The sequence below is a fragment of the Ruditapes philippinarum genome, unplaced genomic scaffold (genome assembly GCF_026571515.1).
Source record: "Ruditapes philippinarum isolate M1 unplaced genomic scaffold, ASM2657151v2 ctg3012_1_1_1_1, whole genome shotgun sequence".
Taxonomy (NCBI): domain Eukaryota; kingdom Metazoa; phylum Mollusca; class Bivalvia; order Venerida; family Veneridae; genus Ruditapes; species Ruditapes philippinarum.
In genome coordinates this window covers 8976-81064 of record NW_026863763.1, presented here as the reverse complement: position 1 = coordinate 81064, position 72089 = coordinate 8976, and the positions used below count along the sequence as shown (strand labels likewise).

General features: G+C 32.4%; 2 protein-coding genes across 4 annotated transcripts in view; one reads left to right on the top strand and one right to left on the bottom strand.

Annotated features, from left to right (window-relative positions):
* LOC132723265 (complement factor B-like) overlaps positions 1 to 8551 on the bottom strand; it is a gene marked incomplete at its 3' end in the record, with an annotated part of 11434 nt that extends 2883 nt beyond the window's left edge. The window contains 7 exon segments of one of the 2 annotated variants that reach the window (XM_060707942.1): positions 33 to 212; positions 2994 to 3173; positions 3309 to 3506; positions 3997 to 4157; positions 4761 to 4914; positions 5887 to 6132; positions 8291 to 8551. In XM_060707942.1, the coding sequence (XP_060563925.1) occupies positions 33 to 212; positions 2994 to 3173; positions 3309 to 3506; positions 3997 to 4157; positions 4761 to 4914; positions 5887 to 6132; positions 8291 to 8366 (1195 nt within the window). 2 annotated transcript variants of the gene reach the window in all.
* Positions 8552 to 24608: 16057 nt separating this feature from the next.
* LOC132723264 (sushi, von Willebrand factor type A, EGF and pentraxin domain-containing protein 1-like) lies at positions 24609 to 67889 on the top strand. 2 transcript variants are annotated; one of them, XM_060707939.1, is made up of 29 exons: positions 24609 to 24894; positions 26003 to 26188; positions 27581 to 27757; positions 29153 to 29263; positions 34938 to 35030; positions 35224 to 35311; positions 36873 to 36967; positions 37190 to 37393; positions 38005 to 38220; positions 41744 to 41959; positions 43341 to 43450; positions 43836 to 43974; positions 45192 to 45410; positions 45699 to 45769; positions 45994 to 46123; positions 47286 to 47513; positions 47753 to 47841; positions 48524 to 48662; positions 49064 to 49180; positions 51136 to 51209; positions 57384 to 57570; positions 58071 to 58256; positions 58855 to 59103; positions 60568 to 60663; positions 61012 to 61110; positions 62911 to 63090; positions 65986 to 66161; positions 66939 to 67113; positions 67349 to 67889. In XM_060707939.1, the coding sequence occupies exons 1-29, from the start codon at positions 24798 to 24800 to the stop codon at positions 67633 to 67635; spliced, it is 4434 nt and encodes a 1477-aa protein (XP_060563922.1). In that variant the 5' UTR covers positions 24609 to 24797; the 3' UTR covers positions 67636 to 67889. The 2 variants fall into 2 exon arrangements, with proteins under 2 accessions (XP_060563922.1, XP_060563923.1); XM_060707940.1 differs by lacking the exon at positions 38005 to 38220 and having other exon boundaries at positions 24614 to 24894; positions 67349 to 67888.
* Positions 67890 to 72089: the final 4200 nt, after the last annotated feature.

Sequence of the window (72089 nt, the reverse complement as noted above, 5' to 3'; positions counted from 1 at the left end):
CAAAATTGCAGGCAGGTTATAAGATAGCTTACCTGTGCAATCTATAGGAGTACCGCTCCAGTTTCTATTCTTCATGCATGTTCGATTAGTGGACCCTCCGTAGTATTTGCCGGATTTACATGTAAAGTCTAACACATCACCAATCTGATAACTCTCAGAGGAAGTTGTTATCATAGCACCAGGCGGCAAACATGGCGGAGAACAGTATGCATCTTGGGGAAATTACAATAAAATCCACTTTAAATATGATAAAAATATATGAAATGGACTTGTCAATAATTCAATGTGTGCAAAACTTTTCATCATTTTGGGAAGACTTTAAAATTCATTACTGACTGGATAGCAAACAGTGAAGACCATGACATGACAACATGACAATCTGTTGATCATGGTCTGCATCGGTCGCAAAGGTAGAAATCGTTGCTGCCAACAGGCGATTTGTTTAAAGTACTAATTTCGAAACAAGAACGTTCTTGCTGCATGCAAATTTCAAATCATATGATTTGTTAACGTAGTGTGTGAATGAAGTACAAAACAGTCTAATTTGCCAATATGCATGACTTAGAAAATGACAAAATGAATAGACAAATGACGACTTTCACTTCAAGTTTTACTTATTTTTTCTGGACCTTTAGGATTATTGATTCCAACACTTTTAGGTTTACAAAATTGAGTACGGCTCATATCGGTGCTACGGGCTTGAGGGATTTTTGACTTTTAAGTAATCCCTAATGTACAGACTCAATCAAACGTAGTCTGCACTATTCATGTTATTTTGTTTTGTTTTATGTTTTTGGAGTATAACCAATCTTCTGGATCTTTATCATTGACAACAGAATATGTCAGGTGCAATTTTGTAGCTGCAAAATGCTGCTCTTTACTTCACTGCCGTGTTGTTATATTTTTTCCTGTCCTTCGGGGTCTTTATTTCAACACCTTTAAGTGTTAAAATTGAGAACTGCTCAATCGTGTGCTATGGGACGTGAAAGAGTGTTGCACCTTTCCGTTATGCCTCATGTACAGACTCAAATAAACCAAGTATGCAATTATTTTTTTATTTTGATGTGATAAATGCTCCCGAGGGGCCACATTTCTTCCAGCGTTTTATTAAGCAGTATTTGAAATGCAGTCAATTAACATCATATAAACATTTAGTACGTAAATAATGGTATATTGCTAGAGGATGTTTATCAAATTAAGAGATAAGTCATACATATCAAATTAAATTCCTTTTTTCTGCCGCATATAATTTTACGGTGGCACAAAGGTGACATATGTGTGTTTTTATTTATCTCAATGCAACGAGATACTATGTCGATGCCACGAGTTACTAAGTCGTGGCCATGAGATAGCTAAGTCGTGGCCAAGAAATACTATGTCGTGGCCACGAGTTATTACGTCATGGCCACGAGATAGCTTTGTCGTGGCCACGAGATACTATGCTCTGGCCACGAGATACTATGTCGTGGCCACGAGTTACTAAGTCGTTACCATGAGATAAATAACCAATCAGATTACACCATTTATGTGAATTTCCCTAATTAACTAGACATGTGCTATAGTACAAGGATGCCCCTTTCTTCACCAGCCTGTAAAATTGCCATTTAAACAACTTCTTGACTTATCAATAATTTTACAATTAGTGACCCTGATTTTGACACAATGACCTCGAAATTATTAGATGTCGTTGCTGATCAGGTGTAATGATCTTTCTGGGTTACAAAATCCTTTCTAAATTATTCATCAGACAAGGATTTCACGTTATAGGATATTTACTGTCCATGGGCAATGTCCCTTACAAATAAAAAAAAAAAACAGGACTTATTCCTTCTCATGTAATCGTATTTTTTTTTCTGTTTGTTTTGGGTTTTACGTCACATCGACACAGTATAGGTCATATCGCGACGTTCCAGCTTTACTGGTGGAGGAAGACCTCAGGTGCCTTTCGTGCATTATTTCAGGCACGAACGGGTACCTGAGTAGAACCACCGACGTTCCGTAAGCTAGCTGGCTAGCTTGTAATCACATAAACAAGGTAAACAGGTCATAGTACATACAAACTGACCAATTCGATCACAAACTTGCCCAACAAAGAGCTATAGTCAAAATTAATGTATGATGGGCATTGGAAGGTGACTTTCTAATATGATCTTAGAGACAAATTCATATCTTCAGTATTTTCAAAATTAAAATTGTATGTAAAAGTAAGTTATTAACTTTAAAAAATTCATAACATATATAGTGAATTCTGATTGGTTAATCATCTCGTGGCCACGACTTAGTAACTCGTGGCAAAGACAAAGTATCTCATGGTCACGGCTTAATAACTCCTATGTCACTCTGTTTAAGCGCGTGTCTGTATGTTTTATCACACGAAAACAGACGTCGAAAAATGACACATGTTAATTTGCAAACATTGGTTTTATCATATCTTAATATTGTAAAGAATGACAATATACGTAAACAACTACCATGTTTTAGATTATGCTCTCATTCTTTAGAAATAGAAATAGTAAGGTACTTGAAAACTGTAAATTATGCCGTATAATTTTTTTATTTTGTTGTCTCTTATATTCAGAACTAAGACAATTTTCCATAAGACATGTATCTTTTCCAACTCCAAATAAGTTCTATTACATTATGTCATCAGGCAATGAAAGTAATATAATATAATCATGTACATTTTTAAAGCATTTGCATTAAGATATATAGTGTCTTACAAACAATGCAAGAACTTAAGAATTGAAATGTATGCATGTCATATGAACATTGTATATCTGTTTTGAGTGTTTGTCAAATGCCACTTAATAATTTGTTTTGTATGTTTGGTATTGCCAAGGCAATGGTTTGCCAAAAAAGTGCAACAAAAATTTGAATTGAATTGGTTTAAATATATTTGTTTGAATGCTAATTACGCATTGCCTACAAATTGTCTGTTAAGATATATTACACATATCTGAACAATCCGACGAGTTGAGATAATCTTTAGTTACCTTCACTGGTACATTTTATACAATCATGGTCCCATTTGCCGTTCAATTGGCATCTCCACTCCGGATATCCTATCAGGTCGTAACCAGATTCGCATTCGTAAATAACCGTTCCATCAACATAATTGTGATCCATTCTTAAAAAGCCGTTACTCGGGCTCTCCGGTTCAATACATTGGATTCCTGAAATAATGAGGCATCCATCCATGTTCACTGAATTTTCCGATTGATTGTAATTGATTTTTTAATAGTAGTCAGTTTACTTTCAAATTAATAAATAAGGTAAAAGAAATGCAAAATTATCTTAATAGAACTCACGTTCGCAGCCCAAATCGAGCATTGAAAATTCGCTGAAACTTGATGGTGTCATGCAAAGAACAGATTTAACGCCGCCTTTGTGCCGATATCCGTCTTCGCATTCCAATTTCATCTCTTCGAGATATTCGTAAGTTTCTTTAAAGTTTGTAATATTACCATTACTTATATCAGCATACGAGGAAGCATCGCATTTTATTTCTGAAACATAGAAAATACTAATTTGTCTCCAATGAATTAACAACAACCTTTATCTTTACCAATGGTGTCTGATACATGTCATTCGGTTGGACAGGTTGGACAGGTCAAAACATAAAAAGTGCGAAAATAGGACTTAACTCATTCATTAATTGAAGCCATGTCGTTATTTTGAAACTTAATCTGCTATTTACACATAAATACAAAAGTATATCGCATATTTACGTCATTGTTTGGATATATCTAACAAAATTATTTCTTTACCATATAAGAGAAGAGGGCAAACATGACCTTAATTCAATTAGTTTAGGTCTACTGCTGGTAGATGTAATAATTCTCTCATGCGGAAATAGTTCATTCAGTTTAGTTTGCTCTACGATGAACGTCGGACGACGGAAAAGTTAACATCACATTAACAAATAAACAGAACAACAACAGCAATAAAAAATAAAACTGCTTTGTTAAGAAGATAATAAATAGGGTCAAAATTCACCTTGACATTCACCGAAGAACAATTCAGAATCAAAAAAGCCATTCCAGAGGCCACCTGCGTTGCATGTGATATCCTTTAAAACTGTGGCGGGTGCTGTAGTTGATGATTCGTCATAATAGTCATAAACAGTATAGAATGATGTATCAGATGATAATATAAAACTGTAAACAAAAGATGTTTTATACATATTTATATACTTTTTCCCTTTGACTGATCATGTAAATCCGCAAAAACAAAATTGCTTTAAACTAAATTCATGTTCTTTGGCAAAATTAAACAATTGAATTGAATTGCTTTAATCCTTTAACGGTAAAACAATTTTGAAACAAATGAGTTAACAAATAAATATCGTAAGCAGACATGTAAACAGTATCTTAACGGCAGTTTCTGAAGTTAACAAAGAGATAGAACAAAACTAGTCCTCAATAATTGTGCTTGTCGCTCAGTTTTTTAGATAACATAAATAAAAATCTAAATCATAACTTTTATATTGCGTAAATTCATCCTCTAGAGTAAAATTTCCCATTTTCTATTCCCCATGTAGTATCACTATTGAGCGCACAACTCTAACCAATCCGTATCTAGTATTGTATTAGTGAACTCCCTTAGATAGCTCACCAGTATATTCTATTTCAAGTAAATATTAAGCGTTTTCTGATAATAATCATAGCAAAGAAAATTAATTGTTAGATAAGACAACGATTTAAAGTGAGCGTCGCCATGGTGATATATTACAAACAAAAATACATTGAAACAGTATATACCCCGGTTTACAACTGTACTTTACTGTATCACCAGTGTAGAAATCTTTTATGGCTTTCTTGACACCATTGATCGTGACAGGCATTAGGTAGCTAGTCGTTATTTCTCTAGTCATGTTGTTCTTTGGCAATGGTGGAGCTGAACATTTTTTCTTTGCTGGTAATTCTATAAAGCCAGTCAAGCTTCAAAACTTTGAATAACATAGATACGCTAATGTTTCACTTTAAATCTCTAAAATATGTTCGAGTTCTAGATCTAATACATTTATTAGATTATGGTTCATTCATAAACATATAGGACTTGTCATTTAAACATCTGATAGAGAGAAAATATATCAATAGAATAGTTAAACTAAAGAAGAGTTTACAAATTCTAAACCAGTATGCATACACATAGATAATTACGTAATGCTGTTAACCCATTACTTCATATACACGCCTTTTAACGCCTTTTTCACCCCCCCCCCTTTTTGTTGTCTCAAATGATGAAAAAATGCCTTATTTAGGCCCCAAACACTTGTTTTTGTTTGAGAAATGTTGTTAAAAAAAGTGACCTCTTTTTCGGCGCGGCCCCCCAACCAAAAGATACATCAGGGGGTTGCCAGAAGGGGGATGTGCCCCCTTCTGTTTGGGGGGGGTTTGAAGGGGGGCGGAGTCCCCCTCATCGCCAAGAAAATTTTGGACTTGTGAGAGGCTGTAAATGACCCCAGATTGATCATAAGGTAACGTGTTACCAACGCTGAAAAGCATTTGACTCTATCTCAATCCATTGAGAAGTTGCAGCACTTTGAAATCAATTTTGATGGAAAAAATCAACGCAAAATAGTGATTTTTGGCAATTTTGAGATGTCCCCTCGTTGCCATGGTAACAGAAAATTTTAGTCTGAGCATGTTGTTGCAAGGGCAATGGTCCAGTCATCATTTGTGCCAAGTTTGATTAGTGTTGAAGCAGTTTTTATAGTATTATAGCAATTTGAACTTGTAACGGAAGACTTTTCAATGAAAACAGCCATTTTTCACAAAATGCTCATGAAGCAATGGGTTAAGAGATGTAGAACAAGCACGACTCTATTTTGAAAATGATTTAAAATATTGATTTTTATTGCTACAATTAGAAATAAATACATACGTTCGCATGTCACATTTTGTAGATATAAAGAACCGCCTTCAGTAAACCAAGCTGACGTGGATTTCCATTCATGTGATGCTGACCTCCGAAAGTACATACACTTAAACACAATATCCCCTAAGTCTGGAATATTACTGATATAATCTGTCCGACACTGATATTTGCGATACATGTAAGCGCCACTTTGCCAGTCGTCTGTGATCTTGCTATTAACAAAACTGTTACCGGTACTATTGCATTTCTTTTCTGGAAGAAATACAATACTTATAGTAAACAAATACATGTAGTCGTTAAATTGAATTTGTTAAAGATGTAAGGAGTATCTTCTGCAACAAAGAAAACGCAAGTGTTAATACAAAGATAAAACAAGTGCATCACATATAGTATAGCAAAAAAGTAAAAATAACAGTCAAAGTAAACACAAATAAATAGAAAAATAAAAAAATAAAATATAAATACCATTTTATACACGAAATAAGTGAAAATATCGCTAAAAGTAAACAAAACGGTAAAAAAAATCGAAAATATTATATAAAAGAAAGTATATAAAATATTGGCAATAAGTTGATTTCTATCAGCAGAATCAAATAGAAAAAAACAAGCGAACATATAAAGTAAAGCATATTGAATATTATTTACGATTTTTTCAGTCTTTCCGTCTGTACGAGTTGCTGTAGTCTTACGCTGATATATTAGCTTATTTGGATAGAATAATTGGAGAATAGGGAATGAAGTTAATGCTGTTAAATTGTTAACTTCATGTGTATTATAAACACTCGCCATACATATATTTACCAGATTGTTTTGTATAAATGTAGTCATTGCATGTTAATAAGAGAATATACAATTGAGTAATTCTAGAAAATAAAAGTAATGTACTGTTCTGTTCTGTTGGTATGTGGAGTTTAAATTTGGCTTACACACAATGTTGTTGCTGGGTTGTGAAACATTACCCGGTTGACTAAAATTTTACAGTGATATATAATCCAAATGTTCTTTTTCATCATAACTGTTTGCATTAAATTAAAGATAAATCGTTGAAAACGTACTTTATTGATTATAAACTGAACATTATCTTTTTATCACGGTTTACAATATTCCATATGTGATTCCATCATTGCTAACATTTCTATATGTGTCGAAATAGCATGTGCAAGTTATTTAGTGTTTAGCCGTTTCAAACTTTTACCTAAATAAAAAAGCTTTGTAACCTCGCTTTACTATAAACAGGCGGCAATTTAAGTGTTTGAAGCAAGAACTATATCCATACAGGACTATCAAAATTATCTAAATACAAAAATACAAAACTTTAAAAGATATATATACATTTATTTTTTTTCAAAAACAAACTTCTTAGAGTAAACAAATGGATATATTGTTGTAAAAATCGTTTTGACGATGCAGTGCAACAGCTCTTATACCAATGTGTTTTGTCCAAATGTTGTTGTATGTGAATGTATAATATACTTGTGTTTTGATTGACTACTAACAAAATAAAATAATTCCGCAGTAAATCATGCGTCTTATTCAAAACCATATAAGACTAGGCTGCTTTGTAGCTTGATAAGTTGAGGGGGAAGCGAAATGTGATAAATCATTTTTATTTTGATATGTAAGTATGACCTTAACACTGGGTGAATCAACTTTGATAGTGCGCTCTGCACATTTTTTTTTGTTTTGAACATTTGTACCAGATTGTTTACAAACCTTTCCAAAAGATAATACGTTTTGGAGTTGGCACGAAATTGGTTGCCCACTTTTTTTAACTAGCTCATAATCACTGTCGTTTCTTGAGTTTTATTATGTTTTTGAAAAAAGAAATGTTCTTATTTGTGTTGGACTTTAGAGCGGTGTGTCAAGATGAATGTTCTTAAAAATTACCGTAACACTAGCAACAAAATGATAAAAGTAACATAATAATATTATATACAAAATTACATTTTTAAATTAACCTTGTTATAATATAAACACTATTTCATCTATAAAACCACGTGATCAACCAGAAATTAAGGGTTGCTAACATGCGTATTAAGGAGATAAATATAAAAATGTGATATTTATTGTCCCTCTGGGCCAATGTTCATCTAAAGGGCACAAATATCACCACCGACCTTAAGTACTTTTGATCGTCGTTATCAATCTTAAATGCAATATCGTTCTATACTAAGTGCGTTGTAAACAGTTAAATAGTGCGTATGCATTCATTTAATAGCATATTAAACAGGATTATTTCTTTTATATAGGAACCCCAAATAAGTAAAAATAAAATCATAACGGCTGATATTCAAGCATACATAACTTCATTTATTTCCAATATGATTACAACAACAACAAAAAAAAACAAAAAAAAAACAATAACTAAACAAACAAAAATAAATGAGCCAAGAGCTCTGCTAGTTCTCACCTGTTGTATACGGTACATTTCGGCAATTTACGTACAGAATCATCCATAACAAAAAGAACAGCTTAATCGGTATCATTTTCCAAAACGAATCGTAACAAAAATAAGCGAGTTCAAATTAACGAGGCAGACTTATGAAGAATGTAACATACTTATAACGACAACATCCTGTTTCGTTGAAACAGATACAATCCTATTCAAACACTCCAATCAGAAAAATGTTGCTCTTTTGTTTGTAATCAAGACTTCATTGCGGAAGTGTTTATGTTTTAAGATACATATTACAGCATTAAGTTCAAGTTGATTTACATGCATTTATGATCGCATAACTATCCTTAACCATTTGGCCTTATTAAACGTTTGGTATGTAAATTTTCATTCGACGGTGGTATGGCAGCTGATATCATATTCAATAATCAGTAAATAACCCTTCCTGCAATTTTTTATTAGGTTATACTCAAAATTGTCGTTGCTGCTTATTTTCTTAAGAATATCAGGAATTTTAAATATTCCTATTGCTACAATTGATCGGTAAAAGTATTCTACAAAAAGTGTTTGTAGACATCACATAGTCCTTAATTTTGTGAAACTATGCTTTTAGCTATTATTTGATAGCAAACATAATTCTCCTTAATTAAGGTAACCAATATAAGTGTTATCATTGTGCATATGGAAGCTATATATCACCACACTATCATTGTTTGTTTGTTTCTGTTGTTGTTGTTTTCACTAGTGCTATATGCCTGTTTGTTTGTTTCTGTTGTTGTTGTTTTCACTAGTGCTATATGCCTGTAGAAAGAAAATGATAAAATTATTACAACTTAGTGCGATACGGTTTATATTCACTGAAAGAAGATTAGATTTTATTTACTGTTTGCTTTTCGATAAGATTCTGAAATGTATCAGTTAGATATGCGTCATTTCATACAGTTTGAAACTGAGTGAAACTAAAAAGATTTTGTTTTCTAAACATCTATAATGAACGATAATTTATACATCCCTACTCTGAACTTTCATTTGAATTACAATACAATTAACCACAAACATTGACATGTGCTCTTTTGTTTACAAATAGGTTGTGGTGAAATTCTTTTTGTATCCACTTATCTGAAATGCACAAGTCAGGGATTTATGCATTGTCTATTGAACGATAATTGATATACATGTAATTTTACTGAGAAAAAAAATATCCGCCTCACATTACTTTACCCTAGGTGTTTAGTTTAGTATAGTTTAGTTGTTTTGCTGAATCTTTAAAATGAAGACAAACATTCTAGTAGGCTTACACAGCTAAAATAAAAAAAAAGTTAACATCTCACCCTAGATGTTTGTATATTAATCATAATAAATATAAAGTAGATAGTTTTAAAATTTTGGAATTACATTTTATTTATATTCAATGCGAATTAACACATATGCAAATTTCATCACTTTCATGTTTGATTGTTGAATTCTGCTTAAGCCGATGATATGGGTGTTTGACTGTAACTTGAACTTTCCAGTACCGTCCGTGAACAGGCTCAATCAAACTCAGCATTCAAACTTTTACATTTGTAGTTTTTGATGTTCTTTAAGGATTCCATTTTTCTCCATTTTTAACCAGTATCACTTCATCTTTAACATGTTCAATCAAACCTGTCTACAGAGCAGAGTAAACTGCGCTAAATTTTCCTGCCTAACATTTGAAGACCGGTAGCATTACATGAATGACCGGTAATATAGTTTAAACTACTTAACATGCTATAATTCCGTTGGTCAAGTGTAGCATATGCTATAAATGCCGTGTAGTACTTATGATATATCTAATCGTATGTCCTAGGCCCTTTCCGTCAAATTTCGGGAAAATTAAAAAGAAACCTTGAGCACAATCCGTATAAAGGCCGGGGTTTTTTTACTGATAATAGCCGAGCTGTTTCTATTGGTGATCATTATAATAGTTTTTTTTAGTTTTCAGAAATGCGGTGTAGGTATGAATTATTAGAAATGATTAACGCGTTAAATGTTTAAAGCCTCTGATTGTAGTTAGGTATTTCACTATTTTACATGAAATCACATATACACATATGGAGGGCATATTAACATATGCATATATGTTTTCATGTTGAATTTTTGATTATATTTGATCATTTTATACTTGTTTTGGAAATATTGACACATACGATCATATGCTAACACATGAATGTATACATGTACATGCGATCATATTATATAAAATCATTTATTTCAATCATGAGATATTTTGAAATTGAACCAATATTTTTTTTCGGAATTTGCCGAAGAATTTTCTTTAAACCCGCTCAAAATATTATTATAATGTGAAACGAAATAAAAATTACATGATTATCTCCATTCAATAAACAATAAGTTTGTTAAAATGGAATCATTTTTATATGCGAGATATTAATACACTAACCAAATTTACCTTTAGATATTACAAGTTTACTGCAACCCACTGTCGTCACTGCAGTCAACTGTCAGCACTGCAGACAAATGTCGTCACTGCAGTCAACTGTAAGCACCGCAGCCAACTATCGTGACTACAACCAACCAGCGTGACTGCAGCCAACTTTCGTTACTGCAGGCAACTGTCAGCACTGCAGTCAACTGTCGTCACTGCAGCCAACTGTCGTCACTGCAGTCAATTGTAAGCACTGCAGCCAACTGTTGTCACTGCAGCAAACTTTCTGTACTACAGCCAACTGTAAATATTGCAGGCGACTGTCGGCATTGCATCAAACTTTAAATATTGCAGCCAGCTCTCATTACTGCGGCAAACTGTCGCCGCTGCAACCAACTGCCGGTACTGCAACCAACAATCAGCACTGCAGCCAACTGTCGGCGCTGCATCTAACTGTCTTCGCTGCATCCAACTGTATTCGCAGCCAACTGTTTGAACTGTAGCCAGCTGTCGTCACTGCAACCATCTGTCGGCACTGCAGCCAACTGTCGTCACTTAAGCCAACTGTAGACACAGCCAAATGTCGGCACTGCAGCCAGCTATTGTCACTGCGGCAAACTGTCGGCACTGCAGCCACCTGTCTGTACTGCAGCCAACTGCCCTCACTGCAACCAACTGTCACAACAGCAGCCAACTGTCGGCACTGCAGCCAGCTGTCGTCAGTGCAGCCAACTATCGACTCTGGTTAATAAGATCTGCTATTGTTTAAGTTATTCTTTATAATTTTGTTTCTTCTGTTAACAGTTCTTTATTGTACGGAAGTCCATAAGTGCCATTTTGTCTTAGGAGATTTGTCTTATGACTAATGACTTGTGTATTATGACTTTTGTCTTATGTATTATGACTTGACAAAAAAGCGGCAAAAGGGCAAGTTTCATCACATGCACCCATCATGGACGTTGGAGGTAAATCTGATAGTGAAACAGAAGACAATTTGGTAAGTGTTGAAATTTAAAAAGTATGACAGTACTGTATTTCTCCTAACTTGAATAATTATCTCCCATACAAGGTTAGGTTTCGAATATGGGTCATCTCAGATGAAAAAGTAGGTCACAGGTCACAACAATCGTGTTAACTGTTAAAGTTTAAGTATCAAGATATTTGCAAGACTGACAAATTTTTAAAACATGTGTGAAACTTTTTTCTGTATAAAATATAAATTATCTCTCCTTCAGGTAAATGCGAGTACATTGTTTACGTAATTTCGTATTGGTATGTAATTAAACAAATTATGTTTTGTGTAGAATGTTCAGAGATGTCTTTGAATAATTCTCATATATAGATGGCAGATAGTATGAACTTGCATTTACAAATATGAAAATTTTATAAAAGCATATAACTTTTTACTCATTCTTGAATAATAAATTGAATATATGTAAAATTATGTAAATGTAAGATACTTGCTGAAAAGAATTAGAAAAATTACCGATATTGTTAAAATTATTTATATGGAGCACAAGGATAGGAACATGTAAAGTTTTCTTGAGGGAAATTAATTATCTGTTATCTGTCACCTTAATGAAAAAATGAATTTAAAAGATATATTAAATTGTTAAAACGATTGCTTTACTTGTATTAAATGTCTCTTTAAGTTATATTTTCAGGTTCAAACAATACTGAAACGAAAGGCCGAGATCATGGAAGGCTTTGATTACAATGCTAGGAATGACAGAAAACGACTGTGTAAACGTTCACCTGTAGAAGACATAAAAAATCTCATATAATGTTGTAGTGGTTCCAAAATGTTTACCATTTTAAATAATGTACCTGTTATGTTGTTTAAATGGTGTTTATGTAAAATTAAAATACATCAAATACCTTTAATTAGTTGTTTATACAATTTGTCATTTATCTGCCAGTAAAACAGTTTAAAACAGTGACAACATGTCTGCCTATCATTCCTATGTGTTAACCACTTATATTGAAGGTATATGTGCCTTACTGGTGTGCTATAATCTAGGGTTTCAATAAAGAGACCGACTCGATAATAAGACCACTTTTCACTAGACCCAAAAGTGGTCTTAATAGCGGAACTTTACTGTAGTAAACAATGCGAGTAGTAAACGTATTCAGGCACTAGTTCAGAACATAGCAGCCCACTAAGAAGAAGAAAACCCAGAAAACATTGAAAAAGATTAACTTATGGAGATCCATTGATGGTAAACATATTGGACATTCATCTTCTACCTGTGACTCTCTTTATAAAGGAAAATACAAGAAATCGGTTTATGATTTATCAGACAAGTGCCGAATGAGGATATTTTATCAAATTAGTTCTTGATAGTTCAACAGTATATGTGAATATATGAACTACTGATACGGTGGGGAAAAAACATATTTATTTTTAATTTTAATTTCAAATATATAATTGTCAATTTCATATCACATAAGACATAATACATAAGTCATTATACATAAGACATAATACAAAAGTCATTACACATTAGACATAATACAAAAGTCATTATACATAAGACATGATACAAATGTCATTATACATAAGACATAATACAAAAGTCATTATACATAAGACATAATACAAAAGTCATTATACATAAGACATAATACATAAGACAAAAAAAAAATGAAAATAAAACCTGACAATTTAAACACCAAATTTCTTGATAAATATGTATGCCTTGGTGTATTTTCATTAAATTACACTTAATATCCATTTTTACAGAACAAGCTGGGTCCTGGGAGGCATTTCACATATAAATTACAGGTTGGACGACTTCATGAAATTCGTAGGAAATTTTGACAAGTGACAGCACGGACAGAGAGAAAGAGATGCAAGAATATTTTTTTTATGCCAAATGAAGATATATCAAATCAAATCTTCAAAGATACTTTAAATCTATAGGTGTGTTTCATCGCAGTACTATTTATATTTAAAAAAGACCACACAAAACACGCGAGATTGAAGAACGAGTGCTCCAAAATCAGCAGCTCATAATAGCTTTCCTGGGCTTTAAAAAAAGTGTATTACTATTTTGTATTGATGACAAAGAAAGATAATTACAGATCTATGTTAAAGCAAAATAAGTTGAATTTTTGTTTTATTATCACCCCGAAAACAGCCATATTGTATACATTGTATAACATTTTTGTAATACCACTGTGACGTCAATGCTGTTTAAGATTTTTGGACAATGGCTGAATTTACCATTGGCCGGATTTACCATTTTCATAACGGACAAATTGTTTCAATTGCAATAAAAAGATAAGATAATAACATCAATTTTGTTTCTTTTGATATTGAATTTATTGCATGTCTTGATTTTATAAAGGATATAATTAATTGCTCACACAGACGCATATTTTTATTTTTTATTTCATCATAATTCTTTCAACAAAAAAAAACTCAATATTAAAATACACTCGTAATACCTACTTTACAGTTGTACAAGAATAAAGTAAAAGTACACATAAACAACTTCGTCAAGAAGTTCTAGTAGTCTCCTGTTCCTTGTACATCCATGGCAGTGCGGAGGTTAGTCTTTAGTAAGATTGCTAACTCTTGAATTGCATTAAGTCCTACATTAAGCCGTACATTTCGCAACAAGCGTCAACATCATGTTGATCTACAATCTTTGCAAAATTGTGTCCACCAACTTATTCCGACAGAAAGTAAATTAAATCGTGTTTACCATTTGGTATCTCAGGACTCTTTTGTTTATGTATGGTTAGTAGGTTTCAATTCACCGCTATTCTGTTAATCTCGGCCTGGACCAAGTGAATGAAACATAATTTCAATCATTCACATCACTATACTCGTGACTGTCTTTTTCATCTCTGAAAAAAAAAAATACAAAATTGAATTCAATGACGTCGTGTTGGTCCCCTCCAGATCTCTATTCATTGAAAAGTTTTTTTTCCCGGAAATGCAACTTCCATAGGATTCGACATATTATTTCTATCATTGTACCGGAAAAACGGTTGGAGTAAAGGTCGAATGTGTTGAGATTTCCGTTCCTTTAACATAACGAAGTATTTGTGTAGCAATGCTAAGCGTCTCCAGTGCTTCAAGATAATACATGGCGATGACTGCAAAGGTTGTTGTTACTTTGTGACACTTCAAGTCTCAGTTTCCTAATAGCACCATGTATGCAAAAGTCATATGGTTTCAGTTTATTGTGACCGTCTTCGTGTTATACATTATTTGAACCCTTTATTATTGCGTCTTTTCATTATGACGGCTTTCCAGTAATAATTCAATCAGGGTCAATAGTTTTCTTAAAAGATTGAACTCTGAACCTATGTTCATTTATCACTGAACGATAGCCAATGCATTGATCGCTTGTCACAATTCCATTGGAAATATAATCAAAGAACAAAATTGTAATATGGTGTGTATCCAGTTTGACGTCATACGTCGATACATTTGGTTACTCTTTTAAGCTGTCGAAGCGATATTTTAATGTTATTTATAACGAACAACAGAAGAACAAATTCAGGATATGTAACCCAACAGTACAGTAAACTATTGTTTCACGAATACAATTTGTGTACTTCCAGCAGCGCTGTCAATGTTTCAGGTATGTTAGGTAGCACTCCACACTAAATTTCAAGTTTCTGCCGTCAATGTCCTACAAGCAATATGTCTAATAAATCTGATCCCAAACTACACAACCTGGAAAAAGAAAACACATTTTGTTAAGAACATATATGTCATAACATTGCAAATCTGTAATGAAATCATCCCATGTGCAACAGTCAGGCAGTTAAACAAATTCCAATTCATTCCATAAAAGCCAAAAATCTATAGTGGTCCGAGACCCTAAACAACATTTTTCGTCCCTCCGGCAAAAAATACCTGCAAATATACGGACTACAGAAACTCTGTCACTGCTTTAGCAACTCCCTATGCATGCAAACTATCACAAAGAAATAGGTGCTTGGCCTTGTAGGTTTTTTGCTATTGCTGAAAGTTTGTACCCCCCTGTAAAATCACTTGTTTTCACCGAGCATGCTGTTTAAAAGCAATGTTTACAAACAATGGCGGCCTTGACATCTATAATAAACAGCATGTTATTTCAAACCATGTTTTCGAATTTGCCAATGATCATATTACATGTTACAAAAAAAAATTTCATGCTGAAAATGCATTTTAAAGACAACCAGTCATTTAAATCCACAATAGTCACTATATCCATGAAATCCTCCCTGGCCATTCGAAGCTGTGGCTTCATTTAGTGTGGTGTGCTGCCTTAGAAGGTGTCACTTCTAAAGCAAGCTCAACATGTTGAATCCCAGACAAAGCCACGTGCTATAAAACGCCAACATATTCTTTAAAGATATCTGAAAAACAAAGTACATAGCTATTAAACTATTATATATAATTAATAAGACGACAGACAAAAACAATATTCATATAATATGCAATGTATTAAAATGCTGTATAATGTACCAGTATATACATGTCGGCGCACGAAACAAAATTGACGGACGGTAAGTATTCATCTATTTTTAACATATCCCAACTGTGTGGTTATTTTCAGTCAAAATTCCTGTGAAATAAAGCTTGCACAGGGCCAGAAATTTGTTAGTATGCTCCTTTGGATGTTGACTATGAATCCATAACATTGATTTTCTCGAATACAGTTGGGATATATTAAAAAATAGATGAATACTTACCGTCCATCAATTGTGTTTCGTGCGCTGACATGTATATACTGGTACAGCTGTCGACGATTGAACTGCTGTCTGCCCATTCGATTGCACGGTGTGAAAATCGGCTACTTTGTTGGTATGATGGTAGAATATAGAGCTATCTTGTTGCTACGAAGAAGCCAATTAGGTTGTATCTTAATTAAAATGTTACTAAACCGAAGTATTTAATTATGACTCGAATAGAAATATGCAGCTAAGAAATTAGGATTTTGTTTTGTTTTGTTGTAGTTTAGGGCAATTGCACAGTATTTCAGTCATATAACTAGTGTCCCTGGATTCTGTACCAGTACTAATATCTTCAAGCTATGCGGGCAGGATATAAGTAATAAAATGTCTGTTTAAAGAACAAGAGCACTAAAAACAGGCCCTGAACACTTAAAATTACTTAATGCTTTAAAAAGAGTTAAAGCGGCATAACTATATAAAGGCATCAATGGAATCAAAGTTCTAAGTTGTTATGCATACAATTATGTCATAAAGTTTTGGAAAAAAATGAAACAGATGCGAGGAGGAGTTACGTTTACAAAGTTTACGAAATCAGGCGTCTGGTTAAAACATTCTTTTTCAAGCCTGTACAGTAGTTATCATTTCATAAACAATATAATTATGAAAAATTGTTCACAATTCAACACTTACCAAAGAAGTCTTCTTTTCTCACTTTTTTACCCCTTCTGTTTTACCCCGCCTATTTGCCGCCTTTTTAAGTTTATATCTGACATAAGTCATAAGGCATAAGACAGAAGTCATAATACATAAGTCATCAGTCATAAGACAAAACTCCTAAGACAAAACGGCACTTATGGGCTTCCGTATTATTGTCATTTTCAATGTTGTTGTTTTTTTGTCATTGACTATTGTTAAAATATATTTGTATCTTATCGTCGTTGTTACTTTTTTAATCAATTAGACGTTAATTCGAAATCATAGATGGATGTACAATAATTATGTTATATGTTTATAGTAATATTTCATCTTAATATGATTAGGTACAAATATTGTTGTTTTCCGTTTGTGTCCTGTGATTAATATGACATCTTATCAGCGGAAATAGCTAACGAAGTTAAACACCACTTAACAGTATTTCCACTTTTTATCTCAAGTGTCAGATTGTTTGATACAAAGAGCACTTTAGGATTGGAGACTGTTGTTCGACCATACACTTTCCTCTTTATATATATACATACACACATTTTTTTTTTCGAAAAAGAGGTCACAAGCCGATCGAAAGTGAATGTCGACTCGAGTTCATGCTGACAAACCAAAATCACTTGAGATGACCTATTTTTTTTATTTCTTATAAAAACTTGAATTTCATCTAACGCTAAATAAAAATGTTTCTTGTGTATGTTTTTACATAGGGATTTGTTTGTCTTATAACTATCATAGCATTTAATAATGTACTTACTAGAGTTAAAACTGCTAAATTTCTTGATAGGCTTTGTGCAGTGATATGGAGTGACCAAAATGAAAGTTAGTCGGTCGAGTTAATATACAGAGCCTGGTTAGACTACAAAAAAGTATAAATGAGCCGTGTCTCGACAAAACCAACATAGTGCGTTTGCGACCAGCATGGATCCAGACCAGCCTGCGCATCCGCGCAGTCTGATCAGGATCCATGCTGTTCGCTTACAAACCATATTACAAGTAGAGAAAGTGATAGCGAACAGCATGGATCCTGATCAGACTGCGCGGATGCGCAAGCTGGTCTGGATCCATGCTGGTCGCAAACGCACTATGTTGGTTTTGTCGTGAAACGGCTCAAATATTCCTAGTTGTTCGGCCATTTTGGCGCAGCATGTTAAGGGATGCTTAAAAATTCACAATTTTATCATTTTCATGTTCATATGTTAAGCCGTTGTTAGGGTAGCATGGACGGTAACTTGCCCTTACCAGTACCCTCTATGAACAATCTCAATCAAACCGGACCTGCAGCATTTTGAATTTAGCCATTTTAGCGTTCTTTAGGGAAGGAATCCGTTTGTCTTAATTATAACTATAATCAACTTCAAAAATATACTGAATATAAGTTCTTAACTATTTGGCATTATGTTCTGGTTCAGTGTCAGTTTGTATAAAGTTATTTACTTTCCCTGCTCCGTCTTAAAGGCCCATTAAGCCCAAAAATATAATTATCTTTATTTCTCAAAACGTTTTTAGTGTTGGTATCTTGTTTATTACGGTTTTCAAAAAGTTTACCAATGACAATATAGATGAACAATTTATTTTTGCATTTTCCTTTGTATTGCTTTTACAATTTGAGTAATTATAATGATAGTGAAATGGTGTTCTGTGTGGAAGTCTAAATACTACTTTGTTTAAATTATGCTATCTATAGGACATACATCTACACATTCAGCCATATTTCGTCAGTAAATCAACATCTCAGATACTCTAAAATACATAATTGACGTATTATAAAACACATTTGACCTTTCTAGAGAATTAAAAAATCGTATCTCTTAGGCTTAATGTGCCTTTAATCCGGGATAAAGTTTTTGCTGAAAACTGTTGTAATTATGAACAACGCAATAAGTTAAGAGAAGGAAGTGGGTTTTTTTTACATTTTTTTTTTATAAAATTATTGTCCTCAAGTCAGGTCAAACTTTTGTTGCTCGAGTTACTAAACACTAGAGTGTTTGTACTATTTTTAAGGACTTTGAAGGAGAGGCATCTGCTGTTGTTAAATTCGTTGAATTGCTCACTTAACACGATTAATGTAAACAATGAAATCACAAAGAGACCCGTTAATGAGCTATCAGAGGTATAAGTGTTCATAGAAAACTGCTACGCGGAAAATTGTGAGAGGCTCTTAGGCAATACTTGGAATAGGTCTTATTCATCATCTTAACCACGTATATTTTTCCCCTCAACGACTCGAAACAATTATGATTTGAATCTATATACTGGTTAACTTAATAGCAATAATGAACAATGTACATGTATTTTTTAAAAACTAAATATTAGTTTTTACCATGCTTATAAAACAACTGCAGATTATTAATGACTCCATCTTACACAAACTGGCAGACATTTGACATGACCGTTAAATAATCGAAACGCAAAAATGTGGTTAATTAAATTATCATAATCATCATCATCATCATCATCACCATCATCATCATCATCATTATCACCATCATCATCATCATCATCATCATCACCATCATCATCATCATCACCACCACCACCATCATCATCATCATCACCACCACCTCAACCATCATCATCATCACCATCATCATCCTCATCACCATCATCACCACCATCATCATCACCACCACCATCATCATCATCATCATCATCATCATCATCACCACCATTAAAAAAACGACATTTATAACGTAAAGTTTAATTCTCTATGATGCCTTTAAAGTATCGTACTTTTTTATTTATCTATTTTATTTTTATTATTTTGTTTCCACTGGACAGTTTTCAAGATATTTTTTCCACTAAATGGAGTTCAATGTGATATGTTTTTATATCAAATAAATAAGAAAATAATCAGATAGCTCGCGCACGAGTACTGCAATTATTTTACAATATTAAGTAACACGCAAACAGATATGTGTAAGTTTATAATTTTATTCGATGTATTTTGGGGAAACGTCCGCATGTACGCAACGATTAGACTAAGTATTACTTCGTCTATGGTGAAGTTAAATCTGCATGCGTCCAGATTCATGCTAATTATCATGAAATATTTTTAAATTAATCAAAAGTAACATATAACGAAGTGGACTTAACTTACAAACCTCGTATATAACTACAAAAAGAGATCGTAACATGCAAAAATATCCTTTATTGCGTTAGTAACGCAGTATTTTTATTGGTGATAAACACTACTAAATCAGTCACTTATATATATTATGTATTTCTTTCTTTTTTTTTTTTTTTTTTTTTTTTTTTTTTTTTTGACTCTTGTTTTAAAATCCTAGTTTAAAATATTTGATTATAAAAAAACAATATTGTGGCCTATCTGGAGGTATGCAACTTTTTAAAGTGAAAAAGTGTACATCTGGTTAAATAATATTTATTTCTTTCTTTCAAGACTTTTTCCTCGCTTTAATCCAGAAGCATTCCGAAGTAATTTAAAACAGACCTGATTAACGCTTTGACCTAGCTTTTCCAAGAAATATGTTCGCAGATCCTGGTTTCGATAAAAAAAACACCACTCATTTCTAAGATTAAGTATAAATTGGTTAACTAGTACCTGGAATTCTAACCGGATATTCCGTATTGAATAACATAAATAAATACCTCATGACCTAAAGGTCGAACGCAGGATACGTTAAGTAGTTCAAAGTTTTCTTTGTTTGTTTTAAAGGGCACTGTGAAGGGTATTTTACATGTAGCTAGTTTGACATAAATCTTTAATTAGTAGGTATAAAGACCTCAATAGACATATGATGTACACTTTTCAAAGCAATACAACACTAAGTTGTGTTCAGACTGTAAATATATGCTTTTTAATCACCAGACTTCCCTCCAAAACTGAACGGATCCCTTAAATAATGTGTTCACGATTATAACTGTAATATGTGTAAATGTTATAATTATTATTGTTGAAAAATGAATGAATGAATGAATGATGAATAATTAAATAAATAAATGATAAATAAATAAATAAATAAATAAATTCTATTAATGCAGTTAATTGTCAGTTATCGCAAAACATATATATATATATATATATATATATATATATATATATATATAATTATGATATAAAACAAAACTAAGCAAGTACCCCCTAAAAATGAAAAAAAAATTTCTGTGAATTTTGAGAAAGAATACAATCTTGTTTTTCTACCTAATGAAGAATTTTAACCTTTGATTATGATCATGGAGGAAAAGCCTTATTCTTTAACATGTAATGATGTCCTTGTAAACATGTTCTTATCATTATGTTCTTGTAAACATGTTCTTAACATTATGTTCTTGTTATCATGTTCTTATCATTGTTCTTGTTATTATGTTATTGGTGTTATGTTATTATTATTATTTTTTTTATTATTATTCTTATTCTTATTATTATCATTATTATTATAATAATAATTATAATTATAATTATTATTATTATTATTATTATTATTATTATTATTATTATTATTATTATTATTATTATTATTATTATTATTATTATTATTATTATGTTCTTATAATAATTTTCTTATTATTCCGCTCTTGTAATAATATTTGTGTTTAAAAGTTTTTGTTATTATGTGTTTGTTATTATTTTGTTATAATTATGTTCTTATCATTACGTCCTTGTTTTTATATTTTTGTTATCATGTCCTTCTTATCATGTTCTAATTGTTATGATTTTATCCTTATATTCTTGTTTTTTATGCTTTTGTTATTATATTCTTGTTTAAATGCGCTTATTATTGTGTTCTTGTAATTAGGTTATTTATAATATACTTTTATTTTAATGTCTTTGTTATATAATATCTTATAATTATGTACTTATGTCCTTTTTATGCCCTTGTTTCTTACCCATTGTTATTATGTTCTTGTTGTTATGCCCTTTATAGTATGCCTTTGTTATTATATTATTGGTACTATGTTCTTGTTTTTATGCCTCTGTTGTTATGTTCTTTAATTATGTCCTTGTTGTTATGTACTATTTATTATTTCTCTGTTGTTATGTTCTTGTTATTATTTCTCTGTGGTATGTTCTTGTTATTATTTCTCTGTTGTATGTTTCTGTTGTTATGAACTTGCTATCATTTCTCTGTTGTTATGTTCGTGTTATTATGCCTCTGTTGTTATGTTCTTGTTATTATGCCTCTGTTGTTATGTTTTTTATTATTATGTCCTTGTAATTATGTTATTGTTATTATGCCCTTAAAAGAATTGCCTTTGTTATTATATTCTTGTAAATATATTATTTTTATTATGTACTTGTTAGTATTTTCTTGTTATTATGTTTTTGTTATTATGCTCTTATCATAGTTAATGCAGATAAGGATTACATTTACACCAAGAAATACTTTTTACTCCGTTAAATAACTTTTTATATTTTCATTAATGTGTTAGTTTTGTTTATGTTGTTGATAAATGTTCCACTACAACATTAAAAGTTGTTTGTATAGGATAAAGAGACAAATATGACAGAACAAATAATAACAGACCAGCAACATAAAATAGCAACATCGTGTATTTATAAAAAAAAAAAAAAAAAAAAACTTATTAGTACACTATATTTATGGATGACTACGTGGGAAATTGACACTTAAGCTTATTTCAAGCTACTGCTAGGGACATTGAGTTGCACAACATTTCTCACGTAAACCATAAAACGGCTCTCCACTTTCCCAGCAAACTTTTTCCGAAACGGATGAAATAATCATATTTGCTGTAACCCTAATCCAGCTAGATTTTTACAAAAGACTTGACAGGTTTCATCTTTTTAACTGTCAATTATCAATTTTGGGGATATCAAAATAAAAATTTGAAGTTGATCAAACAGCAGAATATAGACTGGTCGGACTGCACGGATGTTCATGTCTGGTTCTATATTTGTGACAAATGCTTATAAAAGACTGTATTTTTTAATGTTTTCGAATACATCTTATGTTTATTGCATTTTATTTAGACTAGTATTTTTAGTCACTGTTCAAATGTGCATTAATTGTGCCTTAAGCAAACTACAGTCAAACGTGTATTCAGCGACCACGCAAGGGAAACACCTACTGCAACTCTTAAAACAAAGCATAAGAAAAGTCAAAATTTATAAATGAGAGCTTTCCTTTGGGGTGGGGAAGTTTTTCAACATAAGTTCAACTACATTTATATTAATGTGTAATAATTATAACACTCCGATAATCTATATAGATGCTAAAATAAAATGAAATGACTGTCTGGTTAGTTTTGATTCGTTACGTAGAATTACATGTTTGATAGTTTTCCAGAATTTTTAAACTCATCTTTGTCCCCGACACTAACAATGTTAAGTGTATGGATGCTTTCTGTTGTGCATTTGTCACTTGTTTTAAAAAATAAACAAACTAAGTGTAATTGTAATGATTAATTTTATTAACGATTAACGATTAATCAAGTTCAAAGTGAATTCAATGCAGTCTCAATATCAACAGAGAAGAGTATACACCATTACAGTAGGGGCGGAGCGTGCTAGGTTCCATCGGTTTATTGGATAATACGCATCATCTAATTTCAGTTGCATACGCTTAAAGCTGTTTGGGAAATAGAATTTTTCACACATTAATATGTCGACATTTGAGTAGTTATCACGAGGCGGTAATCTCTAAAACGAAAAAAAAACCAGTTGTCGCCCAATGAAAAGATTGATCTTATTAGTGATCGCTGGTCGGGTTGAACAAAGGTCGCATAATACATTATAGATATTGAAAGAAACTGATCAGGGGGGTTACATTGGTCGCATAAGACAAAAGTCGATAAATGCACGTGGTCGCACGGGCATGTTACCAGATTATTTTATATATGAGTGCAAACATCCGTCGCTTCACGATTTGATGTCGTTAGTTCAATTTCCATATGCAAACGAACATGAATTGCGTAACGCGTGGCATTTAAGTTCATTGGAACTTATAGTTCTAAGAAGATATCTTTTTTACGTACATTGAAATGTTATAAATTCTGTTGTGTAGGATGGTAAGATATTTGTACGAAACTCGACACTAAAGCAAATCAATTGATGGATAATATTAAAATTACTACGTTTTAGTTGAATACAGCGCGTATCACATTTAATCGTACTAGACAACAAAACGAGCAATAAGGAGATGTAAATCCTTTTACTAAAGTGTGAAAATCATAGGTCAAAGTTCATTATTTACTTAACTTTGAAAATGTGTTTCAAAAATCAAAATCAGAACCTTTCTTAAATGCCTGAACAATATCCAGATGCAGTTTATTAAGAAATAAGTTTAGAAATTACTACTCATTTTGATTTTCATATCTAGAATGCAGGTAATTGTTGTTAGAATGTTAGATAGTCTACAATTACAAGCGCGGATTATAGTAGGGGGAAGGGTTATGTTTTAAAAGTGAAAATCGCGCACAGATTTTTAGTCGTGATCCTCTCTGGAAAACGAGTAAAAATGCTTACCCTCTCTGGAATATGCCTTACTACCTGACGAAATTTTATGACCCCCAGTCGGTAATATAAAACCTTTATCCGGGCCTGGTTGTTAAACCATTAACCCATTATACAGTTTTATAACATTCATATCTGGAGGAAACACCTTAAAGTTAGGCATAGGGTGATTATACTGTCAATTATGAATATCCGGTTTTCGTACGGGAAAAACAAACATATAAAAACTATGCAGTGTACACACGGAGAGTAACAGAAGGAATCGAAAGTTAAATGGTGGAGTAAGGAAAACATTCAAAATGATAATCTGTAAAAACTGGGCAATTGTCTTGCTTTTGTTATTGATAATTTACTTGGACGAGGCAGGGGCATACAGGAAGAGGACAGGCAGAAAATGTAAGCTTACTCTTATCTTCGAGGTTTTTTGTTCTGTTTATAGTTTTATTTACATCTTGTCATCATTCATAATCTCTCATTGTCAGTTCTTACAAGCATAATGTCAATGAATCAATTAGACTGTAAGCTAGTAATATTGCAATCTTAACGTGTAAATAGAATAATTTATAATAATATTTCACATTAGACACTAGGAAAGCTTAAACAGAAGAAACTGTGTTAAATAAATTAACTAGTTTTTAAATCGACTATTCGAAGGATAAATATAAAATCACTGTCTGGGATATCTCATTTTTTACATTTCTGTGTTACTTTCACTTTCTAGCGTTTCGGATATATATACTAAATCTTTAGCATAAGTCATTGTATAAAAATAATAAGCGCGAAACAGAAGCAACCATTTTGTTTGCGTATTGTACACGTATCTTTTAATCTCGTACATAACATTACATTGTATCATAGTTTGGGGACCTTTCTGTTGAAAAAGTGTCAGAGTTAAATCGTATACATATACATGCACAGTGCGGTAACTGGAGTGCGGGTATCAGTTACCCGCACTCCAGATAATGCCCGTTGATTGGTTCATTTTTGCTGGGGTTTACATATTGTGACGGCAGAGAAAGGAAAAGGGGCAGAAATATCATATTTAAATGCTCGTTCATTGGTTATTTTTTTTCTGGGGTTTCATATTATGACAACAGGGAACGTGCTGTCATGTTTGACTATGATACAAAGGAGAAAGAACACTAAAACACTCAACAATCTGATTTATACTCGGGGGCTACGCCCCCTCGTACAAATCAGATAGCCTCGTGTTTTGGTGCTCTTTCTATTACTTAATTGTTATAATTTTATTGATATTTGGGGCTTACTCGGCTTAGAAATTAATGTGGTTGTAATTCACACATTTGTCATTTACCACTGTTTGGGCATAGCAGGGAGATACCTTACGATCTTGTAGATTCTTATAAAATGCATGTTCGAATTAAAAAAAGTAATACCTAAAGGAGATAAGACACGGTTAACATAATAGGCACTCTCATTTACTTACCGTTGTTTGATCACTTTGAAGACATCAAATGAATTTCATGATTTTTTGAATTACAAGCAAAATGCGCAAAACCGAAAGAGGTGCAACATGCAGTACTGAGAGAGAAATACGCCAATAAAGAAAAGTTTAAAGAAGGAGATAAAGTAGAGTATGATTGTGAGCTTGGATACACGATAGAAGGTACAACAAGGGAAAGGTGGTGCAGAAATACTATTTGGACGGAAGTTCGCTTTACATGCAATCGTACGTAAAACCGCTGTTCTTAAAATATTTTTAAGTCTGTATTTTTAAACGATTTTTCAACAGCTGCTAACGTTTAACTGTTAGGAGATTGAATAGCAACACAACCTTTTCCTGTTTCGTGTGACACAGATTGAAAAACGGAACACTTTATAATGAGAATCATGTTACATACAAATTGTGTTATTTTTCTTTTGTGACATAAGAGCACAATAGTACAATTTTGATTTCCTACAAATATGAAGCTTTTATTGAAGCGGATTGCGAGTCAATCAGGTTCCTCTTAGTTGTATATAACAGCTGATGGATCCAATCTAAGAGAGGCAACTCTTCAATGTTCTTCTACAGTAATTGATTTGAGAGAGAATCAGTCAGGTTTTTTCTCCCTTGCTAATTTCATGAAACGCATCCAGATTTATTCTTTTTTCTATATGATACTTTAGATGTTTAAATTAGTAAATGTATTGTCATGTGCACATTGGCTTATCTATTTTGTTAGTAACTAGGAGTATTTTAGTGATAATACTAATAGATCAGTTTAAAGTTTGTCGTCAGCTTGTGTAATATCAATACGCTGTCCATCATAAATAGCAAAATTACATATAACATGTCAACATTTGCAGAATATGCTCTCATTTTCTTGGTAACAGGGTAGACGTTTGTTGATAAAATTTTGCTATATTGTACATACTTTTTTTAAAATTTGAATTATTATTTCCTTTGTGAAAAACAATATTGTCTTATATATGGATCTTTTTTCTAAATTAATTTTATTCGTAAATTTGGCGTTTCTAAAGAAAAATATATGTAGGTATATTTACTACATTTATAAACTTAAAATATTGTGAATATCACTCCAGTATACAACTTAAATCTAGAGAAAAATACATTATATACTATTTCATTTATTACACAGATATATTAATAAATTATCAATTTATTACAGAACTCTATAAATAAACTATTATATATTACTCAGCTGTATTTATAGAATTTAATGCTCACGGTGTAGGAACAGGTACAAGGTAATTTCAAACATGGCACTTGTCATTGACTTCTATTGATATTGACTGTCGGTGCTGTTTTGATTTTGTTCATGTCTTGTGTCGTTCTTATGTAAAAGTTGCAGTTTTGCAACGCTCTTCATGAACATATTGACTGAAGTGAAACAAGAAGAATAAGCACTGATCGATAGAAATCCCATTTGTAAACTCAAAACACGTCTAACTAAGTAACCTGCATCATTTTGCTTTTATTCACCATGTTATCCTATTAAAAGGTAAAAAGCGCCATTTCATCAACGGAAACGACAAAATAACAAATTTTAAGAAAAATCGGTTATTCTGGTTGTAACCCATACTAGCACAAAAGAAAGATTGTTCTTATTTTTTTTAGAAATAACATGTTCTTGGGTACCGCATCCCGATAACGGACGGCATCTTGATACCACTTACGCTGTAGGAGATGTAATGAAATTTGAGTGTAACACCGGTTATAAGTTAAAAGGGCGTGACAAAATCCTGTGCAGGATAGATGGTCAATGGAGTCCGCCACAGGGACCTACATGTGACCGTAAGTAGTAAGACTGTATACAATTCCCAAATGACTAACTTATACGTGAAATAAACTAAAATTATAAATGAGGTTTTATATTTAATTTTTTTTTATTGTAATGATTTTTTATCTTGTCTTTTAATAATAAAGTCAATGTAAGTACATATGTTTGTGATAAAAAAGCAAATGAAAATAACATTGTTTCGCATTGTAATGTATAAAAAGATGTTTCATAAATTAAAGGTAAAGGCCCCCAAATAAGTTTAAGTGGAGCGGTGGCCTAGTGGTTAAGGTGTCTGATTCTCAACCCAGAGATTATGTGTCCGAGCCTTACTCGGGTCACGACCATATGACACCAATACTGGTTGGTTTCAGGAATCGGACTCGAAAGTGATTTATATAATTTGTAAGAACTTGTTTTGCAATCGAATTCAAATAAATATGTTTAAAACCAACTAGTTCATAGTTTTTGTAAAGTGGATGACATTTTACTAATTTATCATAGCATTCGGTATCATAGCCACAAATGCCAACCCGAGAGCTGGTAAACCACCCCGAAGTGCAGACAAGGGGGTAAAACAACAGTTCAAAGGTTGACAATTCCATTATCACCCCGAAAGTCACGTGTTATTAATCTTATTTTACTGAGCACCACATAACTACAATACAAAAAGCTTACACAGAATTTTGGTTCCTTTCACAAATTTTAGCCCATAAACGGGTTACCAAATTTTCACGAATTCAACTTCACAAATTCAACTTCGTGAATTCACGATTTCAGCTTTACAAATAAAAATTTCCACTTCATTCATAAAGTCGTGAATATGTGAAGTTGAAATCATGAATTCATAAAGTTGAAGTTTTGAACTCATGAAGTTGAAATCGTGAATTCATGAAATTGAATTCGGAAAGTTGTAATCGTGAATATTCGTGAAGTTGGAGGCGTGAATTTGTGAATTTGAAATCGTGAAATCATGATGCTTAAATCGCAAATTCGTGAATTTCAATTCGGGAATTTCTTGAAGATGATATCGGAAATTTATGAAGTTTAAATGTCCCCACCGGACTTTCTTTTGAACCCGTTGACAAACTGTTGAAAGGAGTTATTTGTAATAGTCCAGACAGTTTCATCATTTTTGATATCACATACAAAACAGGAAAGGAATGCTATGAAACACAATCGATTAAACACATTCAGTTTGTACTTGTTGCTCTAATACAAAGAATTATTTCATGATGTGTCCAACTTTAACCTTCAATGTATATTCATCCGCCAGTCCTTCAGATAAACATTATTAATATTGATTTATTTACTAGTTGATTGTCTGATTTATTGTTTGTTTGATTTATTGATTACTTAAACGTTTGTTGTATTCAAAAAAATGTTCACACCTTTTACGTTTCTTTTGTTAGCAATACTATGTCCAACTCTACCTGAGATACAGCATGGCAGTATATTCCAAGATACAAGTGATGGCCTTGCAAATAACTATGAAAGCGTTGCTGAATACACCTGCGATCGGCGTAAGAACCTCTGCATTTTTGCCTTTGACTCGTATTTCTGAATGCAAAAACGATATAAGTGTGAATAGTGAAATATCAATATTCTCTCTTTCATAAAATGTTGTAAGTAATAGAAGGAGAATCGAAAACGAGGCTATCTGATTTGTACGAGGGGGCGTAGCCCCCGAGTATTATTCAGATTGCCGAGTGTTTTGATGTTCTTTCTCTTTTGTATCATAGTCAAACATAAAAACACTTTCCCTGAAGGAGCATCTAAATATGATATTTCTGTCGCATTCCCTTGCTTTGCCGTCACAAGAAATAAACCCCAGCAAAAATGAGCCAATCAATGGGCTGGCTCTGGTGTGCGGGTAACAAATGCCCGCACTCCAATTAACGCAAGGTGCATATATATATAACGATTAACTTGGACATATTTTCAACAGAACGGACCCAAAACTATGATACAAAATACAGATATATAACTTGTGTTCTCGATTTAAGCACATGACGAATACAAAAGTCTGTAAAAGTGATATAAGGAACGTTACAGATTTCATTATTAATTTGGGTAAAATATAGAGAAATAAGAATCCTCAAAGACCAACACGGCAAAATTGGAAATGTTGCAGGCTCGGTTTGATTGAGTCTGTTCATGGACGGTTCTGGTAAGTGCAAGTTACCGTCCACGCCCCCTAGCACTGATTTTTAGCACTATTCAACATTTAACATGAACTTGTCAAATTTAGAATTTTGAAAAAAATAAATAAATACAGAATCCCTAAAGAAGCCCAACACGGCAAAATTGAAATTTTTGCAGGCTCGGTTTGATTGAGCCTGTTCATGGACGGTACTGGAAAGTGCAAGCTACCGTCCACGCCCCCTAGCTCCGGCTTAAGCAGAATTCAACATTTAAACATGAAATAGTAAAATTTTGAATTTAGAAACATCCGCAGATGTGTTCATACGGCGGTTATCATTGAACCTTCAATGTGACACAGTAGTGCCATTCCATGAAAAGCGGCGTATGGTCTCCAAGTAATAAAAAGCGTGTGCCCTAAGCGAGAAAACAATGGGAAAAAATGGAATTTTAACGGGGATCAGAGTTTATGAAGCATGCGTATCACAGATAAGACGTCAAAAGACATTTTAAAAGCAGGCAACATATCCTAAGGGTTATTCAACATTATTCAAGTAGGAATATTGGAACAACCCAACTAGAAAATGCCGAAAAGTTGAAACTGAAAATACCACAAGCACAACATTATAGCACAACAATAATGTTGTGCTGAACGATCTTCAAGGATCTGCAGATGTGTTCATATGGCGATTTCATGGAATGGCACTAACGTGTCACATTTAAGGTTCCATGATAACCGCCATATAAACACGTCTGCTGATGTTTCAAAATTCCAAATTTTACTAGTTCATGTTAAATGTTGATCACTGCTTAAGCCGGTGCTAAGGGGCGTGGACGGTAGTTTTCACTTACAAGTATACAAGTATTCTTGTTTTTCTCTATTTTATCGTCACATCAGCGTTGTTTGTGCCGTGTGGAGGCTGTCAAAAGTCACCCCGTACATTCCATCAGGGATGTTATATTTCCGATCCTTAAAGATCGTTCTGCACGACATTATTGTTGTGCTTGTGGTATTTAAGTTCATTCTATTCGGCCTTTTCTTGCTGGATGGTTTCAGTATTCCTCACTTGAATACTGTTGAATCAACCTCCTAGGATATATGACCTGATTTTTAAATTTGTCTTTTGACTTCATATATGTCATATGCAGGCTTCATAACCAGGGCTGGGAATCAAAACTGCGTCGTATCCTACAAAATGTAAACAAACGCCGCCATCTTGGAACGAAAAAAGTATGTTTTTGTTTATAACTCTTTTTGTTGGAAAGGACTGAAAACCAGATATATGTATTAACACGCTCCACTATTTTCCGCTTCGTTCGGTACATGTTGCTTGCACAACTATTTTGTAAAACAAAAGTTATAGCAAACTTGCAACTCGAAGCGGAGCAGAATTTTTATGAAATTGTGTGGATACGACGCAGTTGATGTTGCTTTATCCATCGTTTCTTTCTTTAGATTAATTATATATTCGTTTCAGAGGTCACCATAAACTTCAAAATATCATTTTGCATCATTTACTAAAACTTCATTGAAAAGAATTGTTTATTTTCCATTAAAGATAATAAATTGTATGAAATGATACGACGCAGTTGAAAATAAAATATGATACGACGCAGTTGTATTTTCATTGCAAGCTGCATATTGGTTCAGCTATTAAATTATGTGTAAAGTATGCTAGTAACGTTCAGCAACATTTCTTGTTTGCGAAATTTTGATCATTATGAATGCGCACAAGTGACCTTGTATACAATTTAAGTAAAAAACAGAGGTCACTCATTGATTCCACGAAAATGGAAAATGTAATAAAAATTCTTTTAAGGCTTCATTTTTAGGTCGCATTTTAAGCACCTGTCATAAACATTACCCTGTATCAATCCGGATTAACCTTAGTTTTAAAAACAGAAAGAAATACAAATTCTGAAAACGGTCTCTTGCTTTCGGAAGAGAGGTACATTCGCAAATTGCGTGGCTTCCTATGTTACTCATAATATAATTTGAACAAATTAACGTTCATTTAAAGGAGGAATATAATTATACTTTATTTCAAATACCGATTTAAGTTTCAAATAATAAAGCTCATCTGTTCTCACCGATTATAAAGAAATGAATACAATAAAATCGGCGCGTAAAAGACAAGTAATAACGGATTTGGCGGAAATTGACGCTATATTTTTGCAAGTAGGGTTAGCGATTCGTTTTGTGTATGTTCAGCACCTTGGAACTTTGCCGCTGATTTTGTCGTATCGCCGATGAGAACAGGTCTACGGAATGATTTTTTTTTGAAAAATAATTAGATATTTGCACTATAGTATCATTCTTTTCCATTAAAAACTTTAAAATTTTAAAATCCAGTTACAAATGATAAAACTACAAGTTATTTTGTAAAGTAGGTGTCCGTTTTGCAAAGGTATTTTACGCTTTGCACCGATAAATTTGATACAGATATAATTATGCGCGATATGATGTTTCAACATTATTAAAGAAGTTATCCCTATATTGATTTAAAGCCAGAATTAGAAAAATTAAGGTCAGAATATCATATCAAATTTTCCACAGACTAGAGGCGTGGCATCTTCACATATCTTCATGCTAAAATGTGATTTTTATTTGATAATGAATTGCCTAACACATAAAATAAAAAAAAAAAATCAGAAAATGACTTCAAAAAGGATTACACCCTGTTTACATCTTAAAACGTCATGCCAGAAGTTTATAAATAAAACTTCTTATTTGTACAGCTGACAATCAAGACCATGGTTAACATTTTTTTTTTGGACAAAAATCAGACAGATGTGTCCGACCGAGGCCGAGCTGTTTATGTTTACTGACTTAAAATCACTTGCACTAAACTGCTGTGAATTCGAAAACCACCAGGGACTTTTGATTCTTTCGTGTTGAAAACTTATCAAGCTAGATTCAAAATGTCGATGGTTCTCTGCAGGTGCAACATTTTGCCTGAAATAATGCAAAACAAAACCCCACCTGAGGTCCTTGTCCCCAGTAAAGCTATATGTGGAGTGAAAGTTTAAAATAAAACCACACAGAAAGTCATTACCTAGAACATACAGAACCACAGTTTACTAAGAGCGTAGCTAGCCAAACTTTTTTTAGATTCAAGTTCATAGACTGTTATATTATGCCAAACACAGGGATACTAATGAACATACATGAAAATATAAGAAATCATTTTAGATAATATGACAAATTAAGTAACATGCTCATGTTTAACGGAAAAGAAGCTTCCGCAATGTAAACTTTCAAATTAAATGTTATATTGGACATGACACAATGTTATCTAAATAATCAAAAGCATTGCTATAAACCGCGAATGATCTGGGCTTTTTATCTAGCGCAAGTGATTATTCGGTAAAATAGACATAATTATATTGCCAAAATTATCCATGTTGAAAAGACTGCCAAACAATACAACTGCGTCGTATCATATATTATTTTTAACTGTGTCGTATCATTTCGTACAAATCGTTATTTTCTTGGAAATTAAACATTTCTTTTCAATGAAATTTTAGTAAATGATGCAAAATTACATTTTGTGGTTTATTGTAAACTCTAAAATGAGTATATATTTGATTTGAAGGAAAAAACGATGGATAAAGCAACATGAACTGCGTCGTATCCACAAAATTTCATAACAGTTCTGTCCCGCTTCGAGTTGCAAGTTCGCTATAACTTTTGTTTTACAAAAAAGTTGTACAAACAACATATTCCGAAAGAAGCGGAAAATAGTGGAGCGTGTTAATACATATATCTTGTCTTTCAGTTATTTCCAACAAAAAGAGTTATAAACAAAAACATACCTTTTTCGTTCCAAGATGGCGGCGTTTGTTTACATTTTGTAGGGTACGACGCAGCTTTGATTCCCAGGCCTGATAACCTCTGATCCCTTTTCAAATTTCATTTTTATTTAGTTTCGCCCACTGTTTTTTCACGTTTAGGGCACACGCAGTATTTTACTTGGGGACCATATGCGACTTTTCATGGAGTCATATTGAAGGTTCCATGATTACCGCCATATGAACACATCTGCGGTTTCAAAATTACTAATTTTACAATATGATAAATAAGACCAACAAAAAAGGCGGCATTCAATGAACGCAACCCCCACCCGACCCAGTAACAAGTTTGTGGTCGATCCCTCGGTCCGTTGTAGATTTCTTGTCCTGGACATAACTAAGAACGTACAGGAAACATCAGCTTCAACTTTTGTAAATAGATACATCTGAATGAGTAAAAGGACATAAGAACAATACCCCCATTCCCCTAATCTAAGAGTAATAACCTTTTGCAAATTCTTACGCGTTGGACATTTTTCCGGGACATTACTTGAGAATTATAAAAGGAATCAACTTAAAGCATTGTACATAGATATATTTTTCTGAGAAGATGTGCAGTGCAAAGAACTGTAACTCTGCCTTACCTTATGTTGGAGTTTGTTCATTTTTACACTTTTAACTTAATCCGGAACATAACTTGAGAACTATAAAAGAAATCAACTTAAAACATTGTAGATAGATATATTTTACTGAAAAGAAGTGCAGTGCAAAAGAACCATCACTCTGCCTTACCTAATGTTGGAGTTATTGCCATTTGTTCATTTTTACACTTTTAACTTGGTCCGGAACATAACTTGAGAACTATCAAAGGTATCAGCTTAAAACATTGATTTTTACTGAGTAAAAGTGCAATGAGTAAGAACCGTTACACTTCCATCCCAAATTTTGGAGTAATCACCCCTTGTTCATTTTTACACTGGAACATTACTGGAGAACTTTAAAAGGTAAAGACTTAAAACTTTTGTAGGTAGAAAGATCTAACTGAGTAGAAGTGCAGTACATAAGAACTGTACATAACCTTCTGTTCCTTAATTTTTGAGTAAATCTTCTTTATTCATTTTACACATTTAACATTTCCCGCGACAAAACACAAGAACTACAAATGTATATAAAGTGTTTCCGCTTAATAAATACTCTTGGACCAGTCGCTTTCCCGGTGACTTTATATTGAAACTTTATCTTTCTATTTTTGACATTTCAAAGACTATTACCTGAACGGCAATACACAACTTAAAACAGTTAAAAGAACGTGTCAGTCTGATGGAAAATGGAGTGGCAAAGAACCAATTTGTGAAGGTAAATTTCAATAGCTTTGAATGTATTTTTATATAGTGTATATGAAGAATCTTAGACGTGAATGTCAAAATTAAGTACTGAAAGTAGTCAACTTTATCGATTGATATTTACTCACAACTTGGTACACGTTCAGAAAACTTTCGAAAGCTTACATTAATAATTACGTTAAATTGTTTTGCGTATCACATTTCAGTGCCAAAATGCAATTTGATAGAGGATTTTTATGGAGGTAGTGTAGAATACTTTGGCAAAAGGGATCTCTACTCGCAAGCATTTTACAGGTAACGTGAATAAACAACGGATTGATATTTATCACTAAGATATTTCTGGTTTGTAAATCAGTTATTTCATTTGCAGAGTAAAGCAGTATGGCTTGCTTAGAAGTTTAGATAAAAATGTGCTTAATAAATTGATACAGTTTTTCATAAAAATCCATATAAATTTCACCAATTTTCATAAGATGCCTTTTTTTATCTGAATCCGTAGAGGTGTATAAAGCATTCTGTCTTCTTGGAAGTAAATTGGCTGTCATGTGTCGCTTGCATATTCTAAACTCTGATTAGAAATATCCAAGCTATATGCTCATGATACACATCAAAGACGGTGCCAAATGATGTCAACAGTAAATGTACAAAATCAACCTTGATAGGTGTTTTCTATAAAAGTTGAATATTCGAAGCACTAATCGGGTTTTCTTCATGTTCTTGGTTTGTGATCGATATTTATTAAATTCGTTGCATATTTTTGTGAAAAAGTAAAACCTAATGCATAAATATTCACAAAGTTATGCCATGTCTAAAATGTTAGACTGTTGCGACAAAGTTTGAAAAGTCTGGTCGAAGCAATTTAAATTGGATAACAAGTAAATACAAATGGTTGGTATATTTAACATAAGTATAAGACAAAGACAGAGCTAAAGAAAAGTATCTCCGTTGCGACGAGAATATGTCCATTTAAATATTGGAGCTAATTGCATAATGTTCGAATGATTCTGAGGACGAACTGTTCTGTTATTTAAGAAATAGCAAAAATAAGTTTGTAATATCAAATAATAATTATGATGAAATTGCTATATATAAACAATTTTTAGTTACGTGTTGTTTATCTATTTATAAAAATTAAATTACTTGATTAAAGACAAGATTGCATTTTGGCCTGGAATTTATTTAGGGGTATTTGTCATAGCCATTCTTCCCTGTCCGAATTTGGTTTTCATCATTAGACTATAGACTGGCCGATTAGATAATGACATAAAGAATATGACATTCAAACATGGCACTATCACTTTAGTTAAACGTTTATTTTAAATCCTTGTAGGTCGGTGACATGTTGTACATCAGAACAGATATTTTTATAAGAAAATTTTAAACAGTATGATTTTCTTAAAACAAAAAAAACAAAACAACAACAAAAACACATAGGCAAGACTAAATTTTCCCCCCATTGCATACACATTGCATGCATGTCAACTAGACGCTGAGTGCACGCGGCATATATTCAGTTATGTAGCGATCATTATTTTACGTGTTATCGGTTTTGATATGTTGCTTTGAAAATAAAAACTTCTGTCTCAAATATTTGATAATTCATCATCGTGAACAGCTTGATGTTTTTTTTTCAAAATGTCGAATTATACGCGGTGTGCATCTTAATGTGAATTAGGACACTTTAGATTTCAAATGAAGATTATTCAAGATCGGCTTTCAAATTAATCCGATTTTAACTTGTTGAAAAAAATGAGTGTGAAACATGCAGAATGTCGAATAAAAACAGTCAAACAAAATATCCATTTTGTTTAATTATTGAAGTCTCCGTACTTGACTCATTTGGTTTATATTTCAGTTGTGACGAAAATTACTCTATGATACCAAGCAATGTTCAGCATTCTACGTGTGAAAATAATCTACGATGGGAACCCCCACCTCCAAAGTGCTTCAGTCAGTAGATTTTACAAATAATTTTAAATTCTCAGTTTATCAAATTTGAATAGATATGCTTAATATCAATTAATTGTGATGTCGCCAAATCTTAAATGTCCAAATATGTATCTTTCTTTCAAGTGCTTGGAAGCACAATATATCTTTTATGATCGAATTATTACATACTTAAAATATTACATTAATACTTTACACTGTATAATATATATTCTTTTACCTTAGAAAAAGTCGACAGAGATGTTCCAAATAATGGGACTTTGAGGGGACGGAAACGAGGCAAAGTCTTGCACAATGAATCATACAGGATCTGCTGCAACAAAGGCTTTGAAGTTGAAAGAGATGGCATTGTACCAGTTTACAAGGACTCATGTACAAATACCCGGAACAACAATGGCACACTGGAGCCGAGGGTGGAATGTGTAGAAGGTTTATTCTATTTTTGTGTCAGATTTACTCATATTCAGTTTCATAACATCATCTCATCGATGCAAGATTAATACGTAATTACACAATGAGACCATGATACAAATGGTTACGTCACGCACATAAGCACTCATGATGTTAGCTTTTCGTAAGTGAAATAAACTTCTAAATAACTCTACACCAACCCTAATATATACGTATAATGAGACTGTTTCTTAATGTATTTCTACAGTTAATTGAATTTTGAAACGTTTAATGTATGTGCTCTATAATCGTTTAGTCAAAATTCTGCGATACTTTTTCGAATCCTAAAGGTTATTGTACTGTATTCAAGTAGGAAAACTAGAACAACATACAAATAGAAGAACTAAAGTACCAGAAACATGTATATTATACAACAGTAAAGTCGTACTGAACGATCTTCAATACTTCCTTTTAGCTATTCTTATCCTTGTCTACTACTCATAATAGTGCATGTAGTGTTCAATCTGTGAAATCTAACTTTACTTGCAAAAACAAATGCATCATACAGTTTAGAGAAAAACATTATTTAATAATCAATTTTATTATATCGAAGGACAGACGTTGATCATAATATTTGCTTTGAATTTTCGAACGGTGTAACCCAATCGACTTAGATAATGCTGATGCAGAATACGAAAACAAAACTAAAGTAGATCAAACTACAAAAATCAAAAGTGGAACATATATTTATGTCTCCTGTTGGCATGGTTTTGCATTTTACGATGACAACGGCCAAGCTCTTGAAACTTCACAGAAATTACAGTGTATAAAGGGAACGATTGAAGATGCTCCGAAATGCCAAGAAGGTCTTACATTATTTTTCTAGTATATTATTATTGTTATTGTTACAATATACGCCAAAACGTCATGTACCATATCTTTGACGTTGTCAGTAAAAATGACTTCATTTAAACCATATTTATATTTACAATCACAATTCAAACGTCACATGTTAATGAAATACTCACATTAAAACTATGCCGTCGGAATGTCTCGAAAATCGATTAATATGAAAAATTTGTCAAATGTAAGACGAGAAACTGTTTAAAATGTAGAAAAAGATTATGGCTATCAAGGGAAAAGTTCCAGAAAGCCACAGCATATTTTTTGATTAGCTTAAAGGATTAAGAAAGGATGATAGAGAAATAGAAAACAAGTAAGGGAGAGACAGAAAAAAGACATTTTCAAGGACGTTTGTGACGTCAATCGCCAAGACGTTGAAAAATGACAGTCGATTGACTGCGGACATTGTCAACGATGTTCGACAGTCACTAAGGAAGGGTGCATTCAACTCTGAGGATTTAAAATGATAATAGTTAATGCATTAATTACATGTAATGTATTCTTGGTTTACAATTGGTATCAATTATTTTCTTTTGTTTACGCAATAGTCTTATGGAGAAATTGTGTCAACAATTTAACAGTCACTGTTCAAATTGGCTATGCGTTTTATTTATTTTAAAATAATGACAATTTTGATCATAGTTGTATTATTCTGTTATTTTTTCGTATGTAATGAAACATTATAATTCAGCAACATTATTTTACATTATTTGTAATACATAAAATAGTTAATTGCATGTGCGATTTTTTCAACAATCAAGTTACAGAAGGAAACAACGGAAGTTTGCGTCATTACAGGGGCTCTTCATCACCATTCATTCTATAACAATACAATATAATACCCACTTGTACAGAAATATATATAGGCAGGGGATCCGCCGCATCAATAACATGACTGTACCACATATTGGCCTACTCCGTGAATGAGTAAAAATCTGCTCCGTTAAGGACAATACGCTTGTGACGTCGTTAACGTCAATTTTAAAGTTATACCGTGCGCCGCATTGCTTTACATGTGCATGCCAATAACAGCATAACTTTTTTCTTTGTTAATATTTCTTGTTGGTATTTTTTGTATCATTTAGGGGATAGATTCCGATTTATTTTCCGTGCATTGTTATGTAAATTCATTTAACAGGTTAAGAATCATTTATAAAGTCCGGTTAATTTTTGATCATCCCTCGTATATCTCACCAAAAGATGTGCACTGCACAAGAATAAAAACTTTACCCTTCATACTTTTTGAGTTATTGTCCTTCAATATTTTCATACTTAATGTTTTACCTCATTGGAGCATAACTCAAAAGGTATTTGAGATTTCAACATGAAACTTCATAGTTGGATAGCTCTTATTTAAGACGAATGCTATGCGCAAGAATGATAACTCGACACTTTATAATTTTTGAGATATTGACCTTTGTTATTTTTTATACTTAACTGAAAAAGTGTTAGAGGTATCAACTTGAAACTTCCTGTGAATCAGGTGAATAGGTCTCATTGAGGAGGAGTGCCGCACACAATAATGACCCACCCTGCATTACCCTTTGTTAATTTTCATACTTAATTTTTGTTCAGAGCATAACTCAAAAAAATCTTTGAGATGTCAACCTGAAACTTCTTAGGTACATAGGTCTTACTGAGAAGGAATGCTATGCACAAGAATGAAAACTCTACACTTTATAACTTTTAGTGTATGTCCTTTTTGTTTTTCATAGCTTTTGTCCGGAGCTCACAATAACCTTAACATTTGATCTTGATATCTGGAAAAAAGGGAATTGGTATTCACATATGTTTCAAATCTGTTATCACTTCAGCCATCAGTTTTAATTACCAATAGACCTCTTAAAATTGAACTATTCTGCTCTACTACATATACATTTCTTCCAAGAAGCAAACACATTCGGAGGGAGATGGCCTTGTTAACATTGCTCTTGTTGGGACCTGTAATGATTATTGCAGAAATACAAAAACAATATAAACCTAAGTGAACGGACCTTAGAAATTCTAACTTTGTGTGTAGATTTACCTTAGTTAGCTTCGACACTTGTGCTCCGGTCAAACGATGAAAGTTCATGATCACTTAGATTTGTAATAACAAAACATTAAGCTGCAAGTAATGCAAAGTGTTTGGTACTAGGAACCTGTTATGAAATCACCGGTCAGAAATTCGCACCCCTACCCTCAGTTTCATCTTGTATTTTAATTACATTTCCGATATTGTCTCAAAATCTTTTTTGTCAATCGACACAATAGAAATTATTCTCCACGATGATGGTCATTTTTTTTTTAATTTTAACACCAAAATCCTACACGAAACAGGCGAAATAAACAAAAAAAATATTGCAGTTTACAATATTTACAAAATCTTTCGAAAAATCCAAATGTGGCTGTCAGCTTTGCCGTATCCAAATGTGCCGCGCTTTGAATATGGGAACCACATTTTACCAAATGTCTCAGACTCAAGCCAGACTGGTTCATACCTTGAAAGCGCAAAGCATAACAATACAGCAAAGCTGGGAATCACGTTTTAATTTGATTTGTCGAAAGGTTTTGTAAATAGAGTGAACAGTTCATGGGAATAGAACCCTGTACACGTAAAACGGACCATATAATAAAGTTTATTGACCTAGGAAATTGCAACTGGGTAAATTGACCTTCACTGGTATTTTAAAGCCCATTCCTTTGTTTTCACCAGAAGGTAAAATGTCAAAGGACCTAGGACCTGTCATACTAAAACCATTAATTGACTATCTTGACATAAGAATTTGAAAAATTGTTTTGTGTATATACCCCGAAGAGATCTTCATGTCAATCGCAGTTTTAAATCAAAGAGTCAATGGTGAAATCAATTGGACTTGTAATAACAAAATATTAAACTAGCCTTTCAGTCAGATGCATGAGCATTGACAAAGTGAACTTTGCACGTAGATATTTGTGTCTGTTTACTTTAGGCATAACATTTAAAGTTTAGAGTCAGTATGAGCTATGTTTATTGTATGGATTAAGTTTCTGTGACTGGCTAGTTGCTTTAATTATGAACAGGATATTTGATTGAGGAAATTCTTCCACATGCTTTTGTATCACCAGGTCAATGTCTGCATGAATTTTACTTTGAATAACACTAATGGTTAGAAAAAAATCAGTTAACTGGAAAATAATGAAACGTGCGTCTTTTTGGACAGCTCTTGCTTCTATTCCTTTTACATATCTTTTAACATACATAGTAGAAATTATTGTAACAACGCCTTTTGAGAAAATAGAAGAGAAAAAGAAAACGAAAATATGACCATATAAAAATAAGAAACCCTTTTTAAAAGTGGTGAGCACTGGTCTTAAGAGAGCACTTATTAAATGTTAATGTCGCTCCATTTTAAACCTGTAACAGCATTCAGTATCCTAATTTTTAGGAAATAAGAAGGGATTATATCATATTCATCTTTTTTTCCGATCGACATACACTGATCATAAATTTGCATTGTACTTCAGGACGATGTGATCCAAACGACTTGGACAAGGCTTATGCAGAATATGAAAACAAAACCAAAGTAGAACTGTCAACAAAAATCCAGAGTAGAACAAATATTAATATTTTCTGTCAACATGGTTTTGCGTTTTACGATGAAAACGGCCAAGGTACAGAAACTTCGCAGAAAAGGCAGTGTATAATGGGAACGATTGTAGATGCTCCGAAATGCCAAGAAGGTATGCATTTACACTTTATTGAAGTCTGAATTTATTCCTCTATTTTTTGTGCCCCCACTTTAGGGTGGGGGACATTAAGATTTACCCTTGTCTGTCTGTCCGTCATTCTGTCCGTCCGTTCTCTTTTGTGTCGCACGTAGCTCATAAAGTATTTGCTCTAGAGTCATGATACTTAACAGGAATGTTGATCAGAATGTGTAGTTTAGCATCTGGGTATTTTCTTGTGGATATATTTAGTATTTTAAGAGTTGGCTCCCTTGGCTTAGTTAACATTTACAATTTTCAACTTGTGTCGCACGTAACTTAAAAGTGTTTGACCTACTGTCGTGAAACTTTACAGGAATGCTGATTAGCATGTGTAGTTGTGCACTTGGCGTTTCGCTTGTAGATTTATTCTGATTTTTAGAGTTATTGCCCTTGACTTAGTAAATATTTGCAATTTTTAACTTGTGTCAAATGTAGCTCATAAAACATTTGCCCTAGAGTCATGAAACTTTACAGGAATGTTGATCAGCATGTGTTATTGTGCAGCTTGGTATTCTCATGTGGATATATTTAGTCTTTTAAAAGTTATTGCCCTTGACTTCGTGAACATTTACGATTTCCAACTTGTGTCGCTCGTTACTCAAAAAGTATTTGTTCTAGTGTCATGAACCTTAGCAGGAATGTTGCGCAGCCTGTGAAGTTGTGCACGTTGGGTCTCACTTGTTGGTTTATTCTGTATTGTTAGATTTATTGCCCTTGACTTAGTGAAAACTGTTCCATTATGTTTAGTTATTTGTTCCTCAAATACTTGAGTAAGAATCAACCAACTTTACAGGAAAAATATCAACATCACTGTGAAGCTATGCACCTGGGGTTTTGCATGTGGAGTTTCGTCAGTTTTGTTAGAGTTATTGTCCTTGACTTAGTATAAATTTGCAATTTTCAACTTGTTCATGCATAATAACTCAAAACATATTTGACCTGTAGGTCTGACCGTTTACAAGAATGTCAGTCGGCCATGTACTTATGGACCTTTGGGTTTGCTTGTAGATTTATTCAGTATTTGTAAAGTTCTTGCACTTGACTTAGTAAATGACTTTTAGTTTTCAATTTATGGCATATGTAGCCCAAAATATATTTGACCTAAATTCATACGATTGACAAAACAGTGGAGTGGTGTGGCACCCGTGTCCTATGGACACATTTCTAGTTTTTACGTCAGGCATTAAAGCCTCAATCGGTTACATTTTTTCTATGTATAAAGTCATTTTAGATACAATTATTGCTCTAAATAGTATATAATTTATCTGCATATATAGTACATTTTTACTGCATTTCAAAAATAAAAGATAGATAAAATAAAATAGAAGATATTCTGTCTGATTTTTCATTGCAGCCAAATGTTCGCTCGTTGGATATCCGACCAACCCAGACACTTACTACTATAATCACGTTTTGAGGGCAACAATTCAAGCTAAAGTTGATTATATTAATTCAAGACATCAAGTAAGTATTCAAACGTCGTTTTTATTTTTTGCTTTGTAATATATTCATTAAACCTACAATTGCACCAAAACGCTTTCAAGGGTGGACTAAAATTTATTGTTTTTCTTTTGGCAAGCACAATGATTAAATACAATTTTACTGAGCAATCAATCGTAACGATGTTTTCACAGTAAAAGCCTAAATCAATGACTTTAGAAAAGCCGTTGCAATGCTTCACATAATATGTTAATAGTTTCTTTTATAAAGTTTCGTACCATCGCAATAAAATCTATAAGTTTAATAGTATGTGCGGGATAAGTATTTCGTGCGTTATGATGCAAATATATGATTTATACATTGTCACTTATATATCTTATTTTCATATAGTGTATTTATCTTTTGCTAGATTGAGGTGCGTTGTAACAATACAAAGCAATACGAATTGTATGCTAAGGATTCAAAGAAATACATTAGAAGATTTATGGCCAGATGTGAAAAAGGAAAGTTTAAGAAGGCAAAAAACCAGTTCCCAGTGTGTTTTGAAAGTAAGGATTTAAACGTTCTTTTATTCATGATCTTCCTAAAAATATTCATTACATGCATAACTCTGATTGACAAAAGGACCCTATCAAGCTTAAATACAGAGCTTAGATATTTGACATATATATCAGTCTAGTATTTGTCTACCAAGATTGTTGAAATCCCTTTGGTCTAAATTTCCCCATTCAGAGTGTCGTGGATTTTCTTATAATTATATGAATGAATAGAGTAACAACTTGAAGTTCATGTTCAGTCTCTTATACAATGAATGCTAAATTTGGTACGATAGATCAACAAGGAAATGCGGCGTTCTATGGACGCAAGCCAATGACAAAAGTCAGCGGCAAGGCCCCCATGAGGCCCTAACAGAAAAACAGGCCTAGGCACAAGGAGAAGAACGGACAGGATAATCATTTAAATAATACTAAAAAAAATAATTATGGCAAACGAAAAAGAAATTTAAGAAACAAAAAATTGATTAATTAATAGGCCCATAACATAAAAGGGCTCAGGGGAAGGGCACTCGAGTTTCGCGGAAGGATTGGCCATATTAAACAATAGGGGCAAAAGGGAAGATACTTACGGTAGACGAGAACAAAAAAACAAGGGACACAAACAACTGTCACCATAACAGTATAATGCAACAAAACTTACATCTCAAGAACACAGAGGGGCGCCGCCTTGGAACGGTAAATGGTGCACCAAACCTCACTCACCATGTTCCTTTAAAACGAGACATTGTGGCAACGCCGCTTAAAGGTACTCCACTGAGGTGGACTGGGAATAATTTTTTGAGATTATTACTCCATTTGATGTAGATCTATACTTATAACTTATGTGCAAAATTTCAGATTATTAGCTCGCTCCGTATTTCCAGAACGATTATTATAATAGTATTATAATAGTGAAAAATGACCCAAAATTAAACGCTTTTCACTCAAATCGGACTCAGAATAGCACAAACATATGATTTTCATTGTATTTGTTGTGTATTTCTTAGTTATATTTTATTTATATCTCTGTTTAAAGTGTTCATGTTTATATATGTGAAAAATTAAAATTTTATGTTTAGGCTTATAACCCTCAGTGAAGTTCCTTAAATGTCGTACTTACCCCTAAATGTCGCACCATTGTGGCTAAATGTCGCAACCACCGCTTTAAAGTGCAAAATCTTCAACAGCTTATAGTGTAATGCATAACCTAAATAATGAACATTTTACAGGAAGATGTGTTTTCGAGCCATCAAAGGTACAAGGAGCATGCTTTGTAATAGATGATGAAAGAAATTGTGAACGTAAACAAATTAAATTACGTAGTAGATCTTCCATACATATACAATGTGAAAAGGGATACACGTTGTTTGTGTCAGGGAAAGAAGTAAAAGATCGGGGGGAAATAACCTGCGTTAAAGGAAGCTATCCTGATTTCAATTGTACTGCAAGTAAGAAAAAAAAACTATTAATCATCTTTATGGAAAAAAAAACAACTAAAATATCTAAATTTTAGAACTTACTTAAATGTTGATGTAAATGAATTATTACTTTAAAGAAAGTGAACTATTTCTGTATTCTCAATTTTAATTGATCTCGAAGGTCTCTGTTTTAACAGCAATTACAAAAACATTCATGTCTCTGTCTTAATTTTATATAGTATAAATGTATTGTAAAGAAAGTTGTACTGTTGATAAGAAACAAACTAACACACTACTTTCTTTATTGTATATTTTTAGATGACTGTACAGCTCCAGAAGTTAATAACACAGAGTCACTGTCTGAAATTGTTTTTAAACATGAAGAAAAGGTATTTATTTGCTTATTATAAATACAATGAAAAGGTGTTAATATAATTAATGCATTGTGACATGCTTTGATGAATCAGTATTGTAGTTTTATCTCGAATTAAGGTTAACAGGTATAAAGTAAAAGTTCTAACGCTGTTAGAATCCTTTATTTTCTGACAACGTAGAGAACGTTGTTGCGGCTTATGAAAATTCACCCTTGAAATTTGCTTTTCTGATCTTACAGGTTACATATAAGTGCAAAGAAGGGTATTGGTTCAGTAAGAGTAAATTAGAAAAACAAGAAGTACTTTCTTTTGAGAGTAAATGCCATCTCGGTAATTGGACAACCCATATTCCAGAATCATGTGAACCAGGTAATTAAGAAAACAAATAACAGAAAACAGCAACAAAACCAAGTTAAATCTATTTGATATAGTATGATAATTAGAAGACAAATGGCCAAAAGATTTAACTCAAAATAATAGGGGGAAAGCAAGAGCTTTTATGCAACAGAAATAATCCCGCTTTGGATTGAATTTTTAATAAGCGGCCGTTGCGAGTTTACAAACGACATTACAAGTCTCTGAACCACTAAAGTCTACAATACGATTTGATTCCCTGGCGAATTTTATAGAATGTATGCGCTTAAAAATTATGGATGTGACTGTAGCCGTTTGTAAAACACCCTTTTTTATGATGAGATAATGTTTTAAGTCTGAAACACTTAACCAGTTATAAATGAGAAATCATTTCGTTGACAACATTCGATTTTTAAACGAATCCCAGGTACCAGGCATCCCGGAAGAGCCATAAAATTGAATATTATAGTTAACAGAAATATTATAGGAAAGATTCAAGTGCATCTAAAAACATTTATTTGCACTACCTTTGATTTGGTAAATATTCGCGACGACTTGTTTACAAACAATGTAACAGCACTGCACACCACTGAGCAAAAAGAAATCGTTGCAGTGACGTTGTTATTCGGATGCTGACTTTAAAGTATGAATATATACGTAGGTATGAAATCTGCTGAGTCATTTTTTTAAATATTTGCTTTTGAGTAACAGTGACAGCCACTGTCAAAGTCACACTTAAAAGAAACAAACACATCAGACCCTAAAAAAATAAATATAGTCTGCATGTTACGCTGATTACAATCTTTGATCAGGTTTTATGTATTTCAGTTGCTTGCTTTCTAAACGTACATACCAGCACTGAATACAACATTTATGGCACAAGAAAAGTTATCGTAAATGCTTCTTACCAATATAACAAACAAGTATTGGTGTAAGATGCAAGGACGGATATGACCTATATGATGATGCAGATTATATTTTCCACATATCTCGAAACACCTCCTTTTAACAGCAATTACAAAAGCATCATCCGAGACTATTTTTAAACATTCGCTTGTGATTTACAGTGACAGCCCTTGTCAAAGTATCACTTAATAGAAACCAACAAAATCAGACAAAAAAATATAGTCTGCTTTTTACGCTGATTAAACTTTTAATCAAGTTTTATGCATTTCAGTTGCTTGCTATCTTAAAGTACTTGCCGGGAACGAGTACAGCATTTATGGCACCGAGAACGTTATCGTAAACGATTCTTTCCAAGATAACGGTACAAGTATTGGTGTAAGATGCAAGGACGGATTTGACTTATATGATGATGCAGACACATTGATTAAAAATACAACCTTTGTACCTGAAGTCACATGCCATGTTGGAAAATGGTCAAATATACACTGGTGCAAAAAACGTAAGCTCTAACACAAATGTCTCTTCAATTCATCTACAATAGCCAATCTGACAATATTGCGTTGCAGGAAACTATCACAGAGCTATATATTATTTAAACTCTTTGATAATATCTTTACACAAGTAAAAATAAATTTTCTACCAGACAATATTTCCTGGTGTTTTTATCTTAACCTGTAAAATATTTAAAATTGAAAAATAAGATATAATTGTTATTGTAATGTTATTTCTCTGAATTAGGATGTAACATACCGACCAGATTAAATATCCAGTTCAGCAAAGATGGAGAAAACCTTACTATAAATGACACAATTAAACATATGGAAAGTGTAAGAAAAATTTCATGTTTCTAACTACTTTTAAATCAATTAATTAATGTTCTCTTTTTATTTTTAATTGTTTAGCAAAATTATTTTCGTACCATAGAACTTGCAAGTAGCACAAAATGTTAATTATTTATCAGGGTAATGATTATAATAAAATGGTGTCCGCTTTTGATACTCTTGTTACTTTAGCTGATTGTTTAAGACTCATTTCCTAGCATATTTTAAAACAGAACAAATGAGATTTAGCGATGTTTTTGTTTCATGATGAATTTGTGTTGCGTACATGAACGTTAACTCATTAATTTGTAATGTTGTTACCGTAGCGAGTTTGATCAAACGTGATAGATATATAGAATGTCTGTGTTTCTTCCAGTAAAACTAATAAAATTAAACGTGAAATAAATCATATGAACATGTACGAGTAATAAACTGCATTCTTTAAGTGGCTGTTTGTAAATGAAAAAAATGCATATATTAATCATTTTGAGCTTCTTCTTATCATTGATCAATTAAAGCATTTATCTGATGCATATTAAATAAATGCTATAAAAGTACACATAATTAAAAATGTCGGTTTTTTTGAAAATGTACCACCACATCATTCATGATAAGATATTATACCAAAAATAACTATCTTACAATACGCAGCAAGCGTTTCCTATAAACAATCTCAATATTTTTGCAGGTAAATATTATCTGTACCGGCGAACATCGAATCTCCAGTTCAATCATTAAATGTGTAAATGGTATATTTGATCCATATGGCGACTGTACCTCTGACAATGATTCCAAATCACACATATCTACGTCAACTTTGTCTACAGGTTATTAACTTTTTCCTTTCTTACAATTGTCAGATATACTTTTAATACATTTTCATGTTTCATTCTTAGTACTAATTGAAATTAACTTTAGGTTTTGTATCGTTATCTGTGGTTTGGGCACGAGTGTGGTTAAATATATGACAACATTACTAGTGAGTACAAGTAAATGGAACCGGACACGAGACTGGCTATTAACTCTGATATCAATAACAAAATTGATTAAAGTAAATATGTCCAAAATGATTGACTAATTACGTGTTCGCGTAGGAATGGTAAACATTCGTATTATCTAGATATATTTGAACTTCCTCTCTTTTTGTTGAATACATAAAACATTTATTTTACAAACTCATATAAATCATCTGCATGCACTTTATGTATTTTAATTTCAACATCAAAAGCTTCCACGAATAATATAAACACTCAACAACAAAATGAAAATGAGGCTCCCGATGATAACCTTACTGAAATGGAAGATTATAGCGATGGAATTGAAGATCACAGCAACAGTTCAGAAGGTAAAAGTTTTTTTCTTTTAAAGATCACAGCAACAGTTCAGAAGGTAAAAGTTTTTTCTTAACATATAGGGATCAATCCTAATGACATTGTACATTGATTTACAGTGTCCAGAGCTTTTGTAGTCGTCAGTCGTTTTCCACAATTTCTTAAAACAATTTCATTTTCCTCCCAAATTGTTTGCTTGATTTTGATCAAAGCTTTACAGGAAACATCTTGAGATATTATTTTTTACAAAAAGTATAAACATGATTCTTGCCTGTTGCCTAAGTTGGTATCAGGCGCTAAAAGTCGACTTTTAAAACGATATCTTTAAAAATCTTATTTTCCGAAACTACAACCACCAGAGTTATGTTTGGCCGGACACCATATTTGTCCTTTACAAAATCAAAAAAAGTTTTGCCCAGGGTATGAAATAGTCCGCCCTAGATGTAACTTAAGTTATATAGACTTGTATAGTAAAATATCTTAAATCCTGGTGCTTTTATTTTATTGTACATATTGGTCTTCCAGTTAAGTGATTAAAATCATGCCTTATCATTTTGAAGCACGTTTAATCAATTTTCTTTTAAAATAATTGTCGTCTTCTATTTATAATTTTCTGTATGGAATAATGTATAATGACATCTAGTCCATGATTGTCTAGTGTGTCCTGTCTTGTACGGATATTTGCTGAGCTCCTTGCCGTTGGTTCTATGCTTTTGAGTTGCCTTGAATGCCGTTTTTCCTTGTTAAGCTTTTTTCATAGAAGAAGGGGAAATAATTTATGTCTTCTTTCGTGGAATAACCATTCCAAGAACTTAAATATTTGACATGGGTAATTGCCTAGTAGACCTCAAGTGGATAAACAGTTTCAAAAAAGATACGACATTTTGACATTCATACATAATGTCAGTGTTGCTGCCTCTTAACCTTGAAGCAAGGAAACACAAACCTGAGTTCTAAACATTGAATATTATTATGAGTATTAGTACTGTGAAGTAGTTTCAATTTCCTAACATTGGTCCAAAGGTTATACAACGGACAATGATTCGCTAACGGACAGATGAATAATCACGTACAAAACATTAAACGTCGACATGTGACGTATTTAGGGCGTTTTAAGATATTTATGAAAGAATCAGGTAGGATTTATATCTCATGTTCATTTTCAGACTGAATAAATATATATATTTAAATGGTTCTCATATTGTTAACTTTAAGCAAGCGATAAAAAATGTGACCAGTTTTCATTTGACTGTCTTTGTGACTGCTTGTTTGTAGCGCAACGGACTCGGAAATAACATTGATAATAATTTACCCAGTTTTCATTTGACTGCCTTTGTGACTGCTTGTTGTAGCGCAATGGACTCGGAAATAACATTATTTGTTATAGACCCTTATAACCCAATAAATGTTTTAATTATCAACAGTTACGAATAATAAAAAACAATGCTTTTACACATTGATATTTACTAAAACTTTGTAAAGATTAGTCCAAAAGGACATAGCAAATTAATGCAGTGAATTTGACAATGTTTTTATTATTACGTTATTCTTGTTGGACAGTGTTTAGTCAAGATATATTTAAAATGCGGAACCAAAATTACAGCAATGACATTTTTTTCATAACATTTATAGCATTAATCAGTTTAACCTGTTATCTTTTTGTTGTTTTTGTTGTTTTGCCGCGGCGTCCACAGCTGATTTTTTCAGGTAGGTAACTTGCAAGCATCTGTCCCTCACCGGTTTCGATTTGAATCCAGCCACACACTTTGGAGTCTACGTGAGTTGAAGCTATCCGTCTAGCTTACGGAATGTCGATGATTCTACACAGGTGACCGATGGTGCATGAAATAATGCCCGGGGCGGTACCTGACCTGAGATCTTCCTCCATATGGAAAGCTTGTAAGTCGCCACTACTATGTTAATGCAACGTAAAATAAACCTTGTTATGTTTTGTTTTTTATGCATCCAGGATGCAAACTTTCTGACGACGAACGATACACGTATTGGAACACGAACGGAGATGAAATCAAACCGGGAGATAATGTGAGTGCGTTTAATTAACTATATTATCTTATCAAGTAAATAATTAGTTTTAGACCTTTATAATTTTTAATAAAAGACATAATCATAAGAAGACTGCAAAAAAACGTTCGAATGTTACCATTATTACCATTTAAGTTCATTGTAGACATACAATTTAATCTGTCATTTTTTCTTCTTCTAAATAATCTGGCGATGTTGTAATACGTAAACAATTACATATCGGCAATGTATAACAACTTAAATGTTCTTCCAACAGTTTTAATGTTTAAAATTTAGAACTTAAAATCAGAATATTGATTTTCAACTCATTAAAAATATTTGACACGACATTTTTATTATTTTTTCCCTTTCGTTCTTAATATTCGCCTTCCAGATGGGAAGGGCGGGCCGTGCTTAAATCTGTCTTTTCTCTTAGACGCGATCCTGCTGTTATTCAAAATATTATTGTTATATTATAATGACATTTAGAACCTTAATATGTAGCAATATGGAAATGTAAAAAAAACAACAAAAAAACACGTTGGAGAATCTTCACGTACTTTAAACTGTAATGATATTTGGTAATTCTATTACGTTATTAGGACTTATCTTTCATTTTACTAATAAGTTATTTCAAAAGTAGGTGATTTTTTATCCAATAAGGTGAAAATATCTGCAATGCGGCAATTATGTTAAGATAAAGGATATAATTAAGTCGTAATCAGAAGATGATTTACCTTTAACTAATTCCTATTTAGAGAATATTTTATATTCTATAGATAAGTGGTTATTTTATCATAAGTCAATGGCAATAACTCTAACAAAACGGGACAAAAATCCACATGCAAAACCACAGGTGCATACCCTAACAGTGATGTTGATCATTATTCCCGTAAAATGGTTGACTCTAACTCAAGCACTCAAGGAACGATTTTTACTAAGTCAATGGCAATTACTTCTTTCATACTTGATAATTCTTCAAGCGGAACCCCAGGTGCACAACTACTTATGCTGACCAACATTCCTGTTAAGTATCACGATTCTATGTTAAATTCCTTTTGAGCTACGTACAGCACAAATTGAAAATTGCATAATTTCACAAAGTCAAGGGCAATAACTGTGGCAAAACAAAACAATTCACAGGGAAAACACCAGGTGTACAAATTCACAGATGTTTGCAAACCTAGGTCAAATACTTTTTGAGCTACGTGCGACAGAAGTCGAGAATTCCAAATGTTTACTTAGTCACAGGCAATAACTCTGGGAAAACAGAATATATCCACACGTGTGGTGCGAAATGAAACATGCTGAGCCACTTTCCTGTATAGTTTTGTGTGTGACACTAGGTCAAATATCTATTAAGCTACGTATGACACAGTTGAAATTTGCAAATTCTTACTAAGTCAAGGGCAATAACAAATACTGAATAAATCCACACGAAAAAACCAAGGTGCGCACTATACATGCTGAATCATGAAAATGTCATGACCCTAGTTTAAATACTTTTTAGCTACGTGAGACACAAGTTTAAAAGTGCAAATTCTACAACTTGCAAACATTTACTCTGACAAAACGGAACAAATTCACAAGCAAAACAACAGTTACACAATTTCATATGCTAATTAACATTCCTGTAAAGTTTCATGACAATAGGTCAAATACTTTTTGCGCTACTTGCGACACAAGTTCAAAAATGCAATATTTTACTTAGTCAATGGCAATAACTAACAAAACAGAATAAATCCACAAGTCAAACGCTAATGCTGATCAACATTCCTGTAAAGTTTCATGACTCTAGGTCAAACACTTTTTGATCTACGTTCAACACAAAATGAGACCAGACGGATGGATGGACAGACAAGGGTCAATCTAAACATCGTTATATATAGAATTTTTTTTTGTTTCAAATCTTAGTGATTTTTGATGATGCATTTAAAGTAACTCAGTACAAGATTTCACGTTTAAAATTATGAAAATTAAGTTCAACAGGAAAAGGATCACGATAAGCAGTATGAAACTTTATCCAGACTTTGGATATGTAATTAATGCGACAGCATGGAATAAACGGCCTAAATACTGAACAATAATAAAAAAATTAATGAGAACCTTTAAATGAGCAATAAGAAGGAATCAAAGCAGAAGATGGTAATGCGAAATTAAAATGAAAGGTATGTGAGCAATACGGCAAACATAAATTAACATACACTGATACAAATTGAGCTTAATTGAACGTTCAGTTTTATTAGTCCCCTACCAGTTTACCCTCCGTCCGTCTGTCCGTCCGTCCGTCTGTATGTCCGTCTTTCAGTCCGTCAGTTCGTCCTCAAAACTGGATCCCGCGATAACGCAAACAGTACTAGAAATATTTTATAAAACTTGAAATATAGGTAGATGGCAGACTGGAGATTATGCACGTATTTTTTGTTCTTTCTATGTTGAAAAGTCTAGTTGCTATGGCAACAAATAGACTGAAAATATGGCAAATTTTACACATTTAATGTATCCAGTGATAACGCAAAAAGTACTGGAAATATTTTTATGAAACTTGCAATATGGGTTGATGGCAGTCTGGAAATCATGCACGTCTTTTTCTTTTCTTCCTATATTGAAAATTCTGGTTGCTATGACAACAAATAGACTGGAAACACATAAACTGGATCTAGTGATAATGAAAAAAGTAATAAAAATATTTGTATGAAACTTAAAATATGGGTAGATTGCAGTCTGGAGATTATGCATGCCTTTTTCTTTCCTTCCTATGTTGAAAAATTGGTTGTCATGGCAACAAATAGGCTTAACAAAACCTTAAAATGTGGATTGATGGCAGTATGGAAATTATACACATCATTTTAATCTTGACTATAGGGAGTATTACCTAACAAACGTCGGCAACCTCGTCAAGATTTCTGATACTAGTTTTTAGGCTTTTTCACTATAAGTTCTTTATTTCATAAGGTAATTATTTCAATCTTTAAATATAAGTTTCTGGTCATCAACCACAGCATATGTGACAATATTTACAACTTTAGCACACAAATCAGAATTGCCTTCTTTGAACTTAGAATTTTCATGAAAAAAATGTTTTTTAATAACTTCTTTATTTCTTAATGTATCTTCTTCAAACTTCATATATATGTTTCTTATTATCAATCAACATTTTTGAGAAGGTTAAATACTCTAGCAAGACTATTTCCAGAATTATCTCCCCCTTGAACTTAGATTTCTTTCGAGAAATTGGTATATTTTACTCCAACTTCTTCATAACTTATAGGATTTATTCAAACTCCCACATCATAATAATATGGCTAGGTTATAAGTCTCAGAATTATCTCCTCCTTCAACTTGATTTTGTTTTATTCTGTTAACTTTCTTTTACTTCAAATTCAAAATAAACATGCATTATCAACACCTTCATTACTAATTGTTCTTTGTTACACTCACATCATGTATGATGTCTTGCATCTTTATTCAAGAGTTATCTCCTCTTTAATATGTTGTTTGCTTTTAAAAATTTTATATTTTGGTAACAGGGATGTTTAAAAAATTAACTTTAAAGTGCGCTTTAGTCCATCTGTCTGTCTTTTCACAAAACAAAAAACTGTTTCCTGTGATCACTTTTAAAGAACTTTTCCAACAAATTTACTTAAAGTAGAAACATAAGTGAATGGCCAATGGCTCAGAATGTTGCTGGGATTTTTACCGGTAGGGAACTTATGGATTGCTGTCAATACTACGATAATCGCTTGTACTTTATAGCGTAAAATCGGCTATTTTCCAATATTTTGCCTATGTTTAAACGGGACCAAAACCATGTGAGTCATGCGCTCTTGATATAGCCTGCTTTTACCTATGCGCAAAACCGCCTCCGTGGTCGATGGGTTAGAGTCGATGACATCTTATCCAGTTACCTCTCTGGTGTGGGTTCGTTCCCCGGGAGATGATTTGGTAGTTTAGCGGGGAGGTAGGTAGTCTAGTACTGGTGTAACTCTTCAGGAACGATCGTTAGGAAACTATCCGCCTATATATACGCAACATATTATACAGGGCCTGGTAAAAAAAAAGAAAAAAAAAGATCGCCGATTTGGCCTATTTGTCAAAAGAGTCATGTACTCTTTTCATAATTGCATAATGGATTCAGGGGCTTTTATCGCAGCAACCAAGTACCTCTGCCGGAAATACGGCGCTAATCTTGGTTGTTACTCTTTCTAAGAAACAGACCGTTTTCAATGTAAACACATATATGTCATCTAGTTTAATACTCCGATTAACTTATATTTGTTTTTGAGAATAACGTTTAGTGCCGTTTTTTGTACAGTTGTGTGCTTTTGTTGTAAATTCACAAATAATGCTCTAAATGCCGGTTCTGCCTAAAACGGTTGAGAGAGAACCGCTTGTCTGATAGTAGACTTGGTTTAGGCTTCGTAACTTGTAATTTAATGATTCGCCCTAATGTTATACAGTACGTTTGCTAGGATCCAGTTTGGGATAAGTGATAATGACATAATTAGAGGATAAAATAAGGGTATTGATCTAGTGTAAGTTCAGTACTAAATTTATTGAACGAGTTGACTAGGATGATATTGCGCGAGCCTCTGGCAAGCATAGCATAATATTAATTATTCAATGAATTCAATAAATTTCAATAATGAACAAACACGAACATAATATTGTCTTTATCACGTACCCAAGATAAAGGCTGTTTGAAGTGAAAAAAGTTACATGTTTTCATTTACGCGCCAATTGTCTCTAACATACTGATTATTTAATAAATACATCATATTTTAAGGCTGTTCTTTGAAAATGCTCCTTTTAACTTTTATTTTATGTTGATACTCTGTTTGTTTCTTTAAAAGAAAAAGACATATTCATACTCTGTTCACTTGGTGTTCAAAAGTTGATACAGCTACTTATATGTGTTTACGCAAATCTTGCATATTGTACCTTTAATATCAGACTATGTAGCAATAATTATCAATATTTTCAAAAATGAGCATAATACATCTTCGAAAAGTAATCAAATGCAAAATGTTTTATTTTCTGCATGCATTATATATGGCCTTATGACGTTTCACTATTCTTTATGAACTATTTCTAAAGAAAGTCATCCTGTTCTTTCACAAAATCCGAACAAAAGAAAGAATCTAAAATACAATTCATTTAAATTGTTTTTAGCTCGTTTAGAAAAGAATATCTATTAAGCATTGCCTAGGAACACGGACTGTAATTAAAATACAAGTAACACATAGTTTGACCAATAACTTATGTAACTTTTAAGTAATTATAATTGGTATTGAGGTGATATTGATTATCGTTGTTCTGGTTCCCTTTCCTCCATGTCCTCCGTCAACAAAGACTTGATGCTAGCATACATGGCACCATATTAAATTTGGTAACAAATGAAGGGCGTAGACCTACTTCAGCAGAGGCGAAACAAATGAAATGTGTGACACTCTTTCAGTCGTTACCTCTCTCATTCGTTAAGGTTTCGAACTAACGCTTAATACCCCTGCTCTTTTTTTCTGTCGCTAATTTAAAATCATTTTCGGAGTTTCTGAGGCTCACGTTTTGTCTTGGGTAGAGTAATCTAATTTTTTTCTTGAATTAATAAATCTTAAATGTTAAGCTTTGTTAAAACTATTAAAATTCGACATTTAGTTCGGCTCTGTTCAAAGTTGTAGGCCCCGGAAAAAATAAAACGGATACGTTAAATATGTTGAGTTGGAAAAATACCGTCCAAGAGCACAAGAATTTCATGATTTTTTTGGATTGGATATACATCGTGAATCTAAATTAAAATTAAATTTAATGCTATAATAGCGACAACGCACAATATTTTCGTGTTATAAAGTTTGCAGATTCCCTCGGAACCGATGGATCCCTCGCTCTTTTCGAGCACCAACCGTTCCTCGGGACTCTGCAGAGTGACGTTATTACACGGAAAAACGTGCGTTAACACTTTATAGTGTTATAATTAATCAATTTTATATCCCATATTGTGTAAGTTCTAAATATAATATAGATAAATCAAGCATGTAAGAAATATGAGGACAACATTACACTAACCCTTATTGGTATAGAAGGAGATTATAAGGCATACATACGTTTTTAAAACAAAAAATGTATTATACATTAGTGTCGAGAATAGTTTATTTCATATTAAAATTTCAAAACACATATTTTTATTTATTTCAACAGATTGTTGCTGGGGACATATTGACGGTGAAATGCAGATTCATTGACATGTACACATTCATGACGTATGACTACGATTACTACAATGATACTGATACGACTGCTGATAATATACCAAATTCTGATGATATAACAATTTTTTGCAAGAATGATCATTCAATGACAAAAATAACAAAAGAATGTTATGATGGTATGTCTCAACAGTAAATTTGTTTTTTTTTTTGTTAAATAAATTAGTGAATCAGAAAAGTAATAAGGTATTATATTTTAATTTTCTTTCTTAACGCAGCATGACATTTTGACTACAATAATAAAGTAAATTTGCATGATTTTAGATAGCCTCAACATAGAAGACTTAAATAGAAAATCCTTGCATAAATTTATGCACTAGCAGTCCTCACAGTAAATCTATTAAACTTGCTTGCTTATCAATGTGATAGCTTCCGAATCAAAGTAAATAATTGTGTTATTGTTATTTTGTGAATACGAAGATTTTGAATAATCATTTAAACAAACTGAAATTGATAATGGTGAGTTGTTTCAATCATAAACAAGTAATGTACATTGTGTGTCTGTTTTTGTTTTCTTGTCTATTTGGCTGTTTGTTATTTTTGCTTTTTATGTATATTTTCATACGACATTTTTAAAAAAATACGAATTGTAAGGATTATTTTTTCTTTTGTATTTAAGCGACGAAAGATAAAAGCTGTCTGCAGATTGATAACGGAAATGTAATTATATCAAACAGCTACTACGTTGTGTCCTGTGATAAGGGATTCTCATTAGATATTTTTGAGCCAGAGGAAAAAAGGAGCAATTGTATTGACGGTAAATTAAAAAGTGTAATCGGAGGTCAGGAACCAGAATGTATACCAGGTACATTTTATGTGTATTGTTGCAAGAGGTCACCTTATCTTTTTTTTCTTATTAAGATTTTGACCATATTTAAAAAAAACATAGAAGGGAGATTTTAAATGTGTTTACAGTTTTAGGAAATAATTGCATTCCGTGGCTTTTATAGCAAGAGTTCTAATTGAGGTATAAAAGCTTTTAGGTTTTGTTAATATTCATTAACATTTTATATGTATTATTGTTCGAGTTCACCTAAACAATCTTATTTTCTCATTAAGATTTTGACTATAAAGAACCATGGAAAGGAGTTCTGTGTCTGTGTTTACATTTTAAGTAAAAAAATGCATACTGTAGCTTTTAAAACAAGAGTTTAAATTGAGGTATAAAAGGTTTAAAGTTTTGTATTTACCCAAATTAATAAGTTTGATCAACATAATCATTTTCAGTTCAGTTCGATGGTGATAATATGTTTGGTATGTGTCGTTTGTTGTATAACCGCCACATTAAACAAAGTTTCATTTCAAAGGTTAAAGCTTTATCGTATACAACCATTTCGACTGTTGTAGAACAAAGATAATTAAATAATGTATTTGATTTTTTTTTCATTACGTCGTTTTTGCAGATCGTTGTAAAGTACCATATGACTATGACACACTCCTGTCAATATCTGACAGATCTCATGTTAGTCTCTCTGGAGGCTCTGTTGTTGCGGTGGGGGACTTTGTTTACTTCAACTGTTCAAAGACAGGAAATGATATGCACGAACCTGTAAACAGAAGATTCAAGTGTATAAACGGCCAGTGGATTGAGGATGAACGAGATAAATCATGGAAGTTTGGAAATAACGGGACTTTCCCGAAATGTAGAAAAAGTAAATACATTCCTTTATTAAAACTATTGTTATTATAAAGCATATCTCAGGGCACATTTTTGTATTTAGCAATTTTGTTTGCGTATTATTTTTTGGCAAACATTTATTAATCTTGAAGTAGTTATTGTGGAATATTGCATAGTTCGAGTGCGCAAGATACTTTGCTATCGTTCTCCATCCTAATATTCTTGTAGAAAAAAAAAATGTTTAACTACCTTCCTTAGTCTTTATTACGTCATTTTGTTAACTGGCGTCACATGTTATATAATATTACTGGTAAGCATAATGCATATATTGTGTAATTGCAATTTGACCGTCCTGTCCATATTTATATGTACTGTGAAGCGTGTTAAAAGTAATTAGACGGCACGTAGATAAATAGTTTACTTATTCCTTACTTCAAGTATTAATAAACTTCACACAACTGCCAATGTTGATTATTGTATATTATATAGACTATTTGTAGATAAGTGGATAAGCAGATCTCCATTAACACAACGAAATGCTAAATAGTAGAACCATCTATGCTTTTTTATACAAGGGTTTATCCGTCGTTTTTATTTTGTTGTTGTTTGTGGTTGTTGTTCTTTTTTGTTTTCAATGAAAAATTATCCTTGTTTCCTTTTAACACAATCAGCTTTATGTTTATGCAGAAATTATGCGTAAAGTATAGCTTGTGAAACATATATCAGCTTAAGTTTCGCTTAAAACCACATTGGCGATTCCGGAAGGAATGCATAAGTCTGTCAAAATTGTTTTATATGTACATTTTTTCTCAAACAGAAATGTAAGATACTCTTTGGTTTCATTTAAGATTGTCAAACAAGTCATGCAATTATCATAAAGTTCAAGCAATATTCAATTTATAAATGCTTTCGTCTTTAATTCAGGTCTACATGAATAAAACAAGTAAGACGCCTGTTTGATTTACATTCGATTTGCATTTTCATTGGTTAAAGGGGTCAAATTCCTTCAAGCAAAAATAACGCAGTTATTATGTTAAAATCACTTTTAAAATCACTTTTTGGTTTCATTGTATCTGTTTAGGGGAGAAAGTGAAACAGAAGATATATGTTTAATTCATATCGTAACAATGATTTTCTATATAGTTCGTTAAGACATCTCACTTTTAATGCTTAAAGTAGCACAATTGATGAGCATTATCAAACTTCCATAGTTTTAAAATAGCTCAGTAAAAACTTGCAAAGCATTTCTAATCGGTACAAGCTTCTTTTGATGTCACTTGCAAGGCTGATTAAGAGCTATAAATGTTCCTATAATTTTATGGTTCAGTACGTCAAAAACCTTGGGCAGTCAACAATGCTTCTTTAATTGGTCGAGAGATATTAATCAAGATAAGAGGAAACACACACACCTAACAAATAATCATTTCTATTTATGAAGAAACCCGTTTTTTTTTATCTCATTACATATATTATAAAAATGTAATTTGATGTTATTCAGCAATGTGTGAACCGGAGTGTGAAAATGGAGGTGTTTGTGTGAGGGATGGTGAATGTAAATGCAAGCATTTTACATCAGGAAAACATTGTGAAAACGGTAAATATAAGAATATCTTTTTTTAAAAACAAATATATAAATCTTGACGAACACTGTATCCGGTAGAGCTCTTTTGTGTATCATATCCTTGTAGATTATGATAATATATATTGATTCTAAAACCTTTACATATTGTTTTGAACGAATTCTTAATAAGCATGTCATGTGAACGTTTGTGATTTATCGGTCTTTTCGAGGTACGAATTGTGTTCTTTTCGTTTCAAAATCGTAATATCTCAAAAAAATCAACCAAGTCGATATTTTGATTTATTTATAGCTCATTTGTATAATGTGTAAACATTGCAATGTTGTTTACTTCAATTTTTGACATGTACTTTAAAAATTTAGTTCTATGTGATGATAAATGCAAATCTAATAACGGTGAATGCGTTGGTCCTGGCAAATGTAGATGCCCGGAGGGGAAATTCGGAACTAACTGTGAACATAGTAAGTATATATGGTGGAAATATAGTATCAGCTAAGTTCTCTTATAGAAGCTAGTAGAAGATGAATTATGAAAGTCTAATAGTTTTAAATAAGATAATATAAAATACTTGAAAAGAGTGATAATGCGGATCAAAAGGCATAAAACGCGAAACAAATGGCGAAATAAGGCGAAAAAAGGATAATATCGAGAAACAAGATGAGTAATAACGCGAAACAAGATGCAATATTATAACGCGTGTAATGATCAAAAATCCTAGTTAACCAGGAACAAAAGTCGTGATATAGCTAATTCGATACCATATCAATGCTAATCATATGGCATTGTTACGAAAGAAAGGATAACAATAAGATCTAGATATATGTGCTTCACATTTTCAATTATCTACGGATACGTTAAATTGTCTGAATTTATTTCTCTTATTAGAAAATACTTACCAAGGTAGAAGTTAACTGTCATCTACTTATAACAAACTTTAATCTAACTTGAATGGTCTATAATGTTTTAACATTTATGTTATTACTTTATTGCATTTGCTATGGAATTATTAGGAAATAATACTCATATACTCTTAACTTAACTTTGACCTTCTTAGTAAAATCAAGTTAATTAATAATTACGTGATACTATTACCTTATAACATGATAAAATCTTCCTATTGGTAATAACGTGATTGTGTGTCCTATTTAGGCTACAAAGGTGAACGTTTATCTTAATTATGTGATAGTTACGCCTAAAAAGGGCGATAGAGTTTAAGTTAAGTCATAATAAGGATACATAACTTCTTTGTATGTTAAGTTGGTGATAGTATCTCCTTATAAAAGACAAAACAAAAACACACAGACCGTAACATGTGGAGGTATCCGTAGATAACTTAATATAATTATGGTGCTAACAATTTATTCAGATCAGTATTGTTCTTCCTTTCTCACGTAACTAGGCCACTTGATAAACATTGAAATGGTTTTGAATTAGCGAAATATTATAACTGTTATATGTTGCGGTTCAGGTCTAAACATCCTTCCGGAGGGGACCCGCCCATTAACGGTAACGAGATACTTTATTACAATTCCAATCCGTATCGCATATTTATGCTTGCATATTGTACCATATTTCCTTTTATTTAAAATTATTTACCTTTATAAAACAGTTTTCCATTGATATTTATGTCATTACACCCGTAACTATTTAGTTACAACAGCGTATGGAATTACAACTTCATTCATAACGGTAAAATTAAGCAAGCGTTTGTATAACACTCGACTTCTCTGGCATCCCCCACATGCCACAGATGAAATTTCCGGATTTCAGTCTAGTCTGACATGCAAAAACAAGGTTTTTGGTTCACGTTATAATTATTTTTGTTGTGCGTGATAACGTCTCTTGGTTCGCTTCTTGACGTCATTATAATTAGCGTTATAACGCATATTTGTGTCGTGTAACGCCGTTTGTGTATACCGTGTTATGCCATTCGTTTCAACATAATTAGCGTTATTTTTGTCACAACGTCTGTTCTTTTGTGATATTACAGCTTTTTATTTTATCTAATTTGAAACTGTTAGTCTTTCGTTATTAATCAATGAGTGAATCTTTAAATTTCAGATTTGATCGATGCGATGTTTATCTCTTTGTCTGCTTGTCCTGTTTACTGAAAAGTTTGATACATTTCATAAAAAATATAAGAATATGAATATATAGAAAACAAACTTTTCGGATGTATTGTGGTTACAAAATGCTATTTTATTTTTGTCAATTTGGACGGAAATTAATATCTGAAATGTTTTTTTATCACATGATAATAGGTTCCTGTAGACTTCCTGAAATTGAAAATATGGCAAAGTTAAACACTCCAAGAACTTATTATGATATTGGCGAAACAGTTCGCGGTTTCACGTGTAGTCCTGGATATTTTTTATCATCCGATAAGGGAATGACATGCCAGAATAATGGAACATGGTCCGATGTTATAACGTGTGTAAAAGGTATTTGTTAAAATATGCATAAACGTCTTTTATATTGTACAAAAATATATAAAAAAAATGAAATACGTTCAGAAATAAAATTGAACATTAAAATTGTTATGACTTTTGAGATTACATAGGCAATTATTACTTTTTTATTGTTAACAAAAATATGTGATAATAGAGCTCTGAAAAATATGTTTTGACTATATTCATATGCAAATATTTATCATATCAATAGTGATGTTGTAGAAGTTATTTAATTACTTCCCAACATCCAGTTCAATTTTCAATCAACATCTAGAGATTTGTTGTATATGGAATGGCAACCACAACAGTTGTTTACATTCAAATGTATTGCTAACTACGAATACATAGCTTGAAAAAATATTTGACTAACCGTCAGACGAATCTAACATAATTGCGCAAGCTGTGTTCGAGTTTAGATATATATCCCGATAAATGCATGTTTAATTTTAAATAATTGCTTATTCTTGAATGAAACTTAATGGAAGAAATATAAAATATCATAATTATTATGGTTGAACGGTCGTTTACATCCGAACAATTCAGAACAATATATTTATTGTGCGATTGTCATATTATTTTCCCAATGACGCTTTCAATGCTCCTAGAAGGTTTCATTTGTATAATTCCAATGTTCAAGATTTTTCTTGCATATCAGACTAGCGTTTCCGTGAGTTTTACCCATGCCGGAAATTTCATGCTGCGCCACTCGTGAAATATACCTTTTGGTGCTCACTCGGTGAAATATATTCCGATCTTACACTGAACTAAACAAATATCCTCTATATAATTATTATGGTTTAACGGTCGTTTACATCCGAACAATTCAGAACAATATATTTATTGTGCGATTGTCATATTATTTTCCCAATGACGCATTCAACACTCTTAGAAGGTTTCATTTGTATAATTCTAATAGTCAAGACATTTATCGTTAACGTTTCCTTGAAAGAGACATACTCAAAAAAACTAAGTATATATTTAGATTAAAATGGGACTGTACATAGTCCAATATAAATATCAGTGATGAATTTTAAAAACATAAAATGGATGGTAAAAGCTCATAAAGGTCAGTGCTGGCGGGCGTTGACATCAGATTGCACTTGCCACTTCAGAAAATAAACAAGCAAACCTTAACACAGTCTGCAACCATTTTCAATCTTACCATTTTAGGGGTACTTGAAGGATTCCGTTTTTCTCTGTTAGATACAAAACTGTTTTGGTTTGGTCGAAGTTGTATTGTTCTTACTCATACCTCATGCTAACAGAATATCAATGGGGTAACTGTCTATAACAGTTTATAACAATTACTCGATACACTCGTTGACGATAGAAGATGTTTCATTCTTTTTATCACTTATTAGATATGCCTTTACTATTTTTCAGAGTTAGCACATCGTTTTTTTGTCATATGACTTTCTTTTAAAGGGGCTAGATATATCATTCATAGCTCGCAATTATTTCATACAATATTCGCAAAATGTTATGTCTTCTAAAGCACATGAGTTGTCTTTTACGTGGTGGTAAAGTTGTTTGTTTACAAACAATTGCAAACTTCTGTCGGAAACCTATGAGGCTATGAACTTTGTGAAAAATAGTTTTTCTTCTGCGTTCCTACTCAATAAGCTTTTCATAATAGCGAATTTTAAGTTTGTATCTCAAATACCTTTTTAAAGTGGCATTATGCGCATTTTTCATTGTCAAATTGACTTAAATTGACTATGTATTTCAATAAACTGGTCGTCATAATGGTTATTGACCAACACATGATATTTGAAAATGTTTAGGGTAAATATACCTCAAAATATAAAAAGACTACGCCACTCTTTTTATAAATTGAAAGTTATTGGTACAGTCCGACGGATAATTACACACATTTCACAGGGCCTAGTGAATATGTATCGTTCATGTAAAGTAAATTATACAATTTTAAGTAATTATGAGAAATTGTTAACTTATTTTGACTTTCTCCTGTTCACTCTATATTTACCCATGGATGTCACTTTATGTACCGCTGTGGTAAACGTTTAAACATGGACAATAAGTTTACAAGTTATTATTAAAAGAGAGGTAATAATTCCCTCGAATTGCACTATTCCTCAGAGGGATGTATCGAGGATAGAACAATAATACCGCAAATACCTTAAATTAAAGAAAAAAAGAACAACACACACAACTACACAAAAAAGGAAGGGTTGCTATCATTAATTATTTTAGAATTATGCTCTGGCCAAACTGTTTGATGAAAGAACGGTGACTGATTTCCTATCCAGGTTCGTCAGTTTCGGAGGAAATTAAAGAAAAGACATTTAAAGTCACAAAAACAATTGTGAAACATCTAGGTTTCTGAACAATGCTTCAAACATTACATATATTGAACTTTTAGATTTAAAACGCGTCTAGAAAGTTCCAGTCCAGCATATGATACAAAATCGCAAACGTTGTATAAAATGAGATTAACAAATCCTCTACCTACATTCCTGAGTAAAAAACGTTATATAATGCAGTTTATTTTCCAAGAGAACAAAAGACATGCTGTTATTTAATGTGACTTTTTTGGATATATTGCTTTTTGATCACTTCCTTTAGTCGGTGTGTATTTAGCAATATATTATGTTACATTGATTTTCATGAAAATATACCGAAACACTAATATTTGCAACTTTTTCCTTTATTAGATCTTAATTATTGTTTTGTTTAAATAATTTAATTTCAATCTACAAAGTTGTGTCTCCATTTGATACTCATCATAAAAAGGACAGGATTTACTCTCCTACCCTGGCACTTTTGCTGTAGAAATGTTTATATATATCTTCCAAAAGTATAAAAGTTTACTTTCAGTAAATAAAATTTTTGTTCGTGATAATCATGCAATTCCTCTTTTATCAGGTATAAGATATCTAATCAGTGCGAAAACAGGAACACGTCCGGGTGCTGGTACAAATGCTAATGTATACATCACTTTGTCCGGATCTGGAGGAAGTACAAGAATAATAGACTTTAAGGGAGGCTTTGAATCTGGCGATGTCGATGAGATAAGAGAATTGGCTAAAGACATACGTCCCGTTCGTTGCATTTTATTCATTATATAAAGCATTTGTAAATGTAGTTCATACTTATAGTAACACTATGATTTATTTTTCCACGAGATTTTGTTGATTTGAATAATGAGTTATACGCAACTAATTGTTTACCCTTGCTTATCATATCGGAATATAATGAAATTGTTCGTCCGTCCGTTTTTCTGTGAATTCTGTCCGTTCTACCGAATTCATCTGTATGTCAGAACCTATTTGGCAATTATTTTCATAAAACTACATGAATGTGTTATCCTTTTATAAGTAAACGATGCTCTTTTATTATCATTGTGATATACAATTGGTTTTAAACATTGTATCTAATGGCCTTTGTTCTCCCACCGCTGATTCAGAAACAATGTAAAATAAGTAGTCGGTTACTTGCGGATAAAAGGGATTGCTGAGTATCAATAAAACCGATAACGTGGACCAACTGCAGACATATGACCAAACAAATTTGTAAAATCGCCGGTTAAACAGAAAACATCAGACTTGTGTGCTTTACTGTTTCGTATTTTTGATTTATAGGATTCAATTACAATGCTATACGCCAGTACATTATAGATAAAAGTCACTAATTTGATTGGTTATCAATTTTAAAGATAATATATATATAGAATATCGTTAAAAATGGTTTCACAACAGTGATCTATATTATATCGAAGGGCATATCAATTAAATTGATTCTTATCTTACATATCCACAGAAGTTTTTTTTGTAATTTCAAATTAACTCATTATCAACATATTTTTCGTATTTTAATAGATACATAAAGTACAGATTGGACATGATGGTGGAAGCTGGCATGATATATTATTATCTGATTGGGACCTGGAATATGTATCAATTTATGTTGAAAATATGGAAGAGTTTTATGTTTTTAGAAATAATCGGAAACAATGGGTGGAGAAAGACAATGTTCTGACTTTGTACAGGGAAGGTAAAGGTTTAACATTGACCTTGATAATGTTATAAATATAATGCTTTTCTGTAAGAAAGTCAACTTGTTCTCTATACCTTTTTAATGTCTTTAAATATCTACCACACATCCGACACCATCAATTCTGTTTGCATAATTGTTCACTTTAACGTAATTGGAACTTTAAGAATAAATTTTTGTACGGGCAATGATATTTATTCAGTCTAATTAAGAAAAGAAATTGTATTGTTTTCAGGAAATAAAGCATGCATCAACTCGTTTGATAATGGACATTTGTGGTATCTTGACTGGGAGGAGCAGCAGCATATACCAATTGGGAACATGTCGCTTCGAACATGTAAACAAACATGCGTTAACTGGAAGGATGAAGCAACACACGAAAAATGTCTATCAGTGTATTATGATCATCTCCATACAGCATGCTATGGTTTCACCTTTTCCGACAGATTCGATCCCATGGTAGATAGGGATTGGCGTGGAAAAGTATATTTAAGAACATGTAAAAATAACAACACAGTCTAAAGGAAAAAAATAGATAGAGTTCAATCAGATAATTGTACTGATTGATATTAATGTTAATGTTCAATAACTGATATCAATATATTTTCTATTACTGTTAATGTTATAAAAATGACACTACAGAGGGTTATATCCCCGGGAGATGCTTTGGTAATTTAGCGCGGAGGAAGGTAGTCTAGTACTGGTGTTACTCTCCAGGAACGATACCCGCCTATATGACTGAAATACTGTTGAGAAAAGACGTAAAATAAAACAAACAAACTACAAAGAAATATATATTTTTATATTTTATAATGATGTTCTTGGCTCGAGTCCCGGTTGCTGTGTACCGATCTTTCGTGTGACTTTTCTGTGTATAATTTCCAGCTCATGACTTTCTTCCTTTCATATGTATACTTGACAGGTATAAATGTAATACATAAGATAATCAAAATACATTGAAGATCACTGCGGGTTTAATGTAATGTTTTATGTGACGAAATACACTCGCAGGTCCATAAAAGACACATTATGCATCAGAAACGATTTTTTCATTCTTATAAAATGTCAAACATAAATAATGATTTTATGTTTCATGCTTATTATCTGATGAAACAGAGACATGATTTCATATCTCATTGTTGGAATGATTGTAATAGTGCCGGTTAATTATCAGTGGTTCAAGCTGATTCGAGCCCAATACTCAGTGGCGCTCTGGACAGACTTTTAATATAAATGGCCTAATTACTATACGGACGACACATGATCACAAATATATATTTAAACGGCACTTTACCCAGGTTCTCTGAACCCTTAATTGCCAACCAGTGGCTAGGATGGTGGTGTTGGACGCTACCTTCAAATTACTCTTATTAAGAAAGTACAACACAAGACTTTATAAAGTTAACACTAACGATAATCATAGAATTTATTTATCAAGAGTATGCATAAAATTATATTTTAAACCAGAATCTATCAACAACGAGTTATTTATTTAAAAAGAATTTTTAAGTATTTATTAATAAGCAATCATATAGATTTAAAACAAAGTCAAAACTATAAAGTTTTGAAAGAGTGCCAAAGCTCTAAAGCTTTGAAGTGAACTGACCTGTCAGCCAGTTCCCAAGACAAGAAATATTAAAAATCACCCGGTATTTATACACTTTTGGTAGTCATGACAATGCTTAACTGTAAGATTGATTGGTCAAAATTACTCATAACAAGTTCTGAACTAATCGAATTATTTCAATCAAGACGACCAATGAAATATATAGAATTAAAATGAAAGCACCAATCAAATTAACTCTACAAAATAAGATACTGAAAATAAGCGAAAAGGGCAATAACATCTGAGCAACGTTTACTAAAATGCAGCCCTATTACAAACTGTATGCCAAATGATTAATCTATACAAGTTGAACACAATAGTATTTCCCTTCCATAAAAAGAAATTAATCACTATAACTGCAGTACATAAATAAAAGACTTAAAACAATTCGAACTTGCTCCCTTTTAAACAAATATTCTTGCATCAGATAAGTTGTCAATGTTGACTATTGACAGAACACATGCATCCATTCTATACGCGGTTATCGTACTTTTACATATATTGTACAATAGACAAAACGTCCTTATAGGTTAATAACTTGCACGATTAAGGTAACAAAGTATTTCGCGTACGGTGCAAATATTAACATTGCCACAAATTCAATGTGATTACACTTGACATAAGAATATACGTTAAGTGTTTCAAAGCAATTGCCACTGTATGCAACACAAGGTCGATTCCTATAAACCTTTCCATATATAATTATTCCTCATAAGAAGTAGTTATGTTGAACAAATGCAACAAACTCCTCACAGTGATTACCTCCCTTGGCAGAATTGTAATCACTGCCTTCACAGACGTCACATGATGATGAAAGTAAGATGACGTAACGTTGAAATTCAAATGTAAATATCGACCGTTACATAGAAAATCTATCGTCATTTCTCTCTTTCTGTTTTATTTTTTACTTTTCGTTATACTATCAAAAAATTATCAAAAGTAACCAACTTAATGAAAAATAAATTCAAACGCTAAAAGATATAAAATATCAAAATATTGATAAAAAATGTTTGAGATGACAGTGATCTATGTACTGATAAGGAGATACTGCAATGTTGATCTCCATGATTGTGGTAATAATTAACCTGGTACTCTTGAATTTTATGTGATTGTGAGGCCAATTGGAAAATCTTACGCATTTTTACATAAATTCTTGTTTTGTATGCCATTATTCAAATATTAAAGTACATGATACAATTGGGTAAGTCATAAACATGTACGAAAATATACTATAAACTTTTTATCTGGGCTTACCGTAGCTAGCTATTTCTATATTTTAAAGTATATGTTTCATTCATTTAACGTTCTGCTAAATTAATTCATTGCAGAAAAATAGTTGCTTATATTCTTTAAACTGAAGCAAATGCTAGATATATCCACTACTTCAGTTGGAAATTTATTAAACAAAACCCTGTAATAATTTAGAGCATGCATCACATGGTAGCAAATTTGTCTTACAAGCGCCTAAGAGTCCATTAACGTTATCGCGTCAACGACATGAACCATATTAAAAATTGCTCTAATTTTCTAATAAAGCTGTGTACCTCTCGAAAACTTTGTTTGACTAAATAGATAGTTGAATGTTGTTTTGTTACCATTTTTTATCTTCCTGAAGGAGATTTAAATGTATATGATTGAAACATTTTCCGGACACCTTAATAACGACGATTTTTACTAAATGTACGATAACACTACATAAATTTTTACAACATAAAAACTCTTAGAAGTTATGTATGACAGTTCTCGTTCTTTTAATTAATTTTTGCAATTGTTTGACAAAATCCTTTTTTTCAGGTACATTGTAATATCATAATCATAAATGACAACGTGCATCGCACTTTATGAGAAGCATCGCTGTGGCGTTTCAAAAATGACTTAAGGCAGACTGAAATAGTATTGTACGACATGAAATAAATAATATTTTTCGATTTAGATGTAACATTTAAAATTTGCACAGGTATAAATTTAACGAAAACGGCAGAAAACATAATCAGACTTACACTACACTACTTCCGGGTAAATCTGAATTATCCCTCGTAGTTGCGTATCAATTTTAACTTCAGTCATCATGGCAAAATAACGTCATTCTAAGAATGCAATTCAATCATATTTGCGTGGGATTTACGTCACTTTAAGCAAGGGACTTGCCATATATATTTGGGTGTAACATCCTTTTCTGCATCAGTGTTAACACAAGATATTCCTAAGAAAGTTGTTGAAAAGTGATGACATATGTTTCAATGTTGTATCCAATTTAAACTGTACAATGTTTTTGTATATTAACTCAACGTCTGCCATAATTTTATTTTATTTTATTTTTGTCATTGATAACATGAAGAAAAAATAAAATTATGGTCTTAAATTAAATGAAAATCACTTAAAGAAAAATGAATTCTTTATTTGATAATTTAGACGATATAAATGCAAATTCAGTCGCTTAATCTTTGACCTGAAATTTTGATAAGTACCTTATTCATACATCTACATATTTTTTCATCCCAAATGAAGTAATAATTACACGATAAGACTATTCTTTTGGTGGTTAATGTTTCAAAATTCTAGGGCAGAACATAAAATTAATATACGAAACATGACTACTCGTAACTTTAATGCGTTTAAATTGAAAGTTGTGCATGTCGTCTCAATTTGAAATACGTAAGACTCTTGTTTAGATAATGACTTTTAAAAGCTTAAGAAAACATTGAATGCAAAGACATACAGTTAAAACGTTCGTATTTGAACTGAGCATAACCATCAAATTGCATTTTTATTTCACACCTTTAACGAATATTTTCAACGTGAATCTAGACATGTTGGATGATGACGAAGTGTAACTTGAAATGTATATTTTAGAAGCTGCATAGCTTAAAAATGCAAGTAGTCATTGCACTTTAAAAAAGGGAACATTTGGAAAAAAATCGAATTCTTTCACCTTTAATTCAATCTTTTAATTGACGGCACCCGCTTTTAAATAACAAGTTTTGAGTTAGGGTTTGGGTTAGGTTACATAGTAGATCTTAACAACTGACTGAACATTGAAGAAAACAACACATTTACAAGTATAAGTGTTCAAACTTGCATATGCCAGATACGAACTTGTGAATTTGTTGTTGTTCTCCATGTTTGGTAAGTTGTTGAGATCTATATGTAAACTTGTTATATAAAGGTAGGACCCTTCAATTAAAAGATTGGATTAAGAGGCATACTATGTGCCATGAACGGATACGATAAAAAAGGTAGGGATACAATTGCACATCATAAAATGTAGACTTTTGTGACAACGGTAACTATGAATTATGTTTGAAATATGCACTGGGTGTCATTTGTCAAACTAATGTTTCATATTTTAACGCACAAAGATAATTAATAT

Coding starts and splice junctions, on each gene's coding strand:
- LOC132723264 (XM_060707939.1), top strand. CDS start 24,798: ATGATAATCTGTAAAAACTGGGCAATTGTCTTGCTTTTGTTATTGATA. Junction 27,758..29,152: donor ACAGGGACCTACATGTGACC/GTAAGTAGTAAG, acceptor TTCTTTTGTTAG/CAATACTATGTCCAACTCTA. Junction 41,960..43,340: donor TGCTCCGAAATGCCAAGAAG/GTATGCATTTAC, acceptor TTTTCATTGCAG/CCAAATGTTCGCTCGTTGGA.